We start from the raw sequence: 72,089 nt of genomic DNA, 5'->3' as shown, positions 1-72,089 counted from the left end.
CTTATCACGTGCAAAACCATCTATGTGCTGTGCATTCCCTTTGCCCACACTCCTTGGTGAGTGTTGGCCTAGGGAGATGAAGCATGAAGGTAGAGCAATTACTTCATATTTGTCCCTGGGGATCAGCCTGGAAAATCCTACTCCTGGGACCCAGAACCTAGAAATACTTCTGTGACAGCGTGCGCAAGGCTCATCCCACCTCCACTGCTGTAGTCTAGGTTGCTGCTCTCTGGCTGGCCCAACATACCCAACAGCCCTGGGGCCTCGGATTTATCATTTGCTATGGCTAAGAAGAGCCTGCATGCCTAAATCAAGGTCCTGTGACACCAAAAGGGAGAACACAGGTGCAGGGAGTTTTGTCTCTGATGGTGAATTCTGTCTGAGCTAGATAAATGAGGTGAGTGCTCCAAAAAAAAGGCAGTTATGTTTTTCCCTCTGAGATACACAAAAGATCCCAGGTGGAGCCCCTGCCTCCTGTTTCTGCCAGTCCTGAGATGGGCAGTAGAAACTTCTCCCTTAGAGAGAGTCCCCTATGTCTGCCTCCTGCAGAGGAAGAGTTTAAGTAAAGGTAGCCTTGATTCAGGGTGTTTAAGGGCACCAGAAATGGCTTCAGGCCCCCCATGCTGTATTTACTACCTTCTTTGTGATATTATGCAAGTGAGTTAATTTCACTGAATTTCAAAAACTCATTTGTGAAGTATATGCAATAAAATGTATGGGTTTTCAATTAGATGCCACATTGTGTAGTGCTTACAGTTCAAAGTGTCAGCTCTTACTGCTTGCAAATTAGATGGGCTTAGGCCATGGAAGCCAGGGTATTTGGATCTTAGTGAACATGTAGCATTGATGGAAGTATCCTGAAACTCATCTTCCACCTTTCTTTTGCATTTTAATCTCTCTGCCTGCTTGCCCTCCTTTCTTGGGTGGATTGAGGAGTAAGGAATGATGTGCAGACCTTGGAGGGAAGGTCCAGGAACTTGGAGTAAAGACATATGTGAATTGGGTGAGGGTGTTTCTTTTAGAGAAGGATAGAAGCACCAACTTTTTTTTTTTTAACACTTTTTGACTTATCTTTTCTCTTCCTCCAGGAAGAGTAGTGGCATGGACAGAATCAACCAGTCCAGTGTCACTGAGTTTCTTCTGTTGGGTCTTTCCAAGAGGCCAGAGCAGCAGCCTCTCCTATTTGGCATCTTCATGGGCATGTACCTGGTCACTGTCATGGGAAACCTGCTCATCATCCTGGCCATTGGCTTTGACTCACACCTCCACACCCCCATGTATTTCTTCCTGGCCAACCTCTCTTTTGCTGATGCCTGCTTTTCTTCCACTACAGTCCCCAAGATGTTGGTGAACATCCAGACACATAGTCACACCATACCGTATGAAGGGTGTTTGGCCCAGATGCATTTCTTCATGACGTTTGGAGCACTGGATGACTTCCTCTTGGGGGTGATGGCCTATGACCGCTATGTGGCCATCTGCAGGCCTCTTCACTACTCCAAGCTCATGAGTCCTCTTGTCTGTGTGGTCCTTCTGGCAGCATGCTGGGTCCTCACCAACCTTGCTGCCCTCCTACATACCTTGCTTATGGCTAGACTTTCTTTCTGTGCAGGCAACAGCATCCATCACTTCTTCTGTGATGTGGTCCCTCTGCTGCAGCTGTCATGCTCAGACACCAGCACCAACCAGGTAGCCCTGTTCACTGTGGGCTCCATGATACTCACTGGTCCTCTCTCCCTGATCATTTTGTCATATGCATACATCATCTCCACCATCCTTGGAGTCTCATCTGCCCCTGGCAGGCAGAAGGCCTTCTCCACTTGTGGCTCCCATCTCACCATTGTCTTCTTGTTTTATGGCACAGCTATTGGTGTCTATCTGTTTCCCCCTTCATCACACTCTGGGGTTAAGGACAGGATTGCAGCTGTATTTTACACTGTTGTGACTCCTATGTTGAACCCCTTCATATACAGCCTCAGGAACAATGATATGAAGACTGCACTCAGTAAGATTTTTGGAATTCATACATTCTCTTCTCAGAGAATTTGATCCTATATTCATATTTTGAAGTTACGCCCTGGAGAACACATGTGTTTATGAAGCAATATCATCCCTTATCATATTTGCTTAGGTTTTAAAAAAATGACCCAGAATCATTCTCTTAAGCTTTAGATCTAACAATGTATGTGGTTGGTGTATTTCATAAAGAAGTTGTCCTGTCCTATAAATGTGAATATTTCCCTGGTGTTTGTGTAGGGTGATGATAAGCCACACAGGGGCAAGGTCAATTAGAACTTCTTTTGTTTGCTGTCATTCTAAGGTGTGAATCTTTTTTTAACCTACAATTCAACCAAATTCATTAATCTCCCATTTGCCAGATACTGTGTGAGGGAGAGGAGGTACTGATTCCATGCCTTTATGGAATTCATCTTAGAGAATTCCATATGGTATGTAGTTGCACATATATGCAATTAACTGTAACACAGGTCCAGTCATCATGATTTCTCCATAAAGCTTAATATCGATTTTATTCCATGTTCTTAACTCTCTAAATGTATTATGCCATTTAGTTCTCCAATTGTAATGATCTTGGGTTAAATACTATAATTATCACCTTTTACAGATTGAGACTATAGCTAGTAAGTGGGGAAAGAAGGATTGAAATTTATTTCTAGTCTGACTCTGGAGTCCAAACTGTTGCATGCTTTCGTATCCTGATTTCAATGCTAATGGTTGTGGCAAGAAACATGGTCACATTAAGCTAGAATGTATATGTTGATACCTACCATGTGCCAGGTACTGTGCTATGCACTATTGGTAAAATGTAAAAATAAATAAGATATTGTCCATATTGTCTATACATGGTAGAGTCATGTGTTCAAGTTAGCGTTAATCAAATAAGATGGTGATAGCTGCCATGACAAATGTTGGACCACAGAAGGAAGAAAAATAATCTGCACAACGGTGGTCAGGTAGTTTTACCCATCATATGACATTTTATTGAGCCTTAATGTGTGAGCTCACTTGAACTGGTGGAGAAAGAAAAGTGAAGATTCTACAGGGATAGGCTATTTAGAATAGAGGTCATGCAAGTTGTTGGAACCAAGCCAGCCCAACCTTGGTAATGTTTCGTAGTGGTCTCTCTAAATATGGGTCTTGACTTTTCTTTCCCAGTTCTGTTTCCATAACATCTCTTGCTCACTTCTACTCTTTGTAGCTTTCTGTCATTGTCAGTGCTTTTGAATTCTAGCTGCAAATTAGTATTTCCTGGAGCTTTAGAACTCTCTAGAGAAGGGACCCTCATATTTTTTGTAAAAACAAAACAACACGACACAAAACAAAACAAAACAGGTGATCCTAGTGCAACCGAATTTGCGAATACCATCGTGGAACATCCTTCATGGCAGCAAAAGGACAGATAAAATAAGGTATAAAAATACTTAGTTCATTATTTACCCTATCAAGGTAAAAATCATTGGGGTATCGAGCATATTGACAGCAGCAAGAAGTTCCTGAATACTTATTCCTGGTTGAATCCTTGTATACCTTATTCATTTTTTTTTATTCTTTGCTGTAATTTGCTACCTTTCCATAAAAGTCCTTCTGGACCTGCTACGTACTATGTATAGTTCTATCTCTGAATAATGTTTAGTTTACTTTGACACGTGATTTTAAATTATACTAACAATATTATCAGAGTAAGGGATTCATCACTTCCAAAGAGGCTGTTTATATTCTTATCTTTGGCTTCTATTCTTGTGCAAAAATGATAAGCAAGTGGATGCTGTGCCCACTGGATTTTTCCTTGCCTCCCTTCCTTAGAGTCACTCCTGGGTGGGGTTGTCTATGACAGTGTACATTCCAGGCAGTATACATCCATCCATTTTCAGCTCATTACAATGTATTATGATTTTGTCCATGAACCAGGTTCAAGTGTTTTCCACCCCAGTGACTAATGATGTGTGTGGAGTGAAAAGAAACTGAAAAAAAGGTGGAGAACATGGGGATCTGTGCTGACCATCCCTGTTTGCTTGTGCTTTCTGGACCTGCTTGCCCCTAATCCCAAATAGAGCATTTCCCGTGTATGATGGCTTGCTGCTGGACCCTTGCACCCTGTCTTAAGTCTTATAACTGGGTGAGGGACTATGATTCTTTATTGTAAAAGCTACCATCAGTGTCTACATAGTTTTATTTTATTTATTTATTTATTTATTTATTTATTTATTTATTTATTTATAATTTAAGCAATACCCTCTTTGGCTTCCCCTCTACTTCAGCCCTAAAAACAGAGCCATTTATTAGCTACTTCAACAAATCCCTATAGGAGATATGGCCTTGCCATGGATTTTGATATTTGGTATTTTCATTCATATTACTTCTTATGGTTAAGTGCTGCCACCTGGACCTGTTGATACCAGGGAGCCAAGCTCCATGTTAGCATTTTCTATTCATTCTGTCCCAAGAGAAAGAGCCCCCAATCAACTTCTCAGTGATTCTGTTGTCCTCCTCACTAGTGTGTTCTTTCTTGCTTTAGTGAAAGGAGTATCTCCTGTCCTGTCTTGGGCACATAGTTGCCTGGTGTGTTCTCTGGTCTTATAAATACATTCTAACATGGCCATATCTTTGAGATTCGGACCTCTCCTTCAGTACTTTAACAAGGTGTACTAGCATCTACATTCCATTTGCTGTAAGTGCCATCATGTCCAAGCCTATCAATGATCCCAACAGCCTGTGAGAACTTGTTCCAGGTGTTCCTGTCTTTTGGGTCATAGGAGAGTGCTCATGCATTGTGCACTTTGACCCCTCCCAGGAAAATGTTTCATAACTTTCTTGTCCAGCGATTTGTATCCCTCCACTTATGAGTGGTATGTGTTGCTAAATCCTACTCCCCTTTTGATGAATCAAGTAAATGTTCCTGTAACCGGGACTGTTATTTCATGTTGGGGCTGTGCTGAAATCTGTTCCAAGTTATTAGTCTAAAGAAAATGAGGGAGGCAGACATTCTAAAGAAAGCAACTTCCATCTTGTATATCATCTTCCTCAAGCAGAGCTTTATCAATTACCAAGTGCTACATAACAAAGGCTCCCCAGACTTAGTGTTTAGAGCAACAACCATTTACTTTGTTTACATTTCTTTGGGTTAACACTTCAGATTTGGCTCAGCTGGGTAATACTTTTAGTGGTTTTGGGTAGGCTCACTAATGTGTCTGTAGTCAGCAGCCCATCAACTGGGTGAGGCAACTTCAGGAGATTGGCAGCTAGTCGTAGTGAGTGAATTTCTGGTACAGGAAAAATAGCCTCCAGCTTTAAAAAGATATTGGAGATATGTCTCAGTAATAAGGCTATCTCATGGCTCTGGACCACCTTCTCCTTAAATGAGGTATGCTCCTGCAATTCTCTGCTACTACCCATGCATTCTAGTGATGCCAACTAGGGTTACAATACCAGCAGCAAATCCCTGACTTTTCCTGCTACCTGAAGTCTAGCCAGATATTGATGTCACCATCCTTCTTGCCTTCTAGTGTTTGAAGATCAGTTGAATCATAAGCATACACTGACCAATGAACTAATGGCCAGAGACCATTTTAGGTGGCAGTACCCAGTCTGCATACATTGTAAAGTTGACTACATCAGGAAATGATTGGACATCCCAAGATTGGGAACATTACATCCCCATCTCAACTCACCTACAGAGCTATAGCTTCTCATTTTCCTTTCTTTACATAAATTTATACCTTTCTGTATTCTGTTCCTCCTGCCTTGAAAAACTTCTCTTTTCTATTTTGCAATGACATACCCATACTTTAAGACCCATCACAAATGTTACGTCCTCAGTGAAGTCCTCTAGATTCACCTATCCAGAGGGAGAAGAGAAAATTGCATTTGAGCTGTGTTTTAAGCAGAACTTGAAGATTGTAGCATATGTGTCAAGCACTGTGCTAAGCAGTTTACATGTGTTATCTTTTTGATTTCTCACAACAGCCTTAGATGATAGTTACTATAGTTACTATTACTACTCACTTGTTTATGTTTGGAAACTGAGACAGAGGGGCGTTGGTAACTATCTAGAAGACATACAAGCAGTGAATAGTAGAACTGATACGTAAACCAGGTATTTCTGATTCTAGTGTAAGTCTTATTTTCACTTAAAAATTATTTTAAAAATCTGAGTTTGTCAGTGGGATCTCAGAGTTCCAATTATGCATGGAAGAAATGGATGGAATGTATTGAAGTTTCCAAAATTTATCCTGTGGATTATTGAAAAATCTTTATCCCCTTGTGAGGATAAATCCTTAGCAGCATCCCTAAGGGAGATACAATAATAAAACTGATATATTTTAAAATAGATCTGAACATAGATTGTTGGCACTGTGCAGAAGAATAATGGCCCCATAAAAGAAACTCGGTGACAGCCCCACATAATGTGGTCCAAGTACCCTTCTCTCTGATCATGTGGCTTTATTCATAGATTATTTCAGAATATCTAACTAGAGACTTATGCTCCAGCAGGGGGTGTGCTCCCTTGGCGAAGAATCAGGATCTCTGAGAGTGTTCATTCTTCCATCCTAGTTTCTGATTTGCCTTGCCCCAACCTCAAGTCATTTGCTAGTATAGAGAGAAGTTGTTGATTGGAACTGTGTATGTGAATGATGTGAGGGAAGCAAGAAAAGAAAGCAAACTAGTAATTGAGAGAAATATGTGGATTTCATGTCCATTTAGCCATCATGTAACCATTAAGGTATGCATTTTGGAATCAGATATCTGGGTTCAAATTCTGGCTCTGCCATATATTAGCTGTGTAACTTCAGATAAGTAATTTAACTTAACCCCCCCCCCCCACACACACACACTGTTTTTGAGCCTTTGTTTTCTTTTCTGTAAAATGCAAATATTTACCTCAAGGGAATATGTTGAATATTATTAAAAGTAATAAAAATCTAAGCATAAGACCCAGAATGAGAAAATTTACATATTTTTCTCCTAATTCTTCCAGAAACACTGCATGATAGAGAATATATTTTAAATTATTTTTTATTTTAGTGTAGTTAACATGATAGAGAATATTTAATTACCTCCTTTTATGAGCAGGCAAACTGTGGCTCACTGAGGTTACTTAATTTGCCATAGGTTGAAAAATTAGCAAGAGGCCAATGCAGGATTTGGATAACTCTCTAAGTTGATCTCCCCTGCATTCCCAGAATGACATCCTCGGCCTCATGGAGATCGCAGTGCCCTTCCGCTCAGGAGTCTCCCCAAGGCACTCTTCATGTCTTTGTTTCTCAGGCTATAGATGAATGGGTTCAGCATGGGGGTCACCACAGCATACATCACTGCTGCAACCCTGTCCTTGCTGGCTGAATCAGCAGAGGAGGGAATGAAGTACACCCCAATAGCAGACACATAGAACAAGCAAACTGCTGAGAGGTGAGAGCCACAGGTGGAGAAGGCCTTCCACTTCCCACTAGCTGATGGGACTCTCACAATAGCAGCCACAATGCGGACATAAGAGATGATAATTAGCAAGGGGATCAAGATGGTCAATGCCCCTCCCCAGTACATCAGCACACACTGGTTGGCGTAAGTATTGGAACAAGAGAGCTTCATCAGGGGGAGAAGTTCACAAAAGAAGTGGGGAATGATGTTGTCAGTGCAGAAGGATAACTGAGTCAGGAGACTGGTGTGGGTCAGAGAGTATGACTGAGTGAGGGTTAGGGACATGACCAACAGACCAGTACAATATCTGGGAGTCATGACCAAGGTGTAGCGAAGGGGATGACAGATAGCCACAAGCCGGTCATATGCCATCACTGCCAGGAGGAAAACATCTAGACCAATGAACCATAGGAAGAAGTAGATCTGAGATAGGCATCCAGCATAGGTGATGGTATTCCTATGGGCCTGGATGTTCACCAGCATCCTGGGGACTGTGGTAGATGCTAAACACAGATCAGTGAGGGAGAAGTTGGCCAGGAAGAAGTACATGGGGGTGTGGAGGTGTGGATCAGAGACAATGGCCAATATGATGACAGTGTTCCCCAGCACAGTGAGCAGGTACATGCTCAGGAAAATGCCAAAGACGAGAGGCTGCTGTTCCTGCTGCTCACACAGGCCCAGGAGGAGGAATTCAGAAGCACTCAATGTGTGGTTTCCTGGTTTCATGTTGTTGGTGTAACTAAGGAGAAAATGGAGGATGACACTTCAGAAACTTTTCCTGCCCTGAGATTGTCTAGGTGGAAACAAAGACATAAATAAAGATGGAATCAGAATATTAATAGACGTGCAGTATCTCACTGAGATCCAAAAGAGCTCTATGAGAAAGTCATGGTTAGGCCCATTTTATTGATTAAGAAATTGAGTCACCTAGAAAAAGATGGAGGTTTAAAGTTTAAATCTGGTAATTCTGACTTTAGAGTCTGTGATCAAAGCAGTCCTAAAATTTGTATGGAACCCAAAAGACCATAAGTAGACAAAACAATGTCAAAAAAGAAAAAGCTGGAGGCATCACAATTCCAGACTTTAAGCTGTATTACAAAGCTGTAATCATCAAAGACAGTATGGTACTGGCATACACACACATACACACACACACACACACACACACACACACACAGATCAATGGAGTAGGACAGAGAACCCAGAATGGATCCACGAATATCTGGCCAACTAATATTTGACAAAGCAGGAAAGAGTATCCAATGGGAAAAAGGCAGTCTTTTCAGCAGATGATGTTGGAAAAACTGGACAGTGACATGCAGAAGAATGAAATTGGACCACTTATTTACACCATACACAAAAGTTAATTCAAAATGGATGAAAGACCTAAATATGAGAGAGGAAACCATCAAAATCCTATGGGAGAAAACAGGTAGCAGCCTCTTTGATCTCGGCCACAGCAACTTCTTCCTTGACATGTCTCCAGAGGCAAGGGAAAAAAAAGCAAAAATGAACTATCCTCATCAGGATAAAAAGCTTCTGCACAGTGAAGGAAAACAACAAAGCTAAAAGGCAACCAACAGAATGGGAGAAGACATTTGCAAATGACATATCCGATAAAGGGTCAACATCCAAAATCTATAAAGAACTAAGAGACTCTTAAATACAGAGAACAAATTGAGGGCAGGTGGGTGAAGGGATGGGTCAAACGGGTGATGGATATTAAGGAGGGCACTTTTGGGAAGGTGCACTGGCTATCATATGTAAGAGATGAATCACTGGGTACTATTTCTGAAGCCAAGACTACACTGTATTTAACTAACTTGAATTTAAATTTAAAAATAATAAGAATAAAAATAAATAATAAAAATAAAAATATCATTGCTTCACTGGAAAAAAAAAAAAAAGAACTTACCAAACTCAACACTCAAAAACCAAATAATCCACTTAAGAAATGGGCAGAAGACATGAATAGACCCTTTTCCAAAGAAGACATTCAGATGGCTAACAGACACGTGAAAAGATGCTCTACATCACTCATCATCGGGGAAATACAAATCAAAACCACAACGAGATACCACCTTGCACCTGTCAGAATGGCTAAAATTAACAACTCAGGAAAGGACAGATGTTGATGAGGATGTGGAGAAAGGGGAATCCTTTTGCACTGCTGGTGGGAATGCAAACTGGTGTGGCCACTCTAGAAAACAATATGGAGTTTCCTCAAAAAATTTAAAATAAAACTACACTACAACCCAGCAATTACACTGCCAGGAATGTATCCAAAGAATACAAAACTGCTGATTCAAAGGGGCACGTGCACCCCAATGATTGTAGCAGTGCTATCAATAATAGCCAAAATATGGAAAGAGCCCAAAATGTCCATCGACTAATCAATGGATCCAGAAGATGTGGTATGTGTATATACAATGGAATACTACTAGACAATCAAAAAGAATGAAATCTTGCCATTTGCAACAACATGGATGGAGCTATAGGGTATTATGCTTAGTAAAATAAGTTAGAGAAAGACAGATATCATATAATTTCACTCATATGTGGAATTTGAGAAACACAACAGATGAACATAGGGAAAGAGAAGGGAAAATAACGTAAAAACGGGGGGGGGGAACCATAAGAGACTCAATACAGAGAGCAAACTGAGGGTTGCTGGAGGGGAGGTGGGTGATGGGCATTAAATGGGTAATGGGCAGAGAGGAAGATGGCGGGGTAAGAGGACGCTGGGCTCACCGCGCGTCCTGCTGATCACTTACATTCCACCTACACCTGCCTAAATAACCCAGAAAACCACCAGAAGACTAGCAGGATGGATTCTCCAGAGCCAAGTGCAGACGAGAGGCCCACGGAAGAGGGTAGGAAGGGCGGAGAGGTGGTGCGCGCTACACGGACTGGCGGGAGGGAGCCGGGGTGGAGGGGCAGCCTGCCGGCCAAGCAGAGCCCCTGAGTCTGGCTTGCAAAAGCGGAGGGGACAGTCGGAGTGTGTTCCGACAGCAAGCGCGACTTAGCATCTGGGAGGTCATAAGTTAACAGCTCTGCTCGGAAAGCGGGAAGGCCGGAGGACAAAGGGAGGGAGAGTTGCTGAGTCTGGAGACAACAGAGCTATTTGGCGGGGAACAAAGGCGCTCGCCAGCGCCATCTCCCTCGCCCATCCCCCAGCCAAAATCCCAAAGGGAACCAGTTCCTGCCAGGGAACTTGCTTGCTCCGCACAAATACCCAACGCTGTGCTTCTGCGGAGCCACACCTCCGGCAGCGGGTCTGACTCCCTACCGCTGCCACAGGTTCCCTCCTGAGGTGGATCACCTAAGGAGAAGTGAGCTAAGCCTGCCCCTCCTGCCCCTGTGCACCTTGCCTACCCACTCCAGCTAATACACCAGATCCACAGCACCACAAGCCTGGCAGTGTACAAGTAGCCCAGACGGGCCACGCCACCCCACAGTGAATCCCACCCCTAGGAGAGGGGAAGAGAAGGCACACACCAGTCTGACTGTGGCCCCAGTGGTGGGCTGGGGGCAGACATCAGGGCTGACTGCTGCCCTGCCCACCAACTCCAGTTATACACCACAGCACAGGGGAAGTGCCCTGCAGGTCCGCACCACTCCAGGGACTATCCAAAATGACCAAACGGAAGAATTCCCCTCAGAAGAATCTCCAGGAAATAACAACAGCCAATGAACTGATCAAAAAGGATTTAAATAATATAACAGAAAGTGAATTTAGAATAATAGTCATAAAATTAATCACTGGGCTTGAAAACAGTATAGAGGACAGCAGAGAATCTCTTGCTACAGAGATCAAGGGACTAAGGAACAGTCAGGAGGAGCTGAAAAACACTTTCAACGAAATGCAAAACAAAATGGAAACGACCACGGCTAGGATTGAAGAGGCAGAGGAGAGAATAGGTGAACTAGAAGATAAAGTTATGGAAAAAGAGGAAGCTGAGAAAAAGAGAGATAAAAAAATCCAGGAGTATGAGGGGAAAATTAGAGAACTAAGTGATACACTAAAAAGAAATAATATACGCATAATTGGTACCCCAGAGGAGGAAGAGAGAGGGAAAGGTGCTGAAGGGGTACTTGAAGAAATAATAGCTGAGAACTTCCCTGAACTGGGGAAGGAAAAAGGCATTGAAATCCAAGAGGCACAGAGAACTCCCTTCAGACGTAACTTGAATCGATCTTCTGTACAACATATCATAGTGAAACTGGCAAAATACAAGGATAAAGAGAAAATTCTGAAAGCAGCAAGGGGTAAACGTGCCCTCACATATAAAGGGAGACCTATAAGACTCGTGACTGATCTCTCTTTTGAAACTTGGCAGGCCAGAAAGGATTGGCACGAGATCTTTAATGTGCTGAACAGGAAAAATATGCAGCCGAGAATCCTTTATCCAGCAAGTCTGTCATTTAGAATAGAAGGAGAGATAAAGGTCTTCCCAAACAAACAAAAACTGAAGGAATTTATCACCACTAAACCAGCCCTACAAGAGATCCTAAGGGGGATCCTGTGAGACAAAGTACCAGAGACATCACTACAAGCATAAAACATACAGACATCACAATGACTCTAAACCCGTATCTTTCTATAATAACACTGAATGTAAATGGATTAAATGTGCCAACTAAAAGACATAGGGTATCAGAATGGATAAAAAAACAAGACCCATCTATTTGCTGTCTACAAGAGACTCATTTTAGATCTGAGGACACCTTTAGATTGAGAGTGAGGGGATGGAGAACTATTTATCATGCTACTGGAAGCCAAAAGAAAGCTGGAGTAGCCATACTTATATCAGACAAACTAGACTTTAAATTAAAGGCTGTAACAAGAGATGAAGAGGGAATTATATAATAATTACAGGATCTATCCATCAGGAAGAGCTAACAATTATAAATGTCTATGCGCCGAATACCGGAGCCCCCAAATATATAAAACAATTACTCATAAACATAAGCAACCTTATTGATAAGAATGTGGTCATTACAGGGGACTTTAACACCCCGCTTACAGAAATGGATAGATCATCTAGACACATGGTCAATAAAGAAACAAGGGCCCTGAATGACACATTGGATCAGATGGACTTGACAGATATATTTAGAACTCTGCATCCCAAAGCAACAGAATATACTTTCTTCTCGAGTGCACATGGAACATTCTCCAAGATAGATCATATACTGGGTCACAAAACAGCCCTTCATAAGTATACAAGAATTGAAATTATACCATGCATACTTTCAGACCACAATGCTATGAAGCTTGAAATCAACCACAGGAAAAAGTCTGGAAAACCTCCAAAAGCATGGAGGTTAAAGAACACCCTACTAAAGAATGAATGGGTCAACCAGGCAATTAGAGAAGAAATTAAAAAATATATGGAAACAAACGAAAATGAAAATACAACAATCCAAACGCTTTGGGATGCAGCGAAGGCAGTCCTGAGAGGAAAATACATCGCAATCCAGGCCTATCTCAAGAAACAAGAAAAATCCCAATACAAAATCTAACAGCACACCTAAAGGAAATAGAAGCAGAACAGCAAAGGCAGTCTAAACCCAGCAGAAGAAGAGAAATAATAAAGATCAGAGCAGAAATAAACAATATAGAATCTAAAAAAACTGTAGAGCAGATCAATGAAACCAAGAGTTGGTTTTTTGAAAAAATTAACAAAAGTGACAAACCTCTAGCCAGGCTTCTCAAAAAGAAAAGGGAGATGACCCAAATAGATAAAATCATGAATGAAAATGGAATTATTACAACCAATCCCTCAGAGATACAAACAATTATCAGGGAATACTATGAAAAATTATATGCCAACAAACTGGACAACCTGGAAGAAATGGACAAATTCCTAAGCACCCACACTCTTCCAAAACTCAATCAGGAGGAAATAGAAAGCTTGAACAGACCCATAACCAGCGAAGAAATTGAATCGGTTATCAAAAATCTCCCAACAAATAAGAGTCCAGGACCAGATGGCTTCCCAGGGGAGTTCTACCAGACGTTTAAAGCAGAGATAATACCTATCCTTCTCAAGCTATTCCAAGAAATAGAGAGGGAAGGAAAACTTCCAGACTCATTCTATGAAGCCAGTATTACTTTGGTTCCTAAACCAGACAGAGACCCAGTAAAAAAAGAGAACTACAGACCAATATCCCTGATGAATATGGATGCAAAAATTCTCAATAAGATACTAGCAAATCGAATTCAACAGCATATAAAAAGAATTATTCACCATGATCAAGTGGGATTCATTCCTGGGATGCAGGGCTGGTTCAACATTCGCAAATCAATCAACGTGATACATCACATTAATAAAAGATAAGAACCATATGATCCTGTCAATCGATGCAGAAAAGGCCTTTGACAATATCCAGCACCTTTCTTAATAAAAACCCTTGAGAAAGTCGGGATAGAAGGAACATACTTAAACATCATAAAAGCCATTTATGAAAAGCCCACAGCTAACATCATCCTCAATGGGGAAAAACTGAGAGCTTTTTCCCTGAGATCAGGAACATGACAGGGATGCCCACTCTCACCGCTATTGTTTAACATTGTGTTGGAAGTTCTAGCATCAGCAATCAGACAACAAAAGGAAATCAAAGCCATCAAAATTGGCAAAGATGAAGTCAAGCTTTCACTTTTTGCAGATGACATGATATTATACATGGAAAATCCGATAGACTCCACCAAAAGTCTGCTAGAACTGATACATGAATTCAGCAAAGTTGCAGGATACAAAATCAATGTACAGAAATCAGTTGCATTCTTATACACTAACAATGAAGCAACAGAAAGACAAATAAAGAAACTGATCCCATTCACAATTGCACCAAGAAGCATAAAATACCTAGGAATAAATCTAACCAAAGATGTAAAAGATCTGTATGCTCAAAACTATAGAAAGCTTATGAAGGAAATTGAAGAAGATATAAAGAAATGGAAAGACATTCCCTGCTCATGGATTGGAAGAATAAATATTGTCAAAATGTCAATACTACCCAAAGCTATCTACACATTCAATGCAATCCCAATCAAAATTTCACCAGCATTCTTCTCGAAACTAGAACAAGCAATCCTAAAATTCATATGGAACCACAAAAGGCCCCGAATAGCCAAAGTAATTTTGAAGAAGAAGACCAAAGCAGGAGGCATCACAATCCAAGACTTTAGCCTCTACTACAAAGCTGTAATCATCAAGACAGCATGGTATTGACAAAAAAACAGACACATAGACCAATGGAATAGAATAGAAACCCCAGAACTAGACCCACAAATGTATGGCCAACTCATCTTTGACAAAGCAGGAAAGAACATCCAATGGAAAAAAGACAGTCTCTTTAACAAATGGTGCTGGGAGAACTGGACAGCAACATGCAGAAGGTTGAAACTAGACCACTTTCTCACACCATTCACAAAAATAAACTCAAAATGGATAAAGGACCTGAATGTGAGACAGGAAACCATCAAAACCCTAGAGGAGAAAGTAGGAAAAGAACCTCTCTGACCTCAGCCGTAGCAATCTCTTACTCGACACATCCCCAAAGGCAAGGGAATTAAAAGCAAAAATGAACTACTGGGACCTTATGAAGATAAAAAGCTTCTGCACAGCAAAGGAAACAATCAACAAAACTAAAAGGCAACCAATGGAATGGGAAAAGATATTTGCAAATGACATATCGGACAAAGGGCTAGTATCCAAAATCTATAAGAACTCCCCAAACTCCACACCCGAAAAACAAATAACCCAGTGAAGAAATGGGCAGAAAACATGAATAGACACTTCTCTAAAGAATACATCCAGATGGCCAACAGGCACATGAAAAGATGCTCAACGTCCCTCCTTATCAGGGAAATACAAATCAAAACCACACTCAGATATCACCTCACGCCAGTCAGAGTGGCTAAAATGAACAAATCAGGAGACTATAGATGCTGGAGAGGATGTGGAGAAACGGGAACCCTCTTGCACTGTTGGTGGGAATGCAAATTGGTGCAGCCACTCTGGAAAGCAGTGTGGAGGTTCCTCAGAAAATTAAAAATAGACCTACCCCATGACCCAGGAATAGCACTGCTAGGAATTTACCCAAGGGATACAGGAGTACTGATGCATAGGGGCACTTGTACCCCAATGTTTATAGCAGCACTCTCAACAATAGCCAAATTATGGAAAGAGCCTAAATGTCCATCAACTGATGAATGGATGAAGAAATTGTGGTTACATACACAATGGAGTACTACATGGCAATGAGAAAGAACGAAATATGGCCTTTTGTAGCAACGTGGATGGAACTGGAGAGTGTGATGCTAAGTGAAATAAGCCATACAGAGAAAGACAGATACCATATGTTTTCACTCCTATGTGGATCCTGAGAAACTTAACAGAAACCCATGGAGGAGGGGAAGGAATAAAAAAAAGAGGTTAGAGTGGGAGAGGGCCAAAGCATAAGAGACTGTTAAAAACTGAGAACAAACTGAGGGTTGATGGGGGTGGGAGGGAGGGGAGGGTGGGTGATGGGTATTGAGGAGGGCACCTTTTGGGATGAGCACTGGGTGTTGTATGGAAACCAACTTGACAATAAATTTCATATATTGAAAAAAAAATTTAAAAAATTAAAAAAATGTGTGATGGGCATTAAGGAGAGCACTTTTCCAGATGAGCACTGAATGTCATATGTAAGAGATGAATCACTGAGTTCTACTCCTGAAGCCAAGACAACACTGTACGTTAACTAACTTCAATTTAATTTATAAAAAAAACAAACACAAAAAAACCTCTTTACCAGTCTGCCTTTGATAAGGCACCCAGGACTAACTTATTTATTCATTCCACATTCAACAAGTACTTACTGTGTGTCAGTCCCTGCTCTCAAGTACCAGAAAAACAATGGTAAGGAATCCAGCAGGGTTCCTGCCCTCTTGTAGTTAGTATTCTAGTCAGAGGAGCCATGTAACAAACACTTAAGTAAACAAGAAAATAGGTGTTGGGGCGCCTGGGTGGCTCAGTCAGTTTAAGCGTCCGTCTTCAGCTCAGGTCATGATCTCGCGGTTTGTGAGTGCGAGCCCCGCGTCAGGCTCTGTGCTGACAGCTCAGAACCTGGAGTCTGCTTAGGATTCTGCGTCTCCCGCTCTCTCTGTCCCTCCCCTGCTCATGCTCTGTCTCTCTCTGTCTCTCCATAATAAATAAATGTTAAAAATTTTTAAAAAAAGAAAATAGGTGTTAAAGTGAAAACAAAATGTAGCAATGACTAGCAGATCCCTTTAAATTTCATGTCAACAAAAGGCTCAAGGAGGAATGGATAAGAAAGGCCCGGCCAAGTGAAGAATTGGGGGAAGTGTATTTCCGATAAGAAACAATAAGTGCAAACGTGGGAAGAGCACATGTATTTGGGGAAGCAGGAAGAAGACAAGTGGGGTCAAGTGTAGTGAGCAAAGGCAAGTGGCAGGAGAGGTGGGTGAGGAGGTGGGCACGATCAGGAATGACCAGAGAGTGCAGATTCTCAGAACCATCAGAGAGCCATGGGCATGGGGGGTGTTTAAGCAGCAGAAGCCATAATCTGACCTACAATATGGAAAGAGTATTCCACTGCTGTGCAGAAGATTGTAGGGGCCAGAATGCCAATGGGGAGGCCTGTAAGGAAACACATGAGGGACCCAGAAAAGTAGCTGGGGAAATAGAGTGAAGTGGATGGATTTGGGCTCCACTTTAGAAAGTTTAGGGGACTTTTCTCAAGGAACCACAAGTGATGGATCTGATGTGTAGCAAAAGGCTTTTCACTTCTCTGGCTGCACCTGTACCCTAGAGGTACAAATAGTAAAAGTATCTAAAATGAACAGAAAAGAATGAAGCTGATTTCTTTTACCCTCAGGGGCTATTTAAAAACTGTACAGCCAGAAGAATCAGAGAAATGATCTCTAAAATATTTCTTTTTTTAAAATTTTTATTATTTTTTTAATATATGAAATTTATTGTCAAATTGGTTTCCATACAACACCCAGTGCTCATCCCAAAAGGTGCCCTCCTCAGTACCCATCACCCACCCTCCCCTCCCTCCCACCCCCCATCAACCCTCAGTTTGTTCTCAGTTTTTAACAGTCTCTTATGCTTTGGCTCTCTCCCACTCTAACCTCTTTTTTTTTTTTTTTCCTCTAAAATATTTCTTAAATTAGGCAGAATCCCTGTAATGTCCTGGAAACATCAGAAAACTAGGAGGGAGGTGCCAGAGATGTGGCTAACTCTGTTATTCCCAGAAGGGGAGAGAATGAAAAAGGCAAAGGCTTTCAGGGCCCGTTCACAAAATCATAGGTATAAAAGCTATTTATGATATGTTTACTGTGTGCCAATGACTTCTATCATTTAATCTATACCACCCATGTACTAAGTATGTTTACCTTACATTTTCAGATCAGAGAGGCTAACTGACCAGCCTAAGATCATATGGCTACTAAGAGGACAAGTCAGTATTCAAACCAAGATCTCTTTCTGCCAAACCTGGAAGTCAGTCCATTATACAACTCTGCTTCCTAAGATAGGAAGATCTTTACTTTCTCATGGGCACTACAGATATTGTCAACTTTGGGAGTACTTTGGGTTTTCCCACTACTTTGGGAGTGTAACCATGTGGAGTAGACTCATCCTTTAGAATGCCTCTACAGTGGGTCTAGGGAGCCACGTTTGCAATATTTCATCTATTCAAATACCTACTGGTTGCCTACCTTATGCCAGAAATGCCTGTGGGCACTGGATATTTAAGGTTAATCAGAATAGGCACAGTCCCTGGCCTTGCAGGCTAATTGGAGAGACTGACAATAAATAATTAAACAAGTGAATATGTAGTTAGAAACTCTGATTAGTACTGAAAAGGAGAAGTGTGGTAATATCACTGAGAAAGTATAATTGGAGGACCTAATTTAGATAAGAGGTCAGGGAGAATTTCTTTAAGAAAGTTAAGTATAATTGGGGACCTGAACTAGTAATGAGCTCTATCAGGGGCAGAAGAAAGAACAGGAGGATAGTAAACCTCCTAGCACATGTGAAAGTCCAAAGGTGGTAAAGGGCCTGAGTGTGGGAGAACCCACGTGGCAGGAGAAGAGTGAGCAAGGAGAGTTACATAATACATGTCCCAGGCTCTCTGGCCACAGATGATAGAACCATGGAGTCCCCTGAATCAAGCGGAGTCAATCGAGTTGTCTTTTCAAAAACTTGGAGTTAGTGGTATAGAGTTTAGCCAGTTAGTTTGGGATCTGTAGACATAAATACATACAGAAATTGAAGTTCCTGTAGAATTAGGAAAAGAAGCAGCATCCTGGCCACCACACCGTGTGCAAACAAACCTTTGTTACAGTGGACCAGAAATGGAGATGGATCTGCAGAGGGAACATTGGAACAAACTTGGAGAAAAGAGCAGTCAGGAGGCATAGCATTTCAGAAAGACATAGAGTAGCTGCCTCCCGATTTTCTCGTGCAATTCATTCTCTAGAGTCTTTTTCCCCATAACAGGGGGCAGAATGACTCAGTGCTTAAGAGTATGGATCTGGGTGTAAAAAGCTACCTGGGTCATCTCTTAGTTATGGGTAAATTACAAAACGTCTCAGTGATCACAATAGTATGAAGAATTAATGAGAATTGGCTTATCTGCCACACACTGTGCTAAAATGACTTTACTTACCTCACTGTGTTTTCACTATCTTATAAGATGAATTCTCTGTTTTTCAGATAAGGAAACTGAGGTGAAGGAATTTGTCCCAAATGAAGCAGCTGGTAAGTAGTAAAACCCAGACTTGAACTCTGGTCTGTCTGATTCATCACTTACCCAAGCGATCTCAACCAATCTCACACGTTATTGAACAGCGGGGTTCTGTGGCCAAAACACTTTCTCCTTGGACAATGCAAGGTCGCATCACAACCCCATCTGGAGACTCAGCCTATACCCCTTATGGAGTGGAAAGGAAATCTAGTGTGGTGGGTAACTGCAGGGTAGATTTGTGGAGTCTCAATTAATGGAACTGAGAGGGCCTGAGGGGGCCCATGGTGGGAATATTTATCAGATTTGGAGGCTCCAGCATTCTCATTAGTGGGAACAGAGGACTAATTATCTCTGAATCCCGAAGGGGAGAAGGTGCATCGCTGCTTTCAAGTGGGATTCCTGTTCTACCTGCACACCCTTAGAGGGTGTTCCCCCATCCATCTACTTGAGAGGCACTGCTCTGGGCTTGCTACTGTCACCCCAGTCACTGCAATATGTAACACAGAAGGAAGCTTGGGTAAAAGGTGCAGGCATCTGGTTTTTCATCCCAACTTGAGATTGTCTTGGCCCAAGTATCATGGCCAGTATTCTGACCCTTCTGTGTCTTATTCTCCTCATAAAGTGCAACTAAGGTGTCTTTTGTAGAGCAGAAATTGATAAATTGAGAAATTGATAATGTAGACCAATTTTTCAGTTTGCAATGATTTATTTCATTTACCATTTGTGAGCTACATCAACATTTAGTGTGTTTTTGGTTTATTCTGATTTTGTTGAGAATTCCACTATGTGATTATACTGCCATTTTTAATCAATTATAATGTAGATGGGCAATTAGGTTTTTTCTAGTTTGAGACTATTATGAATGGAGCTGCCATGGATATCTTGTAAATATCTTATAAATAAGCATATACATGCAGTTTGCTGGAGTATGTACATAGGAATGGAAATGCTGTGTCACGGGGCGTACATTTATAGGTAATACCAAATGGCACTCCAGGGGTTTATACTAATATAAACCTCCATTTGTAGCACAAGGTTTTAGTTGCTCTAGTAAGACCCAGATTGCTAGTCTTTTGAGTGTTAGCAGTGCTGATGGGTGTGTAATAGTACCTTATTGTGGTTTTAATTTGTATTTGATATTAACTTAATTTGAGCATCTTTTAACATTTTTTTTAATGTTTATATTTGAGAGAGAGATACAGAGACAGAGAGTGAAGGGGGAGGGCAGAGAGAGGGAGACAAGAATCTGAAACAGTTCCAGGCTCTGAGCTGCCAGCACAGAGCCGGACGCAGGACTCAAACTCACAAACTGAGAAACCGTGACCTGAGCCAAAGTTGGACACTCAACCGACTGAGCCACCCAGGGGCCCCAAACACCTTTTAATATGGGCATTTTTCATTTGGGTATCTTCTTGTGTGAGGTAGCTAGTTAAATCTTGTGCTTATTTTTATACTGCATTTTTTTTCTTTTTTCTTATCGTATTGAAGAACCTTTCATATATTCTGAATTTGACTTATCTGGTGAAGATAGATGTATGGATTGATAGATCGATTGATCAATCGATAATCTCTGCGTTGCCTTTACATTATCTAAATGGTATAAATAATATATTTTGATGAATAACAAATCATAAATTTAATGTAGTTCAGTTAATCTATTTGTTCCTTTATGATGAGTACTTTTTGTGTTTTGCTGTAATCTGGCCAAATATATAGAGATACTCTCCATGTTATTTCTTTTTTTTTTTTTTTTTTTTTATTTATTTTTGGGACAGAGAGAGACAGAGCATGAACGGGGGAGGGGCAGAGAGAGAGGGAGACACAGAATCGGAAACAGGCTCCAGGCTCCGAGCCATCAGCCCAGAGCCTGACGCGGGGCTCGAACTCACAGACCGCGAGATCGTGAGATCGTGACCTGGCTGAAGTCGGTCGCTTAACCGACTGCGCCACCCAGGCGCCCCTCTCCATGTTATTTCCAAACAGCTTTTGTTTGTTTGTTTGTTTGTTTTTACCTTTTATATAGTTAGATCTATCATCCTTCCGGAAGTAATTTTTTTTATTACCATGAGTTGTACTTCATCTTTCTTCTGTAGAGATATTCAGTTACTTTGGCACCATTTGTTGGATGGGCCATCCTTTCTTCACTGCATATCACTGTCACTCACTGTAGGATCACCTTTGCCCCATACATGTGTATACATGGATAGCCATGCATACAGATCCCTGTATGAAGTTTTCCATTCTCTCAGGTAAGTACTTGCTAGTGGAATTGTTGGGTCAAGTGTATGTTTAAACTTTATGAGAAGCTGCCCAACTGTTTCCCCACGTGGCTCTGCACTCTGCATTACTACCAACAATGTATAAGAAAATTCTACTTTCTAACATCCTCAGTACCACGAGGTGTGGTCAGTTCTTTGAATTTTAGCCATTTTAGTGAGTTCATCGTAGTATCTTCTTGTGCCTTTCATTTCCTGTTATCTAAAGACTAACGATGTTGAGTTTCTTTACACAAGCTGATTTGCTATGTATCGCCTTTGGTGAAATATCTTTTCAAGTCTTTTGTGTGTGCTTTTTAAAAATAATTGGGTTGCTTGTCCTCTGTATGTATTCTGGATTCAAGTCGTTATTAGAAATATGTTCTGCAAATATTTTCTGCCAGTCTGAGGCTTGTGGGTTTTTAATTATATTTTATAAAGAGTCTCTTTTAAAGAGCAAATACATTTTATTTTTAAGAAATCTAAATTATAAATTTTTCTAGACTTCTGTGTCCCACCTAAGAAACTTTTGCCTACCCCATGTTTACCAGGATTTTGTTCAGTGTTTTCTTCTCAAGGTTTTATAGTTATAGTTCTTACACATTTGACCCATTTCAGGCTCCGTTTTGTATACGGTACAACATAAGAGTCTTTGTTCATTTAATATATATTGAAATACATATAAAGATAGGTAGGTAGGTAGATAGATAGATATTGAATGATGCTGGCACAATTTGTGGAAACAATATCTTTTCTACATTGAGTTATGTTGGCACATTCATAAAATATTAATTGATCATATACATATTGGTCTATTTCAGGATTATTTACTCTGTTCATTGATCTATATTCCTATTTTCATGCAATTATTATTTTCATTGCTATGGATTTATAAAAAGTGTTGAAATTACACAGAGTAAGTCTGCCAGGTTTCTCATTTTTAAATTGTTTTGGCTATTCTGATTTCTTTTTATTTCTATATAAAATTAAGCATTAGCTTCTAAAAGTAGTCTGCTTTAGTAGTCAATGTGCTTTCACCACATTGAATCTATAGATCATTTTGGGAGGAAACCTGGCACCATAACAATACTGAGTTATTCAGTCCATGTGCATGGTACATCTCTATGTATTTGAGTCTGCTTCAATTTTACTCATGAATGTTTTAGAGTTTTTAATGTACTAGTATACACGTATTTTGTTAAGATCATATCTATATATTTCTTAATTTTTGTACAGTTATAAACTGTGTTATTGTATCCCTAGCATTCAGTCCTTATTTCCCCTTTCTCCTAGCCCTTAGAAACCACCAACCTACCTTCTCTCTCTGGATTTTCCTATTCTGGACATTTCATATAAATGGACTGATATAATATGAAGCCCTTTTTGATTGGCTTGAATTTTGCTTAATATTTTCAAGATCTGTTCATTTTGCGGCATGAATTAGTACTTCATTCCTTTTTATTGCTGAATAATATTCCATTATATGGATCTACCACTTTTGTTTATCCACTCATCCGTTGATGGACATTTGAGTTTCCACTTTTTGGCTGTTGTGAATAATGCTGCTATGAACATGAATGTACAAGTTTTTGTGTGGACATGTGTTCGGTTCTTTTGTATATATATACTTCAGAGTGGGATTGCTGGATCATACAGCAAAGTTATGCTTAATTTCAGAGCAACTGAAAACTAGTTCCCAAGGTGCCTGTGCCATTTCACCTTCCTACTGGCAAAGTTATCCCACCAGTTTATCCCACTAGTTTATCCCACCAGTTTATTCACATTCTCATCAACACTTGCCATTGTCTGTTGTTGTTGTTGCTGTTGTTTTATTTTAGTCGTCTTAGTGGATGTAGAGTGAAATCTCTCTGTGGTTTTGAATTGTATTTCTCTAATGACTAATGATGTTGAGCATCTTTTCATATACTTTTATGACATACTTAAATCAGCACACTCAGAGCATGGTCATTAGCTTGGCCATTGAAACATTTACCCTTTTTCTGAGAATTCCTTTTCCATAATTCTTGTGAGTGCTCCTGGCATTCTATGATCTTCAGCATTAATCTATATTCCCTGAAAGATCCAGACCATACTAAATATTTTAGTACTGTTGTTCCTCTGCCTTGACAATATGGGAACTTAAATTACTGTAAATCAGGCATATCAATTTAGGAAAAGAAAAAAGTTATCATTCAATGGTTTTATTAGTAACTGTTTGAGAAATGATCATTTGGCACTCTCCATCCATTCTGACTTTGTTCTGCTGTACCTTCCTACATTTGAAAAGCTGGAAAGAAGAAAGGAATACTTTCCCCAGACTCCTTTGCGGGTCAGGTCCTGGATATGAATTAGGTTCTATTGAATAGATGTACTTCTGTGAAATGTGGAATAGTGAAATGAGATGGAGGGCATTTGGGGTTTTTGTTTTTGTTTATTTTTGCCTTTTCTACTGTCAGATGTATTAATGGAGCATTTTTTTTCCGCAGTAGAATTTCAGCGTCCAATCAGCAGGTACATAGATGCTGACAGGCAGTTGTGTTGAGAATAGCAGTTGGATTCCACTTTTCTGGGTCTAGTCATCAGTTTAGGGGGAATAAACATGTATTTTTTATGTTAATCCCTGATATCTGGGTTGTAGCTGCACGGATATGCTCCTGAATTCATAGTTCCAATGGCGACCTTCTGATTCCCCACCTTCCTGATGACATAAGAGGTAGAAGTACTCCATGTTGGTCTCATTATTCTTGTCCTCACATTTATTCCTAGCGACTCACTCTAGAGCCTGTGATTCTATGACACTGTAAATGACTTTGTAAGGACCCAATTCCTTGAATTAACTTAATTTTTGCTTAAAATACCAATGGTGGTTTCTTTTGCCTACCCGGAACGTTGATGAATAAAATAGATAAAGAAATGTAGACTTAACCCTAGGATAATTGTGATGTCAGGCCCCTGATGTTTATGTGGATAGACAGAAAACCCTTTCAGTCTCAAATGAAAAATGACATCATAACTGATTTTTAAGACAGATGAACCTTTTCTTCTATTTTTTAAAATACTTAATTTTCTTTAAAAAAGCCTCTGTCTCTCTCCCTTGTAGCAGAATACAGATGGTTGATGATTCAACTTAATGAATTTTCAACTGTATAATAGTGCAAAAGTGATATGCATTCAGTACAAACAGTACTTTGAATTTTGATCTTTTCCTGAGCTAGCAATATGTGACACATATCATGATGCTCTCTTGGGATGCCGGCAGCAACAGCAACAGCTTCCAGTCAGCCATGTGATCAGGGGGGTAAAAAACCAATACACTTGCAACCATTCTGTCCCATACACCCATCTCCATTGTCACTTTCCGTATGGTATTCAATAAAGTGCATGAGCTATCCAACAGTTATAAAATAGACTTTGTGTTAGATGATTTTGTGCACCTGTAGGCTAATGTAAGCATCCTGAGCACATGTAAGGTAGGCTGGGATAAGCTGTGATGTTCAGTAGGTGAGGTGTATGAAATGCATTCTCACTTCAGGATATTGCCAACTTATGGTGGGTTCATCAGGACATATCCATTGTAAGTCAAGGAAGATCTGTATATAATAACCTCATCTAGCATCTCTTTGCGGAAAACAGAATTTTCTAGAAATTCTCTCTTAAACAAGAGAAATATTAATTTTATTTCCACAGCAAACTCCAGACAACCAGAGTATACATATTGGCCAAAAAGAATTGATATAAAATTTTAAAGATACTTCTATTTATGTTTATCAAAGTAAGATTTTACTATGGAAAATACAAGTGGAAGATGGATATGGAAGAGAGACAAGAACAATCATACATAACTCCATCACCTTGGGATAGTACCTTTTAATATTTTGGTATATTCAAGTTTTTTTTAGACAAGTATTATGAATAATGAATTCATAATGAGTTCAGTATAGTGATGTGTTATCAAATATTGGAAAGCTCACACACTACTCCATCATATCAACATAGCATAATTAGCCACAATGACTAAAATTTGAGAGCTTTCTGTTTCTCTTATGAGTAATATCTTTATATCAAAGTTATTACTGATGAATGGGTAAAGAAGATGTGGTTTATATATACAATGGAGTACTACTTGGCAATGGGAAAGAATGAAATCTGGCCATTTGCAGCAACATGGATGGAACTGGAAGGTATTATGCTAAGTGAAATAAGTCAGTCAGAGAAAGACAGATACCATATGTTTTCAGTCATATGTGGGTCTTCAGAAACTTAACAGAAGACCACAGGGGAGGGGAAGGGGAAAAAAAAGTTACAGAGAGGGAGGGAGGCAAACCATAAGAGACTCTTGAATACTGAGAGCAAAGTTATAAATAATATTGTTTTACTATTTCCTTGATCAAACTCCTGGAAGTGAAAGAGTAGGTCATAAGGTACAAAATTTTTTTTAATGTTTTATTTATTTTTGAGACAGAGAGAGACAGAGCATGAGCAGGGAAGGGGCAGAGAGAGAGGGAGGCACAGAATCCAAAGCAGGCTCCAGGCTCTGAGCTGTTAGCACAGAGCCCGACACGGGGCTTGAACTCACAGACTGTGAGATCATGACCTGAGCTGAAGTCAGATGCTTAACTTACTGAGCCACCCAGGTGCCCTGGTACAAATATTTATTATGCTCTAAATATATATTATCAACTTATTTCCTGGAAGTCTATACCAATTTGTATTCCAATTACCAGTAGCATTTCAGAATATCTCCCTCACCTGCTTTTATACAGCATCAATTATTGTCATTAAAACAACACAATTATAATATCTAACAGTATTTTACAATATAAATTTGGGATGACGTTATTTCTAAAATTTTTACATTGTGATTCTGTACTATGTAAAGGACTATTTCCATTCTCAGAATTTTATTAGTTGTAATTAGCTATCTATATCCCACAGGATATATAGTGGGATTCTTAGATATGACATAAAGTCTCTAAATTTTTGTATACAAAAGAAATACTTTACCTAATTAAAATATATTAAAGTTTGAATATAGGTTTTAAAATGACAAATAAAGCAAATATACCTTCTGAAAAAAAAGTAAAGCACCAGTGACTTTTTAATTTATGGAGTCTTTATTTACAATATTTATGCTGTCCTTTACCAAGTCACTACCCCTGCCTAAACAATATTCTGGTTATTTTCTGAGTCTTATAAGGGGCAAATATAGTTGAGAACATGAGACTAGGAGAAACAGATAAGGTATAACCATATCTATTCACCTATATACCTGCACCTAAAATTTCTGGACTCAGAAATATCTCCAGAAATATCCTATCCATTTGAGTCCATTTGGTTTAAGAAGATCACCTTCAAAAGTGTAAATGGTCCTGTGGAAGAGTGAACCTTACTCGCCAATTGAGTGCATGTCTTTTAAGAGATATAATGATATTTGGGTTAACTCTCCAGGAATGGGAGTTTGATTGCTAGGATAGCCTATTAATACAGGGCAGAGAACAGACTGAATAGATAGTAAACAGTATGGTGTATTTGGGTGCCTGGAGGGCAGAGGTGGTGATATTACAGGTAAGAAATTGGCTCAGAAAAAAAGGGATATTACCGACAAACACAAAGTTTGATTAAAAAAAATTTTTTTTAATGTTTATTCACTCTTGAGAGAGACAGAGACAGAATGTGAGTGTGTCAGGGGCAGAGAGAGAGAGGGAGATACAGAATCAGAAGCAGGCCCCAGGCTCCAAGCTGTCAGCACAGAGCCTGACGTGAGGCTGGAACTCAACAGCTGTGATATCATGACCTGAGCTGAAGTCGGACACTCAACCGACTGAGCCACCCAGGTGCCCCAAAGGTTGATTTTTTAAACCTCTGCTTTCCTACTAGAAATTGCAGTAGTAGATTGCTGTGGTCAGGGCACGTAACCTACTTCAAGGCCAGGATGGTCTGGTCTGGTTTCCCTGGTTGTCATGTTATTTCCACCTCTTCTATCTAAGAAGAAGGGATGGAGAGAAGGGAGGATGGCCAAAGGGAAACGCACACAGGTGCAATCTTCTTGTATAATCGTCTTCCTTTCAAAGCACGATCTGTTGTAGAAGACATCAAAAAGTCACACCCTCCTTTTTAAAAAACTTGATCAAGGATGAACTGGACTTTGAGTCTTTGGAGAGCCCTGTTTTTAGGTGCTTCTTTATCTCTCTGGGGTGACTTTCTAATCATTGTAATATTTTTTTTGCCAACTCTCAAATTTCATTCCTAGTTCTAAAAATACCCTCATTTGAAACGTGGATATAAAAAAAAATAGTAACCTGTAACCCCACTGCAAAAATATAACCTCTGTTAAGCTTGTGACTTCTCAGGACACCCATTTCCACCAGACTACCTTTCCTCAAATTATTGCTCTAAAATTTCCAGCACACATGATTTATAGTTTTGTGTTTGCATTTTGGATATTTTATTAAAGAACCCAGAAAATAAACTGGATACTTTAGTACAAAGTTGGCACACAGTAGGAATACATAAATATTGACTCTGTTTCATCAGCCATTACAATAACAGAAAGGAGTGTTCTTGAGTTAAAGAAATGAAATATTAAGGAAATACCATAAAATATATATTAATTTAATTCTTCATCTCCTATGACAATCATTCAATATTTATCATGATCTCCACAATGTGGTATAGTAGAAAGAGGACAAGTATTAGAATCAAACTTACCTGGTTTGGGGAAGTTATTTACATTGAGTCATACTTTTCACAACCCTGCCTCAAAGAACTGATGTGAAGAACAATGAGGAAACTTGTAAATACTCAATACATGTTTGTATTCTCATACCTTCACCCTGTGCCATAGTACCCAAGAGTAGGGGTACTTGAATCCAGAGCGTATGTCATATACTTTAGTTCACTCTGGCTAATACTCTGGTTTTAGAGATGAGAAGGGAGAATGGTGTCTTGCCTTCCCTTAGCACTGAGATCCAGAGAGAGCCTGAGACAGAACATCTCATTCTAAAGCCAAATAAATGAGTGAGAATCTCCTTTTTGTTGTGCCCCTAACCCGGAGTTACCTGATAACCTTCCCTTAAAAATCAGTCTGAGAGTGGTGAAATTACCAAAATGATGGAGGGCAGGGTTGCTCAGGATACCAGGACCAGGCATCACCGTCATGGTGAGAGGAATGTTTTTCAATTGCCAAATAGTTTACACAAGGCCTCCTTCATGTCTCTGTTCCTCAAGCTATAGATGAATGGATTTAGCATGGGGATAATCACCATAGAGAATGGCATCCCTGCTTTGACTCTCTGCAGAGTGAGTTGATGGAGGAAATAAATAAACACCCATAAGAGATCCATAGAACAGCAGAACCACTGTGAGGTGAGAACCACAGGTAGAGAAGGCTTTCTAGCACCCTCCAGGAGATGAGATGCCAAACATAGCCCAGGAAATGCAGACATAGGAGAGGACAATCAGCATGAGGGGAACCGTGAGGAACATCAGGCCCATGGTGATGATCATCAGCTCACTAATGCGGGTATCTGAGCAGGCAAGCTTCAGTAGAGCACTGGGATCACAGTAGAAGTGAGGGATGGCTTTGTGGGCACAGAAGACCACACGGGTCAGCAGCAGTGTGTTCACCAGGGCAGGGCAGTTGGTTAGCACCCAGCACATGGGCAGTTGGTTAGCACCCAGCATTAGTGCACAAAGTTGGGGACTCATAGCTGTGCTGTAATGGAGTAGCTGACAGATGATCACATAGCGGTCCTATGCCATCACAGCCAGAAGGCAGTTGTCAAGGCCACCAAACACAAGGAGGAGATACAGCTGTGCAAGGCAACCAGAATGGGAGATGGTCCAACTCTGGGTATGAATGTTGGCCAGCATTTTGGGTATTGAAGCAGAGGTGAAACAGACACCAGTTAATGATAAGTTTGCCAGGAAGAAGTACATGGGAGTATGAAGGTGTGGGTCAGAGCTGATGACCAGGATGATGACCAGGATGATGAGGTTCCCTGTCATGGTGAACAGGTACACACCCAGAAAAATGCCAAATAGGAGAGGTTGCTCCCCTGGCTGCTCAGAGAGTCCTAGAAGGAAGAAGTCTGAAATAGCAGTTTGGTTCACTCTGCTTGGTTTTCCCATCCCTGTAGTTCTTGTTATCTGTTCAGATATTCCCTCTGTTAGTATTTAATTATTAGATCAACCACAGATGTATCTGTGTAGCCAGAACTATATTGGGGAAAAAAGGAGAATAAATGGACCTTGACAATGAGAATCTTGGATCTCATTGGACATGTAAGAAAATACCCACAGGACATAGAAACAGGCAAGATAATATCCATACAAATGCAGATTGTGCTTTTGGTTTAAATGGGGTCGAGGGAAGAGATCAGTTTGACTAGAGAAGTCAGTGTAGGCTATTGGAGGAGCTAAGAATTGAGCATATCCTTGAAGGCATGATTGGAAAAGTCACTAATGTTTGGTGATTGATAATTTCCTTTGATGCCTCTCCCCCAACACACACACACACACACACACACACACACACACACACACACACACTCACCAATTAGACAAAATAGCCTCCTCTCTACTAGCCTCCCCAATCCCTAGAACTTGACTGCACCATTTAGCTCCCTTCCCTATGCCCTTCCCTAACTGGGGCCACAGGGTATGTGGGCTAAGGGCAGTGAGTATCTGTGATGTCCCATCTACCGCCTCTCCTCCTCTCCACAAACAGGAAGGGGGCCACACCCACCCCATGATCACTGTCTCTTCTTTGTCACTGTCCTCTTCCCCTTCTGCTTCTTTGTACCTGTATTCACTCTAGGAACTGATATTTCAGTTCTCCTGGCCTCTCATCATGATCAGCTCCTATTTGTAGAGACTGGTTAAATACCAGACATCTTCATGGCATTCTTTTATTCTTCAAAAGGCCATGACATAGGTGCTACTATCTTTGTAAATGATGACACTGAGCTTCAGAGATATTTGATGTATTCAAGATCAGATAGCTAGTAAATGACATTCAAATGCAGGTGTGCCTGACTCCAGAGCCTGTGCCTTTACCCCTACAATTGTACCATATTTCTCCAATATTTACTTTTCATCAGAGGAAGGAAGATGGAAGGAATCAGGCTCTGGTTCTCTGGGCTTGAAAGTAGCCACTCTGTTCTGCTCCCCTGGGATTTAGAGAGAGCTGGTGTGAGAGCTCATTCCATATTGGCCTTGTAAAAACTACGGCCTTAGACGTTTCTGTGAATAGTTAATCCTCTATTTGTTCTTTGGTTCGTAGAGTGACTTCTGATCTTAGGTGGAGAGTCAGCTCATCTACCCAGGAAACTTCTGCCTAGTTGTTGTGTTGGGAAGTGTGTGTGTGTGTGTGTGTGTGTGTGTGTGTGTGTGTGTGTCCTGCCCCTTGTAGATTCTCAACTGTGAGAGCGTGGATCAGTGTCCGGCATCTTCAGATTTTCCATTTCTTTCTCCTGGATGGATAATTCACAATGAGGAAGTTTCTGGAATCTTTAAGACTCAGTCAGCAGAGTTTGTGTCTATTGAGTCCAGAGTTCATTAGGAACATGGAGTGTATGATTCCTTTGCAGCTTCCCCAAGCCTGAGAAGACAAGAGACTTTCTTAGGGTTTTAAAGGCTTCTTGAAAACATCTCCCAGAGTGCCCATTAGAGCCAACCTCAGTGTCATTGTGCAGGCTTTCCTCCAGCCAACTCTGGCTGGATGCTGGGAGAACTGAGGGCAAATATTTCCCAGAGTTAAGCTCAGATGTTGGTCTCAGGAGTGTGATTCTGAGGCCTCTTGCTGGGATACAGTGCACTTCAGCCTGACCAGCAGGTCCCTAGGAAATTGTACCTATACACCGGACAGTTGAATTTCTGTCCCATACTCTAAGCAAAATTGCATCGAGGGAAGTGTCAGAAATATAAATTATAATGATTTATGTTGGCGATTTTCCTAAACAAAGTAATCCTAATGTAGAGCAACCTCCTCAAGTCCTAAACTCTCAACTAAATGAGGCAGCCTATATAGAGCACACCAACCATAATGTCTGATACATAGAAGCTGCTAAAAATGTTTTATCTCCTGTATTTTTATTAATACTATTGAATTGATACTATTATTAATATTATTGAACACTTTCATTACACAATCTCAAGTAATACAGGAAGCTTAGATACAGGAACTATTATTATTCCCACTTTACAGATGATGAAACAGAGGTCCAGGGAAGATAACGACTTGACCAAGGTCATACAACTACTAAATGAAGGTGGTAGAATTCCAACCTAAGTCTGCATGACCCTAGAATCCATGTTCTTAACCACACTTTGTCCTAATATCATTACTGGTTTTAATCGTCAACAATTCCACAGATAGAAAATAATCTCATTTTTCTAACTCACATGTCTCTGGTTACTAGTGAGATTGACTATTTGTTTCATCTGCTTTTTAACCATGGTTAATTATTCCCCAAATTATCCTATTAATATGTTTCTCCTTTATCTACTGGGATATTTTTGGGGTTTTAAAATGGATGTTAGAGGCAATAAAACAAATGAAAATATTTTATGGGTGTTGTTTTCTGTCCTTGCCATTCCAAGACGTCTACAACTTTTTAAAAATGTTTTTTATAGTCAAAATTGACAGATATGTGGCTTTGTGATTTTTTCCATTACTTTTATACTGAAAAGTCTTTCCATCTTACATAACAGGAAAATGTCATTTAGTTATTTCTTCTAAATTTTAAACAGTACATTTAAAATTTTTTCTCCTTTTTACTTGCAATATTTTATTTAAATTCAAGTTACTTAACATACAGTGTACCATTCCTTTCAGGAGTAGAATTTAGTGATTCATCCCTTAAATATAATACCCAGTGTTAATCATAACAAGTGCCCTCCTTAATGCCCATCAACCCAAATTTTAATTTACTTGCAATTTATGTTGTGGTATAGTGAAAGAAAAAGATCTACTTTTACTTTTAATTACTCACAATAGCTAGTTTTATCAGGACTATTTTTTAATAACTCATGCATTTTCCAGTGCACAGGTCTGTGCACCTGTGCCTGGCCTTTCCAAATCATGTGGGCTGCTCACAGCACTGGCAGCAGGGTTCTGAAAGTGGGCCTCTTGACAGCAAACATTTTAAGAGATCAAGGTGAAAACTGCATGATTTTCATAAAACCTAGCTTTGGAAATCCTAGAATCTCATTTTCACTACCTTCTATAGATCAAAGAAGTCACGAGGGCCAAGCCAGTGACTAAGGGAAAGAAATTAAGCTCCATCTGTCCATAAAAAGAATAGCAAATAACTTTTGGCTTTCTGTAATTTACCACCACCTGAAATTATTTAAATTCTTCTCACATTCAAAATCGATTCACTCCTTCCCTTAAAGCTCAGAATTTCATTGCATTGGAACATCAGGTCAGTGTCCAAGATCTTGTGTCGAAACGAGGTCCTGGTGAAAATGTGTTTCCTTAGATTCACTTCCCAGTTCATTGTCCTTCTCAATCGGGAGACCTGGGATGTGAGAGACAAGTTATCTCTCTCCTCCCTCCTCACGCGTACCCACCATGATGCTGATATGGGCATGGGATAACTACAATAGACACTCCAAATCCTCAGGGGCAAGGATAGGACAGAGAGAGGAGCAGGAGGCAGAGAGTGATGTTGTTGCTTATACTCTACTGATGGATATACCACACTTCATCTGTTCTACTGTTGATAGCCATTTAGATGATGATACAAATATTCTTATACAGCCTCTTAGAGAACATACATACACATTTTGGTTGAATATATATTTAGTAGTAGAATTTGGGGGTTCTAGGTTTTGCATGGTTTCAACTTTAGTTTTTCAGAATGATTTTCATGTATACATGACAAATATCTCCTCTGGGTGTTGACTTTTCACTTTCTTATTGGTGTCTTTTGAGAAATAGAAGTTATTAATTTTAATATAGTCCAATTTATTTTTTTCTTTATGATTATGTTGTGTCCTAAGAGATATTTGCATACTTCTTCATTATGACGATATTCTCCCATGTTTCCATCTAAAGTCTCCATTATTTTTTATTTCTATATGAATCTCTTTGGACTTGACTTTTATATACAGCATGAGGTCAGAGTCAAATTATATTTTCTCCCATTTGGGTATCCGATTATCTCAGATGATTTATTGAAAAGGTCATCATCCTGGAAAGTTTATTCTGCTATGTTGAAGAGTCACATTCATAATTCAGGTGAACATTTATCTATGAATCTGTTTATAGACTCTTCTGTTTCATCAGTTTTTCTGTCCTTGGTAAATACCACAGTTTTAATTATTATAGTTTTATAATATCTTGATATATGGTTGTATAAGTCTTCTAAATTTGTTTCCTTGGCTATCCTTGGTACTTGTGTTTTTATGTGAACTTTAGAATTAGCTTTACACACACAGACACACACACAACCTGCTAGAACTATGAATGTGATTTCATTGATAGGCTAATTTGGGAAGAGTGTATACCATAGAAATGCTGAATTTTTCAATCTATGAATATAGTATATCTCTTCATTTTTGCCTACTTTATTTCAATAACGTTTTAATAATATTTTGTAAATTTTAGTAAAGAGGTCTTGCACATTACCTTAAATGTATTCCTAGGTATCTGTGCTTTTATAGTCTAAAGTAAATAACATGTTTAGAATGTTTGTTTCTGTTTGTTCATGGCTAGGGTCCAGAAATGCAGTTGGTTTTGTATGTTAACTTTTGTATTGAGTGACCTTGCTATATCATTTTATTAGTCATTTTATTAGTCATAGATTTGGAGTGAATTTTTAGGTGTATAATCAGATTGTCTGATAATTATCTGATAATAATACCAGTATTTCCAATTCCTATTTTTCAATATTTTATTTAAATTCTAGTTAGTTAACATATTGTGTAACATTGGCTTCAGGAGCACAACTTATCACTTGTATATAACACCCAGTGGTCACCACAAGTGCCCTCCTTAGTACCCATCACCCATTTAGCCCATCCCCCTGCCCACCTACCCTCCATCAACCCTCAGTTTGTTCTCTATAGTTAAGAGTCTCTTATGGTTTGCCTCCCCATCTCTTGTTTTTCCCCTTTGCCCTATGTTTATCTGTTTTGGTTCTTAAATTCCATGTATGAGTGAGATCACGTAGTATTTGTCTTTCTCTGGCTGACTTGTTTCACTTAGCATAATACATTCTAGCTCCGTCCATATCATTGTAAATGGCAAGATTTCATTACTTAATAGCTGAGTAATACACACACATGCGCACACACACACACACACACACACACACACATACATACATACATACCACATCTTCTCCATCCATTTATCAATCAATGGGCATTTGGGCTGTTTCCACAATTTGGCTATTGTTGATAATGCTGCTATAAACATTATCCCTTCAAATCAGTACTTTGTGTCCTTTGGATAAATACCTAGTAGTGTAATTGCTGAATCATAGGGTAGTTCTGTTTTTAACTCTCTGAGGAACCTCCTTACTATCTTCCACAGTGCCTGCACCAGTTTGCATTCCCACCAACAATGTAAGAGGATTCCCCTTTCTCTGCATCCTTGGCATCACATCTTGTTTCCTGCGTTGTTAATTTTAGCCATTCTGACTGTTATAAGGTGGTATCTCATTGTAGTTTTGATATGTATTTCCCTGATGATGAGTGATATTGAGCATCTTTTCATGTGTCTATTAGCCATCTGTATGTCTTCTTTGGAGCAAATGTCTATTCATGTCTTCTGCCCATTTTTAATTGGGTTATTTGTTTTTTGGGTGTTGATTTTTATAAGTTCTTTATACATTTTGGATACTAACCCTTTATCAGATATGTCATTTGCAAATATCATCTCCCATTCCAAAGGTTGCCTTTTAGTTTTGTTGATAATTTCCTCCTCTGTGCAGAAGCTTTTTATTTTGGTGTAGTTTCAATAGGTTTTTTTTGCTTTTGTTTCCCCTGCCTCTGGAAATAAGAAGTTGCTATGACTGGTGTCAAAGAGGTAACTGCCTGTGTTCTCCTCTAGGATATTGACGGTTTCCTGTCTCACATTTAGTTCTGTCATCCATTTTGAATTTATTTTTTTGTATGGTGTAAGAAAGTGGTCCAGTTTCATTCTTTTGCGTGTTGCTCTCCAGTTTTCACAGTACCATTTGTTGAAGAGACTGTCTTCCATCAATAGCCTTTCCTTCTTTCTTAAAGATTAGTTAACCATAGAGCTGTGGGCCCATTTCTGGGTTTTCTATTCTGTTCCATGGATCTATGTGTCTGTTTTTGTGCCACTACCATACTGTCTTGATGGCTACAGCTTCATAATATAAGTTGAAGTCTGGAATGATAATATGCCTCCAGCTTTGCTCTTCTTTTTCAAGATAGCTTTGGCTATTCCAGGTCTTTTCTGGCTCCATGCAAATTTTAGGATTATTCATTGTAGTCCTGTGAAAAATGCTGTTGGTATTTTAATATGGATTGCATTAAATGTGTGCATTCTTTGGGGTAGTATAGACAGTTTAACATATTTGTTCTGTAATGAAATGGCACTAAATTCCTATCTGTCAGTAATTACTCCAACTGTAAATGAGCTACATACTCCAATCAAAACACACAGAGTATCAGAATAGATTTAAAAAAAAACAAGACCCATCTATTTGCTGCCAGCAAGAGACTCATTTTAGACTGAAAGACACCTGTAGATTGAAAGTGAGGGGATGAAGAAATATTTACCATGCAAATGGATATCAGAAGAAAGCCAGAGTAGCAATACTTATATCAGGCAAACTAGATTTTAAACTAAAGGCTGTAACAAGAGATGAAGAAGGGCATTCATTACATCATACTAAGGGGGTCTATCCAACAAGAACATCTAATAATTGTACATATTTATGCTCCTAACTCAGAACACCCAAATATATAAAACAATAACAAACAGAAAGGAAATCATTGATAATAATACGATAATAGTAGGGGACTTTAACACCTCACTTACAGCAAAGGACAGATCATGTAAGCAGAAAATCAACAAGGAAACAATGGCTTTGAATGACACACTATACCAGATGGACTTAACAGGTATATTTGCAACATTTCATCCAAAAGCAGCAGAATATGCATTGTTTTTTCAAATGCACATGGAACATTCTCAGATTAGATCACATACTGGGTCAGAAATCAGCCCTCAACAAGTACAAAAAAATTGAAGTCATACCGTGCAAATTTTCTGATCACAACACTATGAAATTTGAAGTCAATCAGAAGAAGAAATTCGGAAAGATCACAAATTCATGGAGGCTAAAGAACATCCTACTAAAGAATTAATGGTCAACCAGGAAATTAAAGAAGAAATTAACAAGTACCTGGAAACAAATGAAAATGAAAACATGACCATCCAAAACCTTTGGGATGCAGCAAAAGTGGTCATTAGAGGGAAGTTTATAGCAATACAGGTCTACATCAAGAATCCAGAAAAGTGTCAAATATACAACCTAACCTTACACCTAAAGGAGCTAGAAAAAGAAAACAAATGAAGTATAAAGCCAGCAGAAGAAGGGAAATATTCCTAGTTTCCTATAGGTTTTATTGCAAATGGGTGTTGAAGTTTATCAAATACTTTTGTTTCATCTATTGAATTTTTGAAATGATTATTCTCCTTTACGTGTTAGTGGAATGATTTTCATTGATTGGTTTTCAAATGTTAAACTAACCTATCGTCACAAATAAATCCTTTGGCTCAGTGTAGTATGCTTTCTGTGTAACTCTGATTTTAATTTTGTAATTTTTCATTTAGAGTTTTGAAACATCAAAGATCATTCTTTGATTTTCCTTTCTTTTTATTTACCTCTCAAATTTTAGTATTAGTGCCATGCTTGCCTCACAAAAAGAGTCACAGACTTTTTCTTCTTCTACTATTCTGGTGAAGAGTTCAGTGATGAGTTCATGTAAGACTGATTATTTCTTCCTTAAATGTTTGGAAGAACCCAACAGTGAAATCACTGGGGACTTGATATTTTTATTATGGGAACTTTTGATAATGCATTCCATTTCTCTAGTAGATAGGAAACTATTCAGATTTTCTTTTCTTTTGTCGGCTTTCATGTATTTTATCTTTGAAGTATTTGTCCATTTTACTCAAATTGGCATTCATCAGCTTAAAGTTGCTCATAATAGCCTTACATTAAAAAAATTGTCCTTACATTAAAAAAAGTACAGGGAGTAAAAAACACAAATAATACCTGTAAAAATTAATGAATGTTTATATATGTATATATCCATGTAGCCACTATAGATGGAGCGCGAGAGTATTATGCTAAGCGAAGTAAGTCAGAGAAATCAAATACCATATGATTTCACTCATATGTGGAATTTAAGAAACAAAACATAGAGAAAAAAGAGTGAGAGAGGCAAACCAAGAAACTGACTCTTAACTATAGAGAATAAACTGATGGTTAGCAGAGGGGAGGTGGCTGGGATGATGGGTTAAACAGGTGATAGGGATTAAGGGGTGCACTTGTGATGAGCACCAGGTGTTCCATGGAAGTGTTGAATCACCATATTGTACACCTGAAAATAATATTACACTGTATGTTAACTGGAATTTAAATAAATACTTAAAATATATACATTTTAAAAATGTATTATGACATTTTAAAATGTATTAACGACATTTTCATCTCCCCAGTTTTCCTCAACATTACCCCAGAGATAAAAAGACTGACACTGATACTTTTTTGAGACTATTTAACAACTAGAACTCTCAATTATTTTGGATGGGAATGTAAATTTGTATAAGCATTTGGAACATTGTTTGCCTACATATACTAAAGTTAAATATTGCTTACCCTGACTCAGACATATCACCTCTGCATATACACCTGAGAGAAATAAGTACATATGGCCCACAAAAGACATACTTAAGGATGTTCCTGTCACCTTTACTCATAATAGTCAAAAATTGGAAATGACCATATATGTTCATCAACAGAAAAAATGAATAAAGTATTATTTGTGTAATGAAATATTATATAGCAATACAATACAAATCATGTCACAACATGATTGAATGTGACAGATGTCATGTTGAGCTAAAGAAGCCAGATGTAAGAGTTCTACCATGTGATTCCTTTTACTTGAACTTTAATGATAGACAAAACTAATCTTCTGGTAATATGTATCACAAGAGTAGTTACCTCCAAGAGGATAATGGCTCAGAAGGGAAAAGAGGGAGCCTTCTAACTTGGAGGACATATTATATATCTTGATTAGCGGGGTGTTACACAGGTGTAAACATGAAAAATTCATTGAGTTGTGCACTTTAGATTTATGTGCTGTGTTGACTTATGCCATAACCCAGTACATTTTTGGAAACTGGCTGGTAGCTCTATGCTTATAGATGGAGCTGTTGACTTTGAGTTCCACTGAAGCATGATCTGGCTTGGAAATGCGTTTTGAGGAGGGGTCTCCAATGCCAGTAGGAGAAGAAAATTATTCTAATATTCTATATTCAAGATAGAGGTCTAGAAGAAAAATCTGGATAAAGGGCTGTGGGTCTCAGCATTCAACATTTGGTGTGCATGTATAGTCATATATTTTCCTTGTTTTTCACATGATTCACTAATAATATAATTCTGATCTATTTGTGGCAACCCCCATTCCCAAGCTTCTCCAGAAAGTAAACCTCCCTGTTTCTAGCTGGGATAAGACAGGGATAGCATTCCCACAGGGTGGGGTGTAAAGAGTAATCTAAGGGACCTGGGTTTTCCTGAAATAACTGTCACCTCTTAGACTACCCTTTCACTCCTGGGTCCCACGGTACCAAGGGCTTCCAGTTTGTGGGCCTTTTTGAGGATTCTTTGGTGTGACAAGATTGATTCTTATATTTCACCTACTGCCAGTTTAGAATTCCACTTTTCCATATCTGTTCACTCATTTAATGCCACATGGAGATAAAGAAAAATTGCAGCATATGGAGCTAAACATGCAAAGAAGACCTTGTTCAATACTATTGGCAGGTGAAGATATGGAGAAAAGAGAACTCTTGTTCACAGTTGGAGGAATTCTAAGTCGGTGCAGGCACTATAGGAAACAGTATGGAGGTACCTCAAAAAATTAAAAATAGAACTACCATACAGTCCAACAATTCCACATCTGATAATATACTTGAAGTAAATAAAACACTATGTCCAAGAGATATCTGCACTCCGTGTTTATTGCAGCATTATTGGCCACAGCCAAGACACGGAAACAATGCAAGTGTCCCATCGGGAGATGAGTGATATAGAAGCTGTGAGACACACACACATACAGACACACACACAATGGAATACTCTTCAGCAATAAAAAAAAAAAAGAATGAAATCCTTCCGTTTGCAAGAATACGAATGGACCTTAAGGATATTATGCTAAGTGAAGTAAGTCAGATGGAGAAAGACAAATACTGTATCTGTGGCTCTCACTTATATGTGGAATTAAAAAAATGCCAAAAAACCAAAAACCCCATACTTATAGACAAAGGAATCAGATTTATGGTTTCCAAAGGTAGGGGTTAGGAGTTTGGGGAGTTTGAATAAGGTGGTTAAAAGGTAGAAACTTTCAGTTATAAGATAAATAAGTACTGGGGATATAATATACAACATGATGCCTATAGTTAACACTACTGTGCAGTATATTTGAAAGCCGTTAAAAGAGTAGATCCTAAGAGTTCTCATCACAAGAAGAAAAAGCAATTTTTTCCTTTTTTTTTTTTTTTTTTTGGTATCTATATGAGATGATGGATAAGTAAACTTACTGTGGTAATCATTTTACAATATATGCAAGTCAAGTCACTATGCTGTACACCTTAAACTTATACAGTGTTGCATGTAAATTATATTTCAGTAAAACTGGGGGAAGAGATGATTACAGGAGGGGGAAAATACTGAACTCAATTCCACTGGAAAAATAAAAAAGGTAGGAGGACTTTTTTTTTTTTTTAAGTAAGCTCTACACCAAATGTGGGGCTTGGACTCATGACCCTGAGATCAAGGGTCACATGTCCTACTGACTGAGCCAGGAGGAGGATTTTTAACTGCTGGGGTGAGCTAGTGGAAAAGCACTGGAGGCTGTTATAAGGTTGGTTACTGTGATTAGACTGTGTTTGCTGACTGGCATCCACTAAAGTAGGGCTCCTACCCTTCCACAGAGACTGGGAGATAAGTATGTTCTTTCTTCACGATTGCATTTTAAAGAGATGGCTCCCAGGCCCTTAAGAAAGACATTCCCAGGTTGTACAACTGTCAAGAACATGAGAGAAGACTTATATCTCAAAGGGGCAGAGAAAAAAATTAACTCTGTAAGTCTTCTAAAGTAAAGCTCTAAGAAAGTGGAGGTCAGGGGCCCACAGCCAGGAGAAACTGCCTACAGCTTTGTCAAGTTGAGGGCAATGTTAAGACCATCTTGATCACCACTCTCTCACTTCTCCCCTCACCACTCCCTTTCTACTTTTATCTGTCCTTGTGGGGTTTATGACTTTTTTAAAAAATCACTTTACTTTTAGCAGAATTTTAGGAGAGTGTAAAATTAGATACATGACTTTTTTAAAAAAATTTTAACGTTTACTCATTTTTGAGAGACAGAGGCAGAGCACAATTGGGGGTGGGGCAGAGAGAGACAGGGAGACACAGAATCTAAAGCAGGGTCCAGGCTCTGAGCTGTCAGCACAGAGCCTGATATGGGGCTAGAACTGTGAGATCATGACCTGAGCCTAAGTTGGACACTTAACCGACTGAGCCACCCTGGCGCCCCAGGATACATGACTTTAATATAACATCTTTAACTGGAATCCCGAGAATTCTTTCAGAAATATATATCATATGCCTCTAAACTCTTTGTAGCAGCTTCCAGATTTCTTTATAGGAAGAAATTAGGAACGGGAATTTTGTTGCAAGTGAGAGAGCTAGGATATTTATTTACAGAGAAAGTGCATTTTTGCATGGACTGTTTACAAATCAGTACAAACAGCATAACTCCTTAATGCTACCACTTAACAGAGAAAAAGTAACAGCTTCCAAAATTTTTTAATGAAGCCAGTACTATACTAATTTGGTCTATTATGACAGATTCAGACAGTAAATTGGGCAATTATGAATGTTAGCTCTAACAAGGCTCTAGGGAACTCTGTCCCATGGCTCCCTGTCTGCAGGTGCCCGAAGTGGAACCCTCCTCAGTTTTCTCCTGTTATTAGCCTGATGAGCCAGCTCCCTGTTTCTGAGTTTCTCAGTTCAGGTTTCAAAAGACAAACATAAAATACCTCAAAACTCCTGAATACCTGTGTTGAAGGGGATCAGAGTACCACATGTCCCAGAGCATCTTAAAAATCCAGTACAGAACTTCTTTGTTCCAGCTGATGAATGTAACTAAGATAACTCTGGCCTTCCCTTCAGATTTATCCTTGGCTTGGTTTTGCAATCCTTTGTTGATCTCTTAGGCTTCTTGTCTAGAATCCTTCTCTCTCTTGCTCTTGCTCTCATTCTCCCTTTTCCCCTCTAAACTTATTTTTAACCTCAGTTTAGCAAGCTCTTTTTTGCTTCTGTATTTATTATTCTTGATCCTAAATTCTGATTCCAGTAAATCCCATTATAAACGTTGTCAAGAAGAATCTGAGCTCTTCCTACCTTCCTCCCAAATTAAGGACATCTGCAATGCCTTCTTCTTAGCAACCAGAGTAGCAGTAAGAAGAAAAACTTGAGACAAACTACAGGCTAGTAGTTGTTGCCTTTGTAATATCCTCTCCATCATGTCCAAGCCACTCTTACTTGTTGGCAGACACAGTAGATGAGGAAGCAGTGGAGGTAAGTAAAGGGATCTTACTACCCTGTGATGACAGAGACACAGGTTGCCCTAAGGTTCAGGAAGCACCTCATTGTTGTCTCTAGGATCTACAAAGTTTTCTGAGACTTTAGACAGGATTAAGGATGAGAAACCCTTTTAGGGAAAGGAAGAACCAAAAGATAGAACAAGAGATATTAACACAAGGCCCTTGAGTACAGCTTTGGACACTTTTAGAGGATTTCTGATGTTAGCTGGTTGGTAGTATAGACTGAGGGACCTCTATAGGAATAGTCTGATCAAGGGATTGTATGCCAACAGAGATAATTAAAGAGATACAGGTCTTCCCTAAAATAAATTGCAATCTCTTTGAGGTCTCCAATGGAAATGAATGGACTCATTCACTAAAGGTAGGATCTGGATGCCAGGACCAGCATGTCTGCTGGTCTGCATCACCTTCCTCTTGAGAAGATACACATCAGTTGGGTCTTAAGAGAGTCTCCTGCCTCCAGGACATGGTTATTAGAATGTGCCCAGTTACAGAGCCTAACCTTTGTGAGGCATTACATTTGCCATTGAGAAATAGAGTAGGGGAGAAAATAGCTTGTGGCACCTGGTCTCTCAGGGTAAGTAATATAGCTCTGAGATGTGTTCCCCAATTAGTGTAGGGTTCAGCAGTAGATAAATATGTGATGGTTCTCAGTTATTGCTCTTGCTACTGTTTGAAATATTAACTTCAAAATAGAAAAAACCCTTCGATATATCTTGTATTGGTTTGGAGGTGGTTTTTTCTTTAGGTGTGGACTCTGAATAGAGATTGGGAGTAGGGATGTATTTAGATCTGTAAGATTTGATAAGAAAAATCATGAAAAATGGAAAGGTAGCTGACTGAACAGAAACAGTTCTAGTCTGAGAGCCTGGACACTCTGAATCCTATGCTACCTCCCCCTAAGAAGCAGTGTTAACTTTTACAGTCACTTCACTTTTCCAAAACTTTGCTTAATCATCTATGAAGCATCTGGAGCAGTTGAACTAAATGAAGTTTTCTTAATCCCTATTGAGCATCAAAATACCTGAGGAGGGTTTAGTTTTAGTTTTAGTTTTTTAAATACAGGTACCCAGACTCTCTCATAGGTAACTTAACTCAGTAGGTCTGAGGATTCTGTACTTTTAGAAATCATCTCACAGACCAATGTTTGAGGACCTCTGGACCAGATGATTCTGTAGGGTCTATCTCATTCGTAAACTTCATTGTTTTTCTATAAAAGACTAGTATCCAAGATAGAAAGGGCAAGCGAGGCTAAAGCTATGAAAGTAGAAATTTTGAGAGACTAAATGTTTGAAGGTATCTAGGTATTCTATCTATATTGACTGATGATGCTGTCTCTGGTGTCCAATGCTATGGGTTGAAATTCTGTCCCTAATATTTATAAGCTGTGAGTCCCTCTGTATGTTAGTCAATTCTCTTCCCTATACAATTGTAGGAATAATAATATCTGCTTCCTAGTGCTATTTAAGGAGTAAAGGAGATGAACTGTATGAAGTGCTTAGTACAGTGGCTGATAAGTGTAGTAAGTGGATGGTAAATGTCAGCTATGTGATGATGATGATGCCAATGACAAAAAACTCAAATACAAGAGGGAAAAAATACAGAACTCCTTATTTCCTATTTAAGAAGAAATGATACAGAAATAAAGGAACATGAGTTAATATGCCCTTCCCTGTAAAATGAGATATTGTGGTAGTTTAAACAAATTGTATGAATTTTGGGGCTACCAAGAGAATGTAAAATTCAACTCATCTCAGTCTACTCATGTACTGGGCAAAGCAACGGTGAAGCTGATATGGGATGGTAGACCTCGTTCAAGGCTTGGTAATGCCAGGACTGAAAAGTACCCAGAGCCTCCTTAGAAGAGTATAAAATATTGACCAGAGGGAAAGAGAAAAGAAAGGAAGAATCTATGAGATTCCTAAAAAAGAGGAAAAAGAAGGAAGTAGAGTCAGATTAGAAGTGAAGTCAGATTAGGGAAGATAATGAATATAAAGAGAGATTTGGAAGTTAGAAGATTTGAGAGTCATCACATGTAGAGTTCTAGAAGAAATCTAGCATCTAACTCTCCTCCCTAGCTTCCAGATGCTGCAGTCATGGAAAACCAATCCAGCATCTCTGAGTTTTTCCTCCAAGGAATATCCAAGTTACCAGAGCAAAAGAAGTTCCTCTTTGGAATTTTCCTGTGTATGTATCTTGTCACTTTAACTGGGAACATGCTCATCTTCCTGGCCATCAGATCAGACCGACACCCCCACACTTCCACCTACTTCTTTCTGACCAACCTGTCTTTTGTTGACATAGGTTTAACATCTTCCACAGTTACCAAGATGCTGGTAAATGTGCAGACTCAACATCACACCATTTCCTATGCTGGTTGCCTCACACAAATGTATTTCTGATGTTTGGCGATCTGGAGAGCTTCTTCCTGGCTGTAATGGTGTATGACCATTATGTGGCCATTTGCCGCCCTCTCCACTACTCCACAGTCATGAGCCCCCAAGTCTGTGCCCTGCTGCTTGCATTGTGCTGGGTCCTCACCCACACTGTTGCCCTGACTCACTGTTGCCCTCCTCATAGCTTGGCTGTCCTTCTCTGTTGCTGGGGAAATAGCTCACTTTTTCTGTGACATAACTCCTATCCTGAAGCTGTCATGTTCCGACACTCACATCAGCATGTTGATGGTTTTTGCCATAGGAGGCACAGTACTCATTGTCCCCTTTATCTGCATTGTCATCTCCTACATCCACATTATATTGGCCTTCCTGAGGGTCCAAACTCCTGGTGCAGAAGGCAAGGCCTTTTCCACCTGTAGTTCCCATCTCTGTGTTGTCTGTGTGTTCTATGGGATGCTCTTCAGTGCCTACTTGTGCCCTGCCTCTGTTGCCTCTGAAGAGAAGGACATGGCAGCAGCTGCAAGTGTACACTGTGGTGACCCCCATGTTGAACCCCTTTATCTATAGACTGAGGAACAAGGACATGAAGGGTGCCCTTAAGAGGCTCCTCAGTCACAGGAGAATTTTATCCTCTTAGATGCAGTGATGGTGGCTTTTCATTAAAGCCACAAACTTGGCTTCAGTTTTGGGTCTGCCACATACTAGCCATAAGATTGTAGTCCCATTACCTATCCACTCTGAGCCTTAGTCTTCTCATCTATAAAATGGAGATAGTTAACCTCTATCCAGTAAGGTGACTGGAGGACTAGATGAACTGAGATAAACTCTGAAGTGCATTTTGTATAGTGACAAATAATAGTAGGTTTTCAATAAGTGAAAGCTATTTTTATTACTGCTGTAAGTTTTCATCCTTGCCCCCACTCAAAAAGTCAAAACAATCCTTTCTCTGAGATTCACTCATTCAACAAATATCTACCAGACCCCTGCTAGGTGCTGGGAGCTAAGTGCTAAGAGCTAAGGAACTTAAGTTCCTTAAGCGCATGGGATAAGACCAAGTCCCTGCTTTCATAACACTTCCATTTCCAGATTATTAATTTGCCAATCATAAAAAAAATTGGGGGCTGTGTTGGTGGTAGCATTAAATGGAGGTAAAGATGAAATAAATAAAGGACAGAGGTTACTTTCCAGGCGATGCAGACTAGATAAAGGGTTCCACATCAGAAGACTGAAGTTCAGAGTTGAGATTTCTGTACTGGTTGCCCCACTTCACACAGTTTGCCAAGATTTTACCAGAAAGGATGAATTCTTTGTGCTGTCTCATCCCTTTGATGGTCAGAAATGCTCAATGCCAGCACCCTTTAATGACTTAAAAGGTGTGAACACTGTAACCATCTTTGTTTGCTTCCAGGTTTGCCTTTAGATCTAAAAAAGAGGCATCCGCCACATAACTTAGTTGCAGAATTGGAAAAAGTTTATAAGCAAATAAGTTTTCTTCTGCCTCTAAGAATCCAGAAATATTTGAAATATGATTTTTTTTAGAGAAAGAGTGCAAGCAGTGAAGGGGCAGAGGGAGAGAGAGAGAAAGAGAGAAAGAGAGAGAATCCCAAGCGGCCCCACGCCCAGTGCAGAGCCTGACCTGGAGCTTGATCTCATGACCATGAGATCATGACCTGAGCCAAAATCAAGAGTTGTATGCTTACCCAACCCAGGCACCCCTAAAATATTATTATTTAAAAATAAGAGCCATACAAATATCATATGACTTCACTCATATGAGGACTTTAAGAGACAAAACAGATTAACATAAGGGAAGGGAAACAAAAATAATATAAAAACAGGGAAGGGAACAAAACATAAGAGACTCATAAATATGGAGAACAAACAGAGGATTACTGGAAGGGGTGTGGGAGGGGGGATGGGCTAAATGGGTAAGGGGCATTAAGGAATCTACTCCTGAAATCACCGTTGCACTATATGCTAATTTGGATGTAAATTTTATTTTTTATTTTTTTTAAATTTTTTTTTCCAACGTTTTTTATTTACTTTTGGGACAGAGAGAGACAGAGCATGAACGGGGGAGGGGCAGAGAGGGAGGGAGACACAGAATCGGAAACAGGCTCCAGGCTCCGAGCCATCAGCCCAGAGCCTGACGCGGGGCTCGAACTCACGGACCGCGAGATCGTGACCTGGCTGAAGTCGGACGCTTAACCGACTGCGCCACCCAGGCGCCCCTGGATGTAAATTTTAAAAAATTAAATTAAATTAAAAAAAATAAGAGCCACATAATTTAAATTCCTTACATTTCTCTGGCATGACGAAGTATCTACTAGCTACCCAAATCCCATTCCCCATTGCACTTTGTTTCTCAGACTGAACCTATCTTAAAATGTTCCATGATTCCTCTATTTATTTAAACAAATAATTTTTGAGCATTGCCACACAATCAAACTGTTCCAGACTTCCACAGTTGGTGAGCACAAATGCAAATTGTGTCAAGCCACATGCCACATCTTAGTACTTGAGTTTTCCATTTGTTTGATAACCTGAATCAGGACTTGACTTTTTTCTCTAGATCTCCTTTCCAGATAATTCTCTGTAGGAATCCTTGGTAGGGCCAGGGGGAGGGGGGCATTCTTATAGTCAGGGCTGGAGCTGGTGGCCACCCAGGAGTCCTTCTCTTTTGATTTCCTTAGTTTGCACCTCTTCTTTCAGTCTATTGACATCTAATGTTCTAGATTGTGGGCCACAGAAGGCCTAGCTTTATTCTGTCCTTTGAACTGGCAAGAAAAATACCTTCTACTTCTCATGATCAGTTATTTCAAGAGAGGGTCCCTTGGAAGAGTTCTAAGGCCTGATGACATAACCCCTGGATACGAGGAAGGCTAAGGTGTAAGATTACTGGATACAGCTCCACACTATCCCTGCCATCAGTGTCCCCTTGATGTCCTGAACCTGCTGCTCAAACTGGCCCAATTAGCCCTACCTTCTGGTTTCTCTAGATGGTGGTTTCTCTAAATGGTCTTCTAGTTTCTTTCTCCATTCTGAGCCTCACGGAATCCTAATCCAGTGGCAGTACAGACATGTTTTAACCCTGTTTGGGGCTTTCCCACAGGCCCCAAGCAGACTAAGAGATGAGACTACATGTCTGTTTTGGTTTCCCCAATATCATTGTGTCAGTTAGCAATTAAGTCAGCATAGAGTGTACAAAGATCCACCTGGGGACTCTATTACCTGTCACTGTTGAGTAGTCTAACATTCTTAGGTCCTACACAGTCAAAATAGTTACCACTGTATTCAAAGTTCCAAATTTATTCTTCTTTTGATACATCCTAGTATACCCACCCCAATCCCTATGTTCACACTTCTGTTCCTTTAAGGTCACCCGTTTTAAGTAGAGTTAATATGATGTTGACAATAAAATAACTCACCCTGAATTATTTGTAAATACAAATTATTTATAAGTCTTTTCATGTAGGTAGTGTCATGTGAGTAGGATGTGCTTTCAATTGGGATTGAGTTGGGGGTGATAATGAAGAGCTTTCAAATTTGCCTATTTATGGTATTTGCCTGCCTTTTGCTTGGAATCTTAAATTTTTTTTAAATGTTTATTCATTTTTTGAGAGAGAGAGAGAGAGAGAGAGAGAGAGAGAGAGAATGAGTGGGCAGGGGTAGAGAGAAGGAGACACAGAATCTGAAGCAGGCTCCAGGCTCTGAGCTGTCAGCACAGAGCCCAACACAGGGCTCAAACTCATGAACCTCTAGATCATGACCTGAGCCAAAGTTAGATGCTTAACTGACTGAGCCACCCAGGAGCCCCTAGAACCTTTTTTTTTAAAAAGCAGGTGGTGGGGTACCTGGTGGCTCAGTTGGTTAAGTGTTCAGCTTTGGCTCAGATTATGATCTCACGATTCATGGGTTCAAGCCCTGCATCGGGCTGTTGGGCTCTGTGCTGACAGTTCAGAGCCTGGAGCCTGCTTCAGATTCTGTGTCTCCCTCTCTCTCTGTCCCTCCCCTGCTCACACTCTGTCTCTGTCTCTCAAAAAATAAATAAACATTAAAAAAAATTTTTTTAAATAAATAAAAAATTAAAAAAACAGGTGGTTAGAAACTTGTTTCCTCCAGTCAACAAAACTAAAAGGTAACCAATGTAATGGGAAAAAATATTTGCAAATAACATATTGAATGAAGGGTTAGTATCCAAAATCTATAAAGAATTTGTGAAATTCACCTAAAAAACCAAATAATCCAGTGAAGAAATGGGCAGAAGACATGAATAGACACTTTTCCAAAGAAGACATCCAGATGGCCAACAGACACATGAAAAGATGCTCAACATCACTCATCATCAGGGAAATACAAATCAAAACCACATTGAGATACCACCTCACACCAGTCAGAGTGACTAAAATTAACAACTCAGGAAACGACAGATGCTGGCAAGGATGTGGAGAAACGGGAACCATCCTGCACTGTTGGTGAGAATGCAAATTGGTGCAGCTGCTCTGGAAAACAGTGTTGAGATTCCTCAAAAAATTAGAAATAGAACTACACTACAACTCAGCAATAGCACTACTAGGGAATTTATCCAAAGGATACAGGAGTAGTGATTCATAGGGGCACATGTATCCCAAAGTTTATAGCAGCGCTTTCAACAATAGCCAAATTATAGAAAGTGCCCAAACGCCCATCAAGTGATGAATAGATAAAGCAAATGTGGTTTATGTATACAATGGAATACTACTTGGCAATGAGAAAGAATGAAATCCTCTTCATTTGCAGCAACATGGATGGAACTGGAGGATATTGTGCTAAGTGAAAGAAGTCAGTCAGAGAAAGACAGATATCATATGTTTTCACTCATATGTGGAACTTGAGAAACTTAACAGAAGACCTGGAGGAAGGGAAGGGGAAAAAAGTAAAAAGTAGTTACAAACAGAGAAGGAGGGAGGCAAACCATAAGAGACTCTTAGATACAGAGAACAAACTAAGGGTTGATGGGGCGGGGAGGGGAAAATGTGGGATGCGCATTGAGGAAGGGCACTTGTTGGGATTAGCATTGGGTATTGTATGTAAGCGAGGAACCACGGGAATCTACCCCCAACACCAAGAGCACACTGTATGTTAGCCAATTTGGCAATAAATATATTTGATAAAAATCTTGTTTCCTCACTTCTAAAAGACTTTTTTAATGTTTACTTATTTATTTTGAGAGAGAGAGTCAGAAGTGAGTGGGAGAGGGGCAGAGAAAAAGTGAGAGAATTACAAGCAGGCTCTGTGCACTGTCAACTCAGAGCCCAATGTGGGGCTCAATCTCATGGACTGCAAGATCAGGACCTGAGCTGAAATCAAGAGTTGGATGCTCAACTGACTAAACTACCCAAGTGCCACTCACTTTTAAAAGATTTTAAAGCCTGATCAAAATTATTCAAAGTGCCTAGCCTTCATTATGTTCTTAAATATCAGTTTACAGAACCAGAAATCCAGAACAATCCTATTCTACCACCTACTTCCCATTAATTACCAAGACCACTCTAGTCTACCTTCTAAGATATTCTTTTGTCTGTCCCCATGCCATTGTCTTCATTCAGGCCTTCATCATCTGTGACCTGGATGTACAATAACCTTCTGATTGAGCTCTCTGTCTCTAGGCTCTCCAATTCATTGCCAACCCATGTGGTACATTTGTTACCTGAATAGTCTTCTAGGATACAAATGTAACCTTCCCCAGGTTTAATCCCTACTGGACCCCATCCCCAGCAAATGGCACCCAGTCACTTGAAAGGCAATGTCTTAAGTCCCCAACAGAACATCCTAACCCCTTCACCATATAGTCCTTATCTGACTGTCTAGACTCACCTCTTGCCCCCCTCAACTCATACACACATATGCTTTAGCAACACCCACTTTTTACATTTTCCTCAACTATGCTATTTCAGTGCCCTCATTCACTCTGTTCTCTCTGCCAAGACTGCCATTTCTCTCATTAGGCATCATCATCCTGAACATCTTTCAAAAACCAGCTACAGGACTACCTCCTCTGTAAAGCTTTTGGTGATATCCAGGCAGCGTTAACTATATCCTCCCTATGCTACTGCCATTTATTATATTTAGGCCATTGTCTTTAAGTTCATTTTCCTCAACTGAAAAATGCAGATAATAATGTACATGCTTCATAGGATTATTATGAGCACTAAAAAAGATAACAGATAAAGCTTTTAATTGCATGCCCAACACAGTAACATGCTCAATAAGCACAACTATTATTAATGGTATTATATTAAAGCACTTTTTAATATTCCTGTATATTTTTAGCTCACCTGTCTCTACACCACTAGACTGTTCCCTTCTTTTGCATGGAGGTTGGGTCTTTATCCAGCTGTGTACGACAAGGTCTAGACACACTGACGTAGAGTAGGTAACTTGCTAAATAGCTAATGAATGATAGAATCTATATGATAGGCAAACTATAAAAGACTCTTAAAAACTGAGAATAAACTGAGGGTTGATGAGGGGTAGGAGGGACGGGAGGATGGGTGATGGGCATTGAGGAGGGCACCTGTTGGGGATGAGCACTGGATGTTGTATGGAAACCAATTTGACAATAAATTTCATATTAAAAAATAAAAAAAATAAAAGGTTTAGGAGATACCTACTTTAAAAGTATTTACAGTTCTATATCATGAAGGAAAAGCATATAAAATGTCCCTGATAACTTCTAACCACTGATTTTTTTTTAAATACAGGTTTTGGTTCATAGAAAAAAAAAAAAAGAAAGTCTCACTATTTTTCTGGTATTTACTCTATCCTAAATGACAAATAAATTAAAATGTATTGAGTCTCTCCTGATTTCATTTATAGCTTCTTTCTCAAAGAATAACTTTCCAATATCACCCAATTTCTCCTTCCCCCTAGCTCCCAGCAATCACCATTCTATATCTGCTTCTCTAAATAGGACTATTTTAGATTCCACATAAAAGTGAGATCATGCAGGATTTGTCTTTCTGTGTCTGACTTATTTCACCTAGTATATTGTACAAAGTTCAGTTATGCATGATGAAAAAGTTTTTGAGAACTAATGTACAGCAAGATGACCACAGATATCAATACTGTATTGTATACTTGACATTTGCTAGGTGAATGTATCTTAAATTCCCTCACCACACACACAAAAATAAAACAAAATATTAACTATGTGGAGGTGATATGTATATCAATTAGCATGAAATGGCAATCATTTCACAACATATACATATCAAAACATAAAGGTGTACACTTTAAATACATATAACATTTATATGTCAATTATACCTCAATGAACTATTTTTTGAAAAGAACTAATAAATTCCCAGGAAATAAGGGGAGAAACATACATTGTATTAGCTACGTGATATCACAATCTAAAAGACAAGAGTGGTAATCAATAATATCAACTAAGAATTCACAGCCTCTACTAAAGAGTTGGTAGGAAAAGAGTGAATAACTGTAACAATGTAATTGAAGTTGTCAAATATATACTGAGCACCTATTCCATGCTAGGCTTAAGGTTAGGGGTCTAGCATCTGGGGATATGTGATTACCTATGTCTGTTATAAAGAGGAGCAGATGTCACTGACATAAGACTATTGGCCTGTTGAGGAGTTTCTCCAGGGACCCTTTCATGTCTCTGTTCCTTAGGCTATAAATGAAAGGGTTAAGCAATGGAGTGACCACTGTGTACATCACAGAGGCAATAATGTTCTTGTCACTGGAACTGCTGGATGAAGGGAAAAAATACAGCCCAATGATTGTTCCGTAATACAAAGATACCACAGAGAGGTGGGAGCCACACGTGGACAAGGCTTTGCAGATCCCCCTGGTAGAGGGAACCTTCAAAATGGTGCCCCCAATGTGGCCATAAGAGATCAAGATGCAAATTAGTGGGATAGTAATGACTGCCACACCTGCTGTGAAAATGAACAGCTCATTAAGGGAGGTGTCTGAGCAGGAGAGCTTGAGCAGGACACCAAGGTCACAGAAGAAATGGGGGATGGCATTGTCGGCACAAAAGGACAGCTGGGCCAAGAGGAGAGTGTGAGACAGGGCATTGGCACAGGACAGGATCCAAGATACAGCTACTAGTAAGATACACACCCCCTCTCTCATGATGGTGGTATAGTGGAGTGGGTGACAGATAGCCACATACCGATCATATGCCATTGATGTGAGAAGAAAGTTGTCCAGATCAGTAAAAAATATGAAAAAATACATCTGTGTTACACAGCCTGCGTAGGGGATGGATTGATCCTGAAAGTGCATGTTTATCAGCATCTTGGGGACAGTGACAGATGAGAAGGAGACATCTGTGAGGGCCAAGTGGCTGAGGAAGAAGTACATAGGGGTGTGGAGGCGAGAGTCCAGCCTGATGAGCAGGATGATGAGCAGGTTCCCCAGCACTGTGGTCAGGTACATGCCCAGGAATAGGGTGAAGAACACGCCCTGCTGCTCTGGCCGGATGGGGAGCCCCAGGAGGAGGAACTCAGATGTGCTGCTCTGGTTCTCAGGCCTCATGTTCACCTTCTTCTGCCTGGGGTAAAAGGACAGTGAAAAAGCAGAAATCAACAGATGTTAATTTAACCTCAGGCAGATAAAAATGAGATCCTTTTTACTGGTGAATATGCCAGTGTCTGTCTGCATTGCCATGTCTCAACAAATTTTTAAAAACTGGATGGTGTTTATCATGTAAAATGAGAGAATTTGCCAACAGAGAAGACAGTTTGCTATAGAAGAAAAAGTGGCTCAACTGGCATTTTTCACCATCCAGGGGACAGGCAGCCCAGGCCACAACATATTTTCATAGCTATGTCTAGTCAGTAAAGAGAAAGCCTTGCACTGTCTTAGCAGGAACTATTAAGCTAAAATCTCCCTAATTTCTCTTCCATTTCTGTATATTTAAAGACAATTGTCAGGTTAGACTTAACTTTCAAGTTGTAAGGTTTTGAAATCTGACTCCAAATCCATTAATAAGTAAAATATAAAGAGAAGGTTTCAACAAATTGGGATTCCATCTTCCCAAAGGTAAGTGGATCAAAAGTAAATATCCAAAATTTCCATAATGTATAAAGGTCAAAGAAAAAGAAACATATCTGTCGATTGAACTCAGAAATTCTCAGAGCTCAGTCTTGCAAGAGCACTGTTTAAAAATGCAAAAATATTGCTGACAGTTATATATTTATTGCTAGGAATTACATTTATCAGGACTTCTTTAGATCATTTTCCAATTTCTTCATGATTCAATGAGCTTGCATGACACGATGAAAATCCACAATTCATAATAGAAACAGCTGTTATTGGGAACCTGGGTGGCTCAGTCAGTTGAGCTCTGACTTCAGCTCAGGTCATTACCTCGTGCTTCATGAGTTAGAGCCCCACATCGAGCTCACTGCTGTCAGCCTGTCAGCGCAGAGCCTGCTTTGGATCCTCTGTCCCCCTCTCTTTGCCCCTCCCCCACTTGCACTCTCCCCCCAAATAAATAAATAAATATTAAAAAAAAAGAGAAAGAGCTGTTATCAAGAGAGGTCAAAGAGGCGCCATGATATGCCCCCTGCTCCTTTTTTTAGCTTCCTCATTTGAGCTCTTGGCATCTTGAACTACAGCTCTGGATAATCAGCCCTGTAAAAATTCTACACATGTCCAGGAGGTTTTGTTTCTTACAAAATCTATTTGTGTTCTCCCTCAACCACTGCTATTTACCCATTAAAATAGTCTAAAGCCTAAATTACCAAATCCTGCAAAGTAAGTAGGAAAAGATATTTATGATCTCACTGTGTCTTAATTAAAAGTTCCTTTAAGACAAAAATCAGTGTCAAATGCCTATATCTGCCTACATACAGTATGTAAATGCAGGATGTTAGGATTGCATTATAGTAGTTGTTAACTGAAAGAAAAATTCAGAAGAGCTTTATACAGGTGGGTTTAAAATCCCTTGCTTCTTTAGGCTGATGAATTGAGCATACTCCTACTCCATCTGGGTATACTATCTTCTTTTTTCAACTTACTGAAAAGCTGCCAACACAAGAGAGTTCTAGGTGGGCCAGTAGAGAAGAGTGCCTGGCCCAGGTTCCTAATCTGTGTCTGCTCTCTCCAGCATTTTGGACTTTTGGCTATGATGTTAAAGATAGAGCCCCATGTCTGAGTGCAGTGTGGTGTATCAGACAAGCAATGCAATTAGAAATAGATTCACATTCTGGCAATACTATTTCATGTTTGTGAGTTCTGGGCAAGTGACCCATTTTGAGTCTCAATTTTCTTATCTCTAAATTGGCGATTTGATGGGACGCCTGGGTGGCTCAGTTGGTTAAGCGTCCAGCTTTCAGTTCAGGTCGTGATCTCACAGTCTGTGAGTTTAAGGCCCACATAGGGTGGGCTCTGTTTTGACAGCTCAGAGCCTGAAGCCTACTTTGGATTCTGTGTCTCCCTCTCTCTCTGCCCTTCCCCTGCTCATGCGCTCTCTCTCTCACTCTCTCTCTCTCTCTCTCTCTGTCTCAAAAATAAATAAACATTAAAAAATTTTTTTTAATTGGAGATATGACTATGAGCCTCAGTCATGAGAAAATTGTGAATATTAATAAGATAATATTGGTGAAACACCATGCACATTGTTGGCACAAATCAATGTTAGTTTCCTGCCTTCCATGTCATGAGACCCCTTTATTTCTCCCTCCTGACTGCTCCCTCCCCTCAATAGGCAGATATTGAGCAGAGTTGAGGTGCCACAAAGCCACTTCATTGTGGGATTATGACCTGATGCAGGCAAAGGCCATAGACGCAATGATGAAGTTGGGAATACAGGCAAGGAGCCAACTACATCTGCCTGGTAGAAAATGAAACCTCCACTATCCCACACTTCTGGACTTCTTCTACCTTCCCTCCATTCTCTCTGCTTTCCCTCATGCTTTATAAATAGGGCTACTCCTTTCTGAACTAGTAAATTTATCTAGTCTATGAGATTTGGTATTTTAATAAAAATTCCTTGGATACAATTTGATAATATCTCTTTTTTTTCTGCATAAACCTTTTATAAAGATCATATATGGACTCTTACTCCACCGCACTCAGCCTTCTGGTCAATAATACCTCAACCACCACTTACTGAGAACTGATATTTCTTTGACAGTGAGGCTGTGTGCTGTCGAAGGCAAAGCATGGGCTTTGGAACCAGACAGAGTGGATTAAACTCACCTTTCCACCATTTGTCAGATCTGTGTCTTTGGACAAGGCATTGTACCTGTTGGAGTCTCAGGTTTTCCTTCCTAAAATTGGGATACTAGTCCCTGAGTCAAAAAGAATTAAACAAGGGGTCCTACATGTGGCTATGTTGCTCCTGTTCCATATAAAATGCAAAGAACTCTAGTGAAGAAACTCAGGGTCTTATCTTCAGTGGAACACAGTAAATGTAATTGAGGTAGAAAATCTTTCCTGGGCCCAAGGTTTGACACATTCAATGAATGTATGAGACTATACTAGGGATTTCAGGGAGGAAATCATCAACTTCTAATGAAGAGCTGTAATACAGGTGCTGTGTGAATGAAAAGAGGAACCAAAGCTCTCTAGGTAAAAGTTGTCTTTCAAATATACTTCTAGGTGGAAACAGCAGTGCTGTCTAAAGGGGAGGTGGTGATCAGGGACTTTGGAGAGAAGCATTGGGAAGGGCTGGTTGACACTGCATGCACTAAGAACAACTATGAACTAAGCACCATTAACACTAAGCAAATAAGAACTCAGATTCTGACAGCTAGAACTTGAATGATGAGATGGGGCCCCCAGCTTGAATCTGGGGATGTGCCCACTAATCTTACACAGCCAGCTGATTCTATTCCTCATATCCCCAAGGTTCAGGGTTAAAGGTCCAAGAGTCAGTGGCCAGTGGTGATTGTGGTATCCCTCTCTTTAGGAACTAGTAATAAAAAGTGGGTTCAGTGAGAGCACTGAGAAGTGATGAGCACCTGTGTCTATGTGAATGCATGCATGCACACACACACACCACAACACACACACACACACACACACCTGCTCCTGATGACAGATACCCAGTTCTGCTCTGAACTTTATGCTCAAGTCCTCTGGCTCCTGGGAGTGTGGACTTGGTTTCTCAGCTTCTCTGCAGGACACCCAGAGACCAGATTTGGCCTACAACTTCTGTGGTCCTAACCCTCTCACTGACACAAAGCAAAATCATAAGCCTGGAGCTTACTCTGCTCAATTCACCAGCTTCAGAAGTGGAGATGTGAAGACTCCACTGTACTCACCAGGGAAAGAGCCCAAGGGGACAGGGCACAAAGCTCTTGATTAGAGACATGCATTAAACATGTATTAATTGCTCAGTACTCTTCTTACTCCCTCCTGGACAGAAGCCCTAGTCAGTGTCCCTAAACTTTGATGTTCAGCAGAATCACCTGGGAGTTTTTAAAGAGGCAGATCCCAGCTCCATTCCCAGAGAAGCTCATCCATGAGATCTGGGGCCAGGTTATTCTAACACAGATGGTTCTAAGGGCAGACTTTGAAGAAAAATATCAGGATGTAAGCCCAAAAGGAGATGTGGAGAGACCTTGTCACTGACCCTTGCCTGCCAGATTTGTTTCCCCTAGTTAGGTCATAGCTTGGGATGTTGTAGACTACCACAACTTTCATGATTTAAGTCTTTACAGCACTTGTCTTCAAATTGTAGTTCACAGATCTGCAGCATCCACGTCATATGGAAACTTATGAGAAATGAAAACTTGGCGGTCCCATCCCAGAACTACTGAATTGGAACTCATGGTGGTAGATTCCAGGAACCTGTGTTTTAACAACCCTTCAGGATTTTTTTTTAATATGAGTACAGTTGACACACAATGTCACATTAGTTTCAGGTATACAAAAGTGATTCAACTTCCCTATATGTCATGCTGTGCTTACCACAAGTGTAGATACCACCTATCAGCATACAACACTCTTACAGTACAATTGACTGTATTCCTTATGCTGTGCCTTTTATTCCCGTGACAGGAATGCATGCTCAAGTTTGACAAGCTTTACTTTTATTCTTCACCTGGGAAGGTAGAATGTCCATGGATAGTCAGTGCTAAATCTGGAGTGGCATTTGTAGGAAAGCAATAACACTTTCAGAGTCTATGCACTTTAATTTGGTTATATTTACACAGGAGGCCAGCATGAAGCATGCTTTCATTAATGATTGTATATGGGGGCTAAGCAGCAACTATCACACAGTACTGGCAAAGGGGAGCTGGCAAGTCTTGGTTTACAACAGGGCCCTCCATCTGCAGAGTGGTTACTGTAACATTTTATACCATGGGCAGAGAGTAATACACTTCCTCTTATTCAAGTGACAAGCAGTTTGGATACTTTGATTTCAATAGATCCATAAAGATGGAAATAAAACCTGTTTAGGATACATAAGACAGTATAGTGAAATGATATATCTAATTCTTTAGATTCTAGGGTGTGTTAAAGCCTGAGATTATAGGCCCAAAATATAAGGCTTCCAAAATCTCCTAAACAAGGGATAGTGCAACTGTATGTCATTGTATTATGAATCCCCCCAAGTTGCAGAAATAAGTAGTAAAACTAACAGTATTTGCTGATCAAAAGTTATTTACAAAGGAGAGCATTGTTAATAAGGGAATGAAATTCTGGTCAATAAATATTTACCAAGTATATCAACATGTTACCATTTGTCTTAGGGTTTGAAACATTCAAGTTTTGAGAAATATTCTAATGGAAAATCAAATACACAAGATCAACCAAAAGGAGGTTCCGATTTAAATAAATGTCACACTGGGGCGCCTGGGTGACTCAATTGGTTGGGCGTCTGAGTTCAGCTCAGGTCACGACCTCGCTGTTTGCGGGTTTGAGCCCCGAGTCGGGCTCTGTGCTGACAGCTCAGAGCCTGGATCCCGCTTTGGATTCTGTGTTTTCCTCTCTCTCTGCCCCTCCCCTGCTCATGCTCTCTCTCTCTCTCTCTCTGTCTCTCAGTAATAAATAGATGTTAAAAAAATTTTTAATAAATAAATAAATAAATAAATTTCGCAAAATCACCGTGATAAAGATGTTGCCCTACCGAAGAGTTTCCCCAGGGCTTCTTTCATGTCCCTGTTCCTAAGGCTGTAGATAAAGGGGTTCAACATGGGTGTGACCACTGTGTACATGAGAGCCACAATGATGTCGTTGTCAATGAAATTGCTTAATTTGGGGAAAAGATACTGCCCAAATATTGCCCCATAATACAGAGACACTACAGAAAGGTGGGAGCCACATGTGGACAGTGCTTTGCAGATCCCCTTGGTGGAAGGACCTTTCATGATGGTGGCCCCAATGTAACCATAAGATACCAGAATACATATGAATGGCAGGGTAATGACCACCACCCCTACTGTGAACATGACCAACTCATTGAGGAAGATGCCTGAACAGGATATCTTAAGCAGAGCACCAAGGTCACAGAAGAAATGGGGGATGGCATTGTCAGCACAGAAGGATAACTGGGTGAGGAGAAGGGTGTGGGAAAGAGAGCTGGCACAGGACAGGATCCAAGATATAGCCACTAGTAAGGCACACAGCTCTTCCCTCATGATGGTGGTATAATGAAGAGGGTGACATATAGCCGCATAGCGATCATATGCCATTGATGTAATAAGGAAGCTGTCCAGGTCAGTAAAAAATATAAAAAAATACATTTGTGAAATACACCCTTCATAGGGGATGGATTTGTACTTAGCATGCATGTCCATCAACATTTTTGGGACAGTGACAGATGAGAAGGAGACATCAGTGAAGGCCAAGTGGCTGAGGAAGAAGTACATAGGGGTATGGAGGCGAGAGTCCAGCCTGATGAGCAGGATGACGAGCAGGTTCCCCAGCACTGTGGTCAGGTACATGCCCAGGAACAGGGCGAAGAACATGGCCTGCTGCTCTGGCCGGATAGGGAGCCCCAGGAGGAGAAACTCGGACACGCTGCTCTGGTTCTCCCTCCTCATGATACTCTTTCCTCTGCTGGGAATGAAGCATGGTTGAAAATATTAAGGACTCTGAAATAATCATAGTAGTCATATGAAAAATATGTGTGTTTTGGAAAGTGGGAAACTTAACCTGTTTCTGACATATTTTCTTGTATGTTGGCACATAAAGGAATTAGTAAAATTGTTGAAGAACTGTTATTGGGAGCCAGTTTTTCTTGGTTCACCTACAAACCAGAATTCTTGCATCTGTGACACTGAGGACCAGACCATGGAATATGATGTGTCAGCCATGTTATTGCCCCAAGAATGCTCTGTGCTGAGTATTCCAAATCCTCAACCACAGCACAGCAAACTTCAGAAGATTTGACTTCACCACCTGTTGTTAAATTTCAGATGGGAGGTGAACTTTTCAAATAAATGGACACAAAGATTAGCATTGTTTTAATTAAAGAACATTCATCGGTATACGTACATTTTGTTTATATCAATTCAGTAGAGGGTTCTTAAGAGACTCTGAATTATGTTGATGCATTTCCCTTCTGCACTGAAGAGAAATTTTTTTCTTAAAAACCTGTAGTTCTTCTTTAAAACTTAAATGACTTCTTCCCCTGTTTAAAAATTTGAAGTGTAACAACTTTAATATGGCTTAAAGATCCTGAAAAATCTGTGTCTCTCCCACATTTCCAACTTCTCCCTTACTCCCATCTCTCTCACTTTTGCTGACTTCTCTGTTCCAACTTCCTTGGAAAGACACATTTTCAGGGTCACCTGCATGGCTCAGTTGGTTGCATGTCTGACTTCAGCTCAGGTTATGATCTCATAGTTTGGTTCATGAGTTTGAGATCACATCAGGCTCTCTGCTGTCAGCACAGAGCCCACTTTGGATGCTCTGTGTCCCTCTCTCTCTCTCTCTCTCTCTCTCTCTGCCCCTTTTCTCTGCCTCTGTCTCTGTCAAAAATAAATAAACATTTAAAAAAATACACATTTTCATTTACATCACTTAGGCTTCTTCTCCTTGGTGATTGTGGGTTTCCTGGGATTTCATGTCATGTTGAGAAAGCAAAGATCAGGCTGACTCCCAGCAAGTATTTCATGCAAATGTATTTATAGTTTATTTTCTACTGTCAACACATAGAGGGTTGTGTTGATGCAACAGCATTTTAAATTATATACACAGTATATATTTTTGAATATGCTTCCTTTCCTCCCTATGCAACATAATAACATCCTGTAATGAAAAATTAGGACTATTGTCAAAAGATGCCAAAAAAGTAAGTTTTTAGTTCATATCCCAAGTATTTATATCCCTCTTGGTTGTTCCTGTCATCTTACAAGCCCTGCTAGTCAGTTGTGGTAAGCATAAATAATAACCCCCAGAGATGTCCACATCCTAATGCCTAGAACTTGGGGACATGTTATGGTACATGATAAGGGAGAATTAGGTGTGCATGGAATTAAGGTTTCTAATCAACTAACTCTGAAATGAGATTATCCTGGGTTATCTGAGTGGGCCCAATGTAATCACATATCCTTAAACGTAGAAGAGGGAAGCAGAAGAATCAGTCAGGGAGTGATTTTATAATGTTACGCCACTGGCATAGAAAATGGGGAATGGGGTCATGAGCCAAGGAATGAAAATGGCCTCTAAAAACTGGACAAAAATACATAAACACATAAATAAACAAAACACGCAAACTGGACAAGGCAAGGAAACAAATTCTCCCCTAGAGGCTCACTAAGGAATGCCAGCATTTCAGACTTCTGACCTCCAGAACTGTAGGATAATAAATGTGTGGGTTTTTGAAGCCACTGCATTTGTGGTAATCTGTTAGAGCAGTAATAGGAAACTGATACACCAATATTGCAGTAATATCCAAATACTCTGGTTATCTGGGTACCGGTATGTAACAAAATTCATGTGTCCTTCCCAGCTTCCACCTGGTATTCAACAAAATGAAGCAATAGCTTCACAAAGCTAATGCCTACCTAACATGTAAGGATATGAGGTTATTATCTCATTAGAGGCATTTGTCATTAATCACAAAGATGACTCTAAAACACCCTCTCCCACATTCATCAACTGGACTATGTCAGGGTCTAAAGCAAGTGGAAATTTCTCCAAAGACTTCTTCCCCATATCTCTTTATCTCTTGGTTCATTTTTGGCTTTTTTATTTTCTTTCTCTTCCTGTATGACCCTTCACTTTATCTTTCTCTGTCATTTTCTCCTTCCTTCTCTATCACTTCTCATTCTCTTTGTTTCTGTCTCTCTGTTCTTCTGTCACTCCATTTCTCCCCACCCTCTCTCATTTTCTCCTTTTTATGCTCTCTTCTCCATGCCAGAATCAGCTTCCTGATTCTTCCTCTTACACACACACACACACACACACATATAAACTCATATATGCTGAGAAAACATACCCATTGTATCCCCAGTACTGACCTTGCCTGCAGTTATGATCCAGAGTTTGGTAAGTAAATGTTCCCTGAGATTCTCTCTTTAGGGTACCTAAATATCAGCTTCCAAGGTCCTAGAAATTTCTTGGGCATCAAAGAAAAGCTACATGCTCAGACTGTCACTCCCATCTACCAGCCCTGAATCTATGAATTTAGTAGTATAACTAGCCAAGGAGAGAACCTGAAGGGATTGGAAGAAGATGTTATAATTTCCAGTTCAAAACATCCATCAGACTTGCTTAACTGCCCAATTTTTCCCTTGATTCCCCTAGGAAAGATGTCCTGTAGCAGGGATATTAGTGCTGGGAAACTTGGAGAATGAGCCCACAGGGAAAGGCTCTCAAGGCACCTCAGTCTCCCTTCTGTTACATCCTCTGCTTTAATCACATTTTGACATAAGGTAAACACCAGAGAGCTTCAAAAGAGAGAGAGAGAAATTACTAGATCCAACCAGGTCCAAACAGAAAGCCAAATAACATGATGGCCTCTGAGAATTTAGGTACAACTATCTCCTACACAAAGAGATCTTGGGCTATGCCTACCAAGTAACCCAAAGAAAATGTCTGTGTGATTCTTTCTTTCTGGTGATTACTATGAAATACAAAGTGGGGAGAGACAGCAATAATCACCTTGTTTTTGTGGAGATTTTAGTACTTCCTTGAAAACTTAGGGTTGGTTACATCAAATAGAAATAGTTTTCAAGGAAGAAAGAAAAGAAAGGAAGGAGAGAGGAAGGGAGGGAGGGGGGGAGGAAGGGAGGAAATATAACCCACAAAGGAAATGAACTTGCAAAAAGGAAAAAATGTTGACACACACACAACCCAGAAAAATTGACTCGACGTTTTAAAGTTTCAGGTTCTTTGAAACTGACCTTTGAAGATAATAATCATTTATTGTGGCATTAGTGATTCTTGGGAATAAGGTAAATGACACACAAATAGTATTTATACCTTGAGATAATAATCTTTGAGGGTTTATTTTGGCCTTTTTGATATCTGGGGTTTAGGACATGGTAGATACAGCAGAGCTTTTATCTGGGCAAGTTTTTTTCTAGCTCTGATGATCTGATGATCTAGCTCTGATGATCACTGCTGCATATGGTATGGTACATGATAAGGGAGAATTAGGTGTGCATGGAATTAAGGTTGCTAATCAGCTGACTTTAAAATGAGATTATCCTGGATTATCTGGGTGGGCCCCATGTAATCACTCTGATGATCTTATATTACTGCCACAACTTCGTGTACCCTGGAGCAGAGGGACTCAGGAGAATGTTAACTCAGAATTGTTGAAGACCAACAGCATTCTAGGCAAAATTCAGAGAAAAAAAGTGACCAGAATATTGGCAGTAGCAGCTTAAGAGCTGCTTAAGCTTAAGCTTTGAGCTTTTAGCAAACTCAAAGTGGACCATAAGATAGATTGGCTATAGGCACTGGACTCCCTGGGAGGGACACAGCAGACACCTGGTGCACTGGAGAGGGAAAATCTATGGTGGGGCAAGTTGGTAGATCCAACAGACAACAGTACTTGGGTACAGGATTTAGGGAGCTCAGGTACTGGAACAGGAAGCTATGTAAGCATCGGTACCAACCAGAGTGATGGCAAGACACAGACAAAGCTATGTGAGGTAGTTTGGGACAGATTGAAATATGGTGAGCAGAATGAAGATACCTTAGATTGATGTCCAATGTGCTATAGACAGAAAGACCTGTGGCAGGTAGCATAGCATAGAAGACAACAGAATAGCTTACACTTGGGTGGATGAAAGACAAAACTAACTAGAAAGCAAAGGACGAGTTATTGTACTTCTCTCAGGACATTGTAGAGCTCTTCAGATTTTGGGGACAACACATACCATACCTGGAATACTGCTTTGACTGATTTGTCAAATGACTTGTTAGACTGCCAATTTCAAGTGGGATCTAAAGCAATAGAAGGCTCTGAAGCTGATTCAGGCTATGGTACAGGGGACTCTACTAATTGGATCATCTAAGTTGGCAGAACCCATGGTGCTGGAGGTATCCATGGTAGATAATGGCACCACATGGAGCCTCTGGCAAGCGCCACTAGAAGAATTGCAATGCAATGTTTCTAGAGCCAGGAGCTGCTGGACAAGCTGCTGGGTTTGCATAGAGACTGAGTGTTTAACCATAGGCCATGATATGACTAGAGCTAAGTATTGTCAGGCACAAAAAGTCGTAATGTCAGACAGATACAACAGCAAATTTGGCATTAGAAAACAAAAGTAAATTTCAGAAACAGATGGCCCAGATCCTCATATCATCTATGTTTTATTGATGTCTCTCCCTCAGTTCACGCCTATGGCCACCATCTTGAAACATCTGTAGCAAGACAGGAGTGGATCTGAGCAGTGCAGGAGGTGAATGTACTCTGCCAAGTTCCTACTCATAACCGTTTATCTTACCATTTCAGTTTACTCTGACTAGAATGTAAACCACCAGTATTTTTATTTCTTTGGGGACTTTTTCTGGACTCGAGCTCAGCTGGTCTATAAATGCAGTAGGCTGGAAATGCCAGAAAATGAACACTCTCTCTCCTCCACAACTACACCCCAGAGCCCCAAGATAAATACTGATAGGAGTTGGTACACAAATACCCCAGCTCACTCTCCTTTAGGGTGAGAAAATCCAAGGTGTGTTGGAGCCCAATATTTCTCCAATGGAATTAGCTTCAATTACCCAGATGATAATTGCATTGATAGATGTCCTTTATTTATAGCCTACTTTCCCTGCCTTACTTTCTCACCCTCCTATTGCTGTTTCCTTCGATCCCCAAATAAACTACTTGTCCTTAATTCTTGTTCCAGAGATATCTTGTAGATGAATCCAAGTGAAACAATCTTCTGTAATATAATAATTATTTCCTATTCTTGACTGTTTGTTAGAAAACAACATCCCTTCAGGCATGGAGTTTTGTGAGTTCTTTATAGATTTTGGATACTAGCCCTTTATCTGATATGTCATTTGCAAATATCTTTTCCCATTCCGTCTGTTGCCTTTTAGTTTTGTTGATTGTTTCCTTTGCAGTGCAGAAGCTTTTTATCTTCATGAGGTCCCAATAGTTCATTTTTGCTTTTAATTCTCTTGCTTTTGGGGATGTGTCAAGTAAGAAATTGCTGTGGCTGAGGTCAGAGAGGTTTTTTCCTGTTTTCTCCTCTAGGGTTTTGATGGTTTCCTGTCTCACATTCAGGTCCTTTATCCATTTTGAGTTTATTTTTGTGAATGGTGTAAGAAAGTGGTCTATTTTCATCCTTCTGCATGTTGCTGTCCAGTTCTCCCAGCACCATTTGTTAAAGAGACTGTCTTTTCTCCATTGGATATTCTTTCTTGCTTTGTCAAAGATTAGTTGGCCATATTTTTGTGGGTCCAATTCTGGAGTCCCTATTCTATTCCATTGGTCTATGTGTCTGTTTTTGTGCCAATACCATGCTGTCTTGATGATTACAGCCTTGTAGTAGAGGCTAAAGTCTGGGATTGTGATGCCTCCCCCTTTGGTCTTCCTCTTCAATATTACTTTGGCTATTCAGGGTCTTTTGTGGTTCCATACAAATTTTAAGATTGCTTGTTCTAGCTTCTAGAAGAATGCTGGTGTAATTTTTATTGGGATTGCACTGAATGTGTAGATTACTTTGGGTATTATTGACATTTTAACTATTTATTCTTCCAATCCATGAGCACAGAATGTTTTTCCATTTCTTTGTATCTTCTTCTGTTTCCTTCATGAGCTTTCTATAGTTTTCAGCATACAGATCTGTTTTTATCTTTGGTTAGGTTTATTCCTAGGTATTTTGTGATTCTTGGTGCAATTGTGAATGGGATCAGTTTCTTTATTTGTCTTTCTGTTGCTTTATTATTAGTGTATAAGAATGCAACTGATTTCTGTACATTAATTTTGTATCTGCGACTTTGCTGAATTCATGTATCAGTTCTAGCAGACTTTTGGTGGAGTCTATCATGTTTTCCATGTATAGTATGATGTCATCTGCAAAAAGTGAAAGCTTGACTTCATCTTTGCCAATTTGGATGCCTTTGATTTCCTTTTGTTGTCTGATTGCTGATGCTAGAACTTCCAACACAATGTTAAACAATAGCGGTGAGAGTGGACATCCCTGTCATGTTCCTGATCTCAGGGGAAAAGCAGTAATCCGGTGAAGAAATGGGGAAAGACATGAATAGACAGTTCTCCAAGGAAGACATACAGGTGGCCAATAGGCACATGAAAAGATGCTCAACATCACTCTTCATCAGGGAAATACAAATCAAAACCACACTCAGATACCACCTCACGCCAGTCAGAGTTGCTAAAATGAACAAATCAGGAGACTATAGATGCTGGAGAGGATGTGGAGAAATGAGAACACTCTTGCACTGTTGGTGGGAATGAAAACTGGTGCAGCTGCTCTGGAAAACAGTGTGGAGTTTCCTCAAAAAATTAAAAACAAATCTACCCTATGACCCAGCAGTAGCACTGCTAGGAATTTACCCAATGGATACAGGAGTGCTGATGCATAGGGGCACTTGTATCCCAATGTTTATAGCAGCACTTTCAACCTTAGTCAAATTATGGAAAGAGCCTAAATGTCCATCAATTGATGAAAGGATAAAGAAGATGTGGTTTATATATACAATGGAATACTACTTGGCAATGAGAAAGAAAGAAATATGCCCATTGTAGCACTGTGGATGAAACTGGAGAGTGTTAGGCTAAGTGAAATAAGTCATACAAAGAAAGACAGATGCCATATGTTTTCACTCTTATGTATATCCTGAGAAACTTAACAGAAGATCCTGGGGTAGGGGAAGGGGAAAAAAAAGTTACAGAGAGGGAAGGAGGCAAAACATGAGAGACTCTTAAAAACTGAGAATAAACTGAGGGTTGATGGGGGGATGGGAGGGAGGGAAAAGTGGGTGATGGGCATTGAGGAGGGCACCTGTTGGGATGAGCACTGGGTGTTGTATGGAAACCAATTTGACAATAAATTTCATATAAAAAATGAATATTAAAAAAGGAAAAAGAAAGCAACATCCCTAACTTTACTGTGATTCAGTAAATATTTTTTAAGTGGATCTGCATGTGCCCAGTACTAATGCATAAAAATTCAGGGATAAATCCGACAAAGACCTTGATTTCTTCTCTCTCTGCACATGTATTTAGAAAGGCTGAAGCCCTATAGAGCAGTGGGATATAAACTGTTTGCTGGTGGCAATACGCCTTTACTTGTTGCCTGTAGGTTGTTTTTAGTATAGGGACTGTTTGTTCCCTGAGGCAGCAGGAACTGTCCTTTGGCTGTTTCATGCCTTGATTTTCAGAGTCCTGTGTAATGGATAGGGGTGGGGAAAAGACCAATCAAACACAGCAATGGCACTTTTAAGAGCAATTGCCTTCTCTTCTTAAAGTTTGTCAGCCCTTCGATTTTTCTTCCTAGGCCATGAGATTCGGCAATAGTTCAGAAGACTCTAATATTTTCATTGCTTATAAAATAAATGCATGATTATGTAAATGTTATGGCAGAGAAATATTTCTAAAATACATAAGTGCACTGCAAAGGAAACAATCAACAAAACTAAAGGCAACTGACAGAATGGGGAAAGTTATTTGCAAATGACATATCAGATAAAGAATTAGTATCTAAAATCTATAAAGAACTTACTAAACTCAACACCTGAAAAACAAATAATCCAGTGAAGAAGGGCAGAAGACATGAATAGACACTTTTCTAAAGAAGACATCCAGATGGCCAACAGACACATGAAAAGATGCTCAACATCACTCATCATAAGGGAAGTACAAATCAAAACCACATTGAGATACCACCTCACACCAGACAGAGTGACTAAAACTAACAACTAAGGAAACAACAGATGCTGGGGAGGATGTGGAGAAATGGGAACCCTCTTACACTGTTGGTGGGAATGCCAACTGGTGCAGCCACTCTGGAAAACAGTGTGGAGGTTCCTCAGAAAATTAAAAACAGAACTACCCTATGACCCAGCAATAGCACTGCTAGGAATTTACCCAAAGGATACAGGAGTGCTGGTTCATAGGGGCACATGTATCCCAATGCTTACAGCAGTGCTATCAACAATAGCCAAATTATGGAAAGAGCCTTAACGTCCATCAACTGATGAATGGATAAAGAAGATATGGGTTATATATACAATGGAATACTACTTGGCAACGAGAAGGAATGAAATCCTCTTCAATGCAACAACAGGGATGGAACTGGAGGTTATTATGCCAAGTGAAAGAAGTCAGTCAGAGAAAGACATATCATATGTTTTCACTCATGTGGAACTTGAGAAAGTTAACAGAAGACCATGGGGAAACGGAAGGGGAAAAAATAGTTACAAACAGAGGGGAAAGAAGGCAAACCATGAGACTCTTCAATACAGAGAACAAATGGAGGTTAATGGGGGGAGGTGGGGGAGAGGGGAAAGTGGATGATGGGCATTGAGGTGGGCACTTGTTGGGATGAGCACTAGGTGTTGTATGTAAGCGATGAATCACGGAAATCTACCCCCAAAACCAAGAGCAATTTATACACTGTATGTTAGCCAACTTGACAATAAATTATATTAAGAAAAATAAAAAATAAAAAAAATACATAAGTGACTGTTCCCTATATAATATAGCTGCTGTTAACATTTTGGAGCATATTGTTTCAGGTTTTTAAAATATGATAATCTGCATTTTTCCATAGCATTGGAATCATGCCTCTATACAGTTTTTCTATTATGCTCTTTAAAAATTATATCATAAGCTTTTCATAAACATCATTGGAATGGCTATGTAATATTACTTCCAATGGGTCTGTAGTATAGTTGCCTTAACTCTTCCCTTTTGGATGGAAACTGGACTGTAACTACTTATCTTTTTGAATTATACTGTAATTAGATATCTTTCTGATCTAACTCTGAAGAAAGCTTTTTCAAAGTACTTGAAAAAGTACTGGGCATAGAGTAGAAACTGTCACATGTCAAAACCTACACCACCAACTACCAAACTCTAATGACTCTTATTTTGTGACAGATTTTGGTACCTAGATCCGTTTACTTCACCTCTCCAAATAAGCTGTCAACTGGGTGCCTTCAGCATCTGCATGAATGAATTACTCAAAAACGTGACTTTTTTATTCTTTGATCTCATCTTTAAATGATCTTGATGTCTATTGCACTTTAGCCAGTCTCTTCCCACCGCCATATTAGGAAGACTTGGAACTGCTTTACCTATAAAATATTAAATTTGAACATTGAATTCTTTGCTGTATTTCCCCTCTGCCCATTATTTAGAATCATTGACTCATAAATCTACCCAGTCTGTTGTGTTCTTACCCATTTTTCTCCCAAATTTCTTTTGTCTTCATTCTGTTACCTCTCCATGATTGATCTCATGTTTTCTGACTCTCCTACAAATACGCCCAAGGCTTTGCCTCAGTGGCTTTCCAACCTACCCATCTAACAAAGCTTCTTTGTTGGATCAATACAACTCGCCACCTTCTGGACTTCACATTTTCCATTTATTCCTCAATTCATTGTAATCTAGATTCTGTCCCCTGCACTCACTGACATTACATCACCAAAATCCTTCTTATTCCTAAATTCAATGGGTGATTTTCAATGCTTAACCTTCTCTTCTCGTAGCTTCTGTGGTCCCACACTTTTTCCTTCTATGTGTCTGGTTGTTGTTTGATGCCCTTTGGGGACACTATTTCTCTGCTATTTCCTTGATTGTCAGTGTTCACTATGGTCTGTCTTCAGCCCTGTTCTCTTCCCTTCCATCACTTTTCTTTCCCTCTCTCCCCACCCTGTCCCTCTTTCTCTCTTCTCTAATCTTGAAATTTTTTTTATCTGGAATGTATTTTTATTAATATAGATTAAAGATCATATAAATTATATTGTAATACATTTTAGAATAAGCTTTAGGATACAAGTACATGATGTTTAATGTTTGTGGAAATCATCCTATAGAATAAGAGTATGTATGTGAAATGAGTTCTTTTTTTTAATTTTATTTTTTATTTTTATTTTTTGAAATTTACATCCATATTAGTTAGTATATAGTGCAACAATGATTTCAGGAGTAGATTCCTTAGTGCCCCTTACCCATTTAGCCCATCCCCCCTCCCACAATCCCTCCAGTAACTCTCAGTTTGTTCTCCATATTTATGAGTCTCTTCTGTTTTGTCCCCCTCCCTGTTTTTATATTATTTTTGTTTCCCTTCCCTTATGTTCATCTGTTTTGTCTCTTAAAGTCCTCATATGAGTGAAGTCATATGATTTTTGTCTTTCCCTGACTGACTAATTTCACTTAGCATAATACCCTCCAGTTCTATCCACGTAGTTGCAAATGGCAAGATTTCATTCTTTTTGATTGCTGAGTAATACTCCATTGTGTGTACACACACACACACACACACACACACACACACACACATTTATTTATTTATTTATTTATTTATTTATTTATTTATTTATACATACCACATCTTCTTTATCCATCGATGTCATCCATTGGGCTCTTTCCATACTTTGGCTACTGTTGATAGTGCTGCTATAAACATGGGGGTGCATGTGTCCCTTCGAAACAGCACACCTATATCCCTTGGATAAATGCCTAGTTGTGCAATTGCTGGGTCGTAGGGTAATTATATTTTTAGTTTTTTGAGGAACCTCCATACTGTTTTCCAGAGTGCTTGCACCAGCTTGCATTCCTACCAACAATGCAAAAGAGATCCTCTTTCTCCTCATCCTCGCCCACATCTGTTGCTGCCTGAGTTGTTAATGCTAGCCATTCTGACAGGTGTAAGGTGGTATCTCATTGTGCTTTTGATTTGCATTTCCCTGATGATGAGTGATGTTGAGCATTTTTTCATTCGTCGGTTGGCCATCTGGATGTCTTCCTTGGAGAAGTGTCTATTCACGTCTTTTGCCCATTTCTTCACTGGATTATTTGTTTTTTGGGTGTTGAGTTTGATAAGTTCTTTATAGATTTTGTATACTAACCCTTTATCTGATATGTCATTTGCAAATATCTTCTCCCATTCTGTCAGTTGCCTTTTAGTTTTGCTGATTGTTTCCTTCGCTGTGCAGAAGCTTTTTATTTTGATGAGATCTCACTAGTTCATTTTTGCTTTTGTTTCCCTTGCCTCCAGAGACGTGTTGAGTAAGAAGTTGCTGCAGTCAAGATCAAAGAGGTTTTTGCCTGCTTTCTCCTTGAGGATTTTGATGGCTTCCTGTCTTACATTGAGGTCTTTCATCCATTTTGAGTTTATTTTTGTGTATGGTGTAAGAAAGTGGTCCAGGTTCATTCTTCTGCATGTCGCTGTCCAGTTTTCCCAGCACCACTTGCTGAAGAGACTGTCTTTATTCCATTGGATATTCTTTCTTGCTTTGTCAAAGATTAGTTGGTCATACGTTTGTGTGTCCATTTCTGGGTTCTCTATTCTGTTCCATTGATCTAAGTGTCTGTTCTTGTGCCAGTACCATACTGTCTCGATGATTACAGCTTTGTAGTATAGCTTGAAGTCTGGGATTGTGATGCCTCCTGCTTTGGTTTTCTTTTGCAAGATTGCTTTGGCTATTCGGGGTCTTTCTAATCTTGAATTTTTTTCCTAAACTCTTCTTATTCTTTTCATTTCTTTTTAGGCAATCTCATGCTTTTGTATATTGACATCCCATGAATTTCAATCTCCAAAATATATCCACCTGCCCCCTGAATTTCTGACCCATAGGTACTTCACACTCAGTGTGTTAAAAACTTCTCAAGTATATTTTTCTTTATATGTCCTATATCTTAGTAAATAACTCAGCTATACAACCTGCTGTCCAAGCCACAAATTTAGAGAGGTTTTAAACACCTTCATTGTCTTAATTTTCTATAGT

At 39.7% G+C, this 72,089-nt stretch overlaps 6 protein-coding genes across 6 annotated transcripts in view; 2 read left to right on the top strand and 4 right to left on the bottom strand.

The window, feature by feature from the left end:
* LOC132663801 (olfactory receptor 1N2-like) overlaps window positions 1-2,049 on the top strand; it is a 7,708-nt gene extending 5,659 nt beyond the window's left edge. The window contains exon 2 of the mRNA XM_078436142.1: window positions 1,082-2,049. Coding sequence (XP_078292268.1) covers window positions 1,102-2,049 — 948 coding nt within the window. The 5' untranslated portion in view covers window positions 1,082-1,101. The remainder of the gene's footprint in view (window positions 1-1,081) is intronic.
* A 5,166-nt stretch (window positions 2,050-7,215) lies between these two features.
* LOC144614088 (olfactory receptor 1G1-like) lies at window positions 7,216-8,160 on the bottom strand. Its single transcript, XM_078436176.1, has one exon. It carries the CDS (start codon window positions 8,158-8,160, stop codon window positions 7,216-7,218), a length of 945 nt encoding a protein of 314 aa, XP_078292302.1.
* A 20,265-nt stretch (window positions 8,161-28,425) lies between these two features.
* Window positions 28,426-29,588, bottom strand: LOC132662975 (olfactory receptor 1N2). The gene is given in 2 exon segments (XM_060608766.3): window positions 28,426-28,721; window positions 28,723-29,588. Coding segments are annotated over 2 exon segments (954 nt in total). The 3' UTR covers window positions 28,426-28,633.
* Window positions 29,589-30,419: 831 nt separating this feature from the next.
* Window positions 30,420-53,413, bottom strand: LOC132662976 (olfactory receptor 1J4). Its single transcript, XM_060608767.3, has 2 exons — window positions 52,316-53,413; window positions 30,420-31,059 (listed from the first exon to the last, which is right to left on the bottom strand). The coding sequence occupies exon 1, from the start codon at window positions 53,283-53,285 to the stop codon at window positions 52,344-52,346; it is 942 nt and encodes a 313-aa protein (XP_060464750.2). The 5' UTR covers window positions 53,286-53,413; the 3' UTR covers window positions 30,420-31,059; window positions 52,316-52,343.
* On the top strand, window positions 44,439-45,375 carry OR1N1 (olfactory receptor family 1 subfamily N member 1). Its single transcript, XM_060608768.2, is given in 4 exon segments — window positions 44,439-44,739; window positions 44,742-44,908; window positions 44,910-45,260; window positions 45,262-45,375. Coding segments are annotated over 4 exon segments (933 nt in total).
* A 5,394-nt stretch (window positions 53,414-58,807) lies between the features above and the next one.
* LOC132663328 (olfactory receptor 1J2) lies at window positions 58,808-59,749 on the bottom strand. Its single transcript, XM_060609555.3, has one exon. The coding sequence runs from the start codon at window positions 59,747-59,749 to the stop codon at window positions 58,808-58,810; it is 942 nt and encodes a 313-aa protein (XP_060465538.2).
* Window positions 59,750-72,089: the final 12,340 nt, after the last annotated feature.

The sequence above is a fragment of the Panthera onca genome, chromosome D4 (assembly GCF_046562875.1).
Source record: "Panthera onca isolate mPanOnc1 chromosome D4, mPanOnc1 haplotype 2, whole genome shotgun sequence".
In the NCBI taxonomy this organism is placed as follows: domain Eukaryota; kingdom Metazoa; phylum Chordata; class Mammalia; order Carnivora; family Felidae; genus Panthera; species Panthera onca.
This window is presented reverse-complemented; position numbering and strand designations above follow the sequence as displayed.

What these genes read in the sequence shown, in the direction of transcription:
- LOC144614088 (XM_078436176.1), bottom strand. Translation starts at nt 8,160, where the DNA reads ATGAAACCAGGAAACCACACATTGAGTGCTTCTGAATTCCTCCTCCTG.
- LOC132662976 (XM_060608767.3), bottom strand. Translation starts at nt 53,285, where the DNA reads ATGAGGCCTGAGAACCAGAGCAGCACATCTGAGTTCCTCCTCCTGGGG.
- LOC132663328 (XM_060609555.3), bottom strand. Translation starts at nt 59,749, where the DNA reads ATGAGGAGGGAGAACCAGAGCAGCGTGTCCGAGTTTCTCCTCCTGGGG.